The sequence below is a fragment of the Haliotis asinina genome, chromosome 3, assembly GCF_037392515.1.
Source record: "Haliotis asinina isolate JCU_RB_2024 chromosome 3, JCU_Hal_asi_v2, whole genome shotgun sequence".
Lineage (NCBI taxonomy): Eukaryota > Metazoa > Mollusca > Gastropoda > Lepetellida > Haliotidae > Haliotis > Haliotis asinina.
Genome location: NC_090282.1, coordinates 43,410,106 through 43,482,194, shown reverse-complemented (window position 1 = coordinate 43,482,194; position 72,089 = coordinate 43,410,106). Strand labels below are relative to the sequence as shown.

Here is a 72,089-nt window from a genome sequence, read left to right as displayed (position 1 = left end):
CTTAAACTGGCGCTACGGTTAACTGTGTCAGTCACTTTGTTGTGACTGACTACCGAGAACCCTTGAAACCCCTAACAGGACTTCTCAGTGGAAGTATGCGAGCACCTTTACCATGATGTTTTAGTCACATGCGATACAGCTTGCCTGAAATACGTGATGTAGGTTCCTTCTTGATCTTATCTTCTTCCGATTAGTGTTATTGATATAATCAAAACAAAATAGATTTATCAGTAGATCTTTTTATAAGGAATTCATTTAGAAAGCCGAAAATTGGTGTGAATGTTATTGACTGCAGGTCTGTTAAACTTAGATCTGAGGTTTCGTAAAGGTGCCTAATGCGTTGGAGCGGTGGGGTAGCCCATTACCAAAGCGTTAGCTCGTCATGCCGAACACCCGGTTCGATTCCCCGCATGGCCACAATGCGTGAAGCTTATTTCTGGTGTCCCTCGCGGTGATATTGCTGGAATATTGCTATATTGCTAAAAGTGGTGTAAAAGCACCCTCACTCACTCACCCACCTAATACGTCAGGTGAGCTACAGTCCCTACGGACTCTAATTTCGATTGGTAATTAGGACATGTTTTGATAAATTATATTTAATATTGTGTACGTCCATTGTTTTATCAGGGGACAACTTGTGTATGAAGTACAAGCAAGGTTTCCAGATACATTGTGTGCAATCTGGAACATACTCGGAACACAACTGTAAAAGGGGATGCCCTACCCGATCAAAGAAAGAGCGTTATCAAGCAGGATCCGGATCATCCCTCCACACACGGACCTTCAGCACTGCAGGTCTTCTGGTGACCTTCACTGTCTCCCTACTACTCAGATAGTAACTGTGACAGAAAAGACAGGTGTAAATATGTGTGCTGTGCGTGTTTGCTTGGAGGAATTGCTGTGATCTGTTTCGATTAATGTGCTTGAAGCCGGGACACTCATCAAGCAACGTGCGGTCGAGACAACGTAGATTTATCCTGTTATCTCATTTATTGCACTACCGGAAATGATGACACCTTCGTCAAGAACATTTGTAGACAATGGTTGCCACATAGTTAATGTCTTTCATCAAATATACTTCCCATCAAAAGATTAGACTCACTTACAACACTCACCATATGTTATGCAAATATATACTAGACAAAAATAGTTAGGGGTACATGTATATGCAAATTTTGAAATTTTGGATCATGATGGTTTTATTCATTGACACACTGACAAAAAATACCAATATTGTGTCCAGTATATACATGTATTGGATTATATAGATATAGAGTGTTACACTGAAGATTGATTTCTTCACTGCCTTGGGGACACCAGCTCCGAGCCTTATGCAGATGGATTGCATGAGGATCAAATTGTTGAAATACGTGCAGATATATCGTGCATCTGAACAGCTGTGTTTGGGTCAAGAGTTTTGTGGAGAAATCGCCAATTTTCACTGAGTTTTATCATTTATTAAACTCATGACAGAAAATCTTTTCAATGTCACAGTACATCAGTTCATGTGTACTCAGCGCCTTTAAACAGTATAGAACATTTTGCAAAATTTAGTTTAGAACAGTTTCTTGAATTAAGTGGCTATAAGAGTCTAAACGTTTGGTCGGAGGTATATATATCTTAGAAAATCTTGCTTTACAGAGTACATATTTGAACAACTGGCACCGACTGCGTTCCGTAGAAATCAACAATGGGTATTTGTTTTTTATTATGTTTTCAACCCATGGTTGTGTCACTGAAGCTGTATGGCTGATCGAGGAATGTCGCTAACTACGGAAGGCAGCCTTCTCAGTGCTATAGACATTTGTCTCTAACTAAGGCAGTCGATCTAAAACTGCATTGTGCGTCTCTGCTACAGGGATATGTCTGTCTCTCGGTAGTGCAGTGTTTCTAGTATGCCTAATGAAGTGCTGATGTGATTAACGCTGTTGAAATCTGTCTCAGGCTATGTTAATATTCATTTTGTGTAACTGATAGGCTACCATCTAGTCTCCAAAATTAACATAATCTGAACAGCAACAGAAACTCAAGTTTCGAAAACATGAAACTTCATAAAAGTGAGCGTTCGTTTCGTCTATTTAAAAACTTGACAAAAAATAGTTACGTTTCTTTTGGTGTTCAGTATTTATACCGTAAAATGGTTTGTCTATGTCAAACAAAGATAAGAAAAGGGAGCCGTGAAACATGAAATTTTCAGAACCTGTGATTATGCTAATTTGCCTCATTTTCAAGACTTTTATAGGCGGATTAGGTATTTTTGTTTTCAGGGTCTATATGACAGACTCTATAAGTGTAAGGTGTTGAAATATCTGTAATGCAAAGTAATGATTATGGCAATATGTCTAAATGTGAAGAATGTGTCAAAAGCAGTCTGTATGATCAACAGGTTTGACAATATGTGTCCCTCTGTAGCAATCTGCGTGGGGGTGGGAGGCAACCTGTGTCTGGCTGTGACAATCAGGAGGCTCTGTGAAAGGAGATATTATCATATTCCACGTCTTCAAGACTACATGAACGTGCAACATGAAATCACTGTAAATACCTAGTCAGAAACTCAGGATATCAAGTATTTTGTCATCATTATCATCATCACCATCTTCATCATCATCATCATGTAGACGTTTTTGTCACCAATACCCTTACTTCACAGCAGGCACTGTCTATCAAGCATGTATCCTCTTGCAATCCAAGAGATGCCTTGTTGAGTGCTTGATAAGAGGGTGCAAGCATAAATTATTGATAATTACTAAATGCATGACTCATACATTTGTGGGTTTTGAATTTTGGGAATGGAAATCTTACAATCTAAAGGCACAGTTGTTAGCATACACGGTTATTTAATTTGTATTTTTACGATTGTGCAATTCCTCATCTTTGTTGTTTATTGACGTCATACAGACTTGAATGGTATTCTGCAGGAACCCATGCAGGAATTTCTACGCGCCATGACCATATCCTAATTACCATAAATCCATATTTTTCTGTAATCCAAAAATAAGTGCTCGTGTCGTTTTTGTCTTCTCGTATTGTGAAGCTATATTTTGCATAATGCTTATATGTAATTTGACACTGCCTGTACTTTTACACTAAAGCTTGTATTATTGCTTTATTATTCCGTCTTCTGACAATGTCATATCTTGCGACATGCGCTTCATTGCGGCCAATGTTACACAGCATACTACAGCGTGCAGTCAGTACGTCGTTGCCTTGAATTCCTGATATACTCAACATTTTAGGATAAAATTATACATTTCCATAAGTAGCTGCTTTTCATATATAATCATTGCTGTATGATGCTCATTATTACTCATCATTCGTTCGAATTTATGGCATACAGAATTCCCTGTTATCTTGTTATATACACTATATCATTACTTTATAACATACCTACACTTTCCCACTGTTGTGTGTATCTTGTTTCTCATTCCTTCGACGGCAGGGGTTCAAAATATATTTTAAAAGCCACTTGCCACAATTCAAGTGACTTTTAGAAAGTCACTTGTCCTAATATTCCACTTGCCTTGATTTTTATGACATAATCATGATAATGTTAAAGAATATCAACATCGAATTTGATATTAATGTTTTGTGGACTGTTAATTGAGAAGTGATAAAGAGCCACTTTATTATCATTGTTAAATTAATAGCGACATTTTGAGTTGATATGAAATGAAATCTAAGTGTACTTGCAGTTTGAAACCGTAAGCAGAAATTATCTAATAGCCCAAGGACAAGTACGATAATATTATTTGATTGCCCGAAATGAAAACTGGCTTGTTCCGGGCGTCGGGCCATGGGATTTTTTAACCCCCGCCACGTCATGATATACACCACTACATGTCTATTGATACTTATTACATGCTTATTGGTACTTACGACATGCCTATTAATACCTCATAACATGGTATTACGCTACGTTTTCATTTCTATATGTCATATTCTAGACAGAATTCGACTCCAGGAGAACCGGGAGCGGTGGGGTAGCCCATTGTTTAAAGCGTTCTCTCGTCATGCCGAAGACCTGGGATCGATTCCCGACATGGGCACATTGAGTGAGTCCATTCTGGTGTCCTCCGCCGTGATATTGCTGAGATATTGTTTAAAGCGGCGTAAAACCATGCCCATTCACTTATGATGACCCCTACTGCATTATCATCTGCTCTTTACTACATAGTATTAAACTACACCCTTTCCTTGCCGTATCATATAAACCTATGTGCTCAATAGTTTATGATATATTTTATTACTACATGTGTTCAGCGTTTTAACATGTACTTTATGCATTAGCTATTGGCTTTGTGTATGACAATACAAAACCACAATAACGAATCACTTTCACGTTTGTGTTCAGTCGTTGTTGATGCTTCAAATGTGTTCATACTGTTATGAAATAAAATACTCATGTTTATTAGAACGTTTGCTTGTGGTTCGTAAAGGGTTCGTGTGTGGGGTGGGGTGGGTGTAGTTCACCTACGAGTGTGTGAGTTAGTGAGTGGGTGGCTGGGTGGGTTGGTGGGAGTAATGAGCTAAGTGGTCTCCTTGCAACAAACTAACCAGTTACAGACCAGCAAACCCACGTAGTGACTGACCAGACAACCAGGCACTGATCAGCCAAACATACTGACTGACCAGACAACACACTTACTGACTGACCACTCAACCAAGCACTGATCAGCCAAACATACCGGCGGACCAGCAAACACACGTGTTGACGGACCAGACAACCAAGTACGGACCAACCAGACACGTACTGACTGACCAGCAAAAAACGCACTGACCATCCAGCCACACTCATCGTCCTAAACCCTATGGGCAATTCTAGAAAACAGCATACGTTCTGGATATTGCTGCCTTTTGCATAAAAGAAACGAAATCATTAAACGTAAATCTCAGCTGTTATGGACTGAAGGACTGACGAACATTTTCCTATTTAACAAATAACTTTAAAATAACGAAATTTGAGAAATCTGTCTCATTGTATTTTCAATGATAGCACATTTTGCCAAAGATTATGACAAAAATATACACTATTTTAGTCAGAAAAGGTTAACTTCGTAAGCATCTTTAAATTCAGGCAGAAGAAACTTGGGGCTCTTTATTCCGATGATTGAAAACACCTGTCTCAGTTGAAATTGCGTGCAGTCTGGCTTTGTAACATGATATAGCAATAGATTCATAACATGAAACGACTTCCATCTAAGGAAAATGATGCAAGAAAACATCATTGGTGTACAGCCGCGTCAAACATCGATTGGAATTATACACAGTATGGGCCAGATCATGCCAAATACTTCGCCCCTATCGAGAATAACTGTCATCCTACTTTGGTAGAGTGTGAGAAGCCGACTGCGTGGAGTCAGTTCTGGAAAATGTCATTACGCTTTGAGGACAGCGTGTCGCTAATGCGAGATCGTCTTGCTGGGTTTTTTTTACTACTGATTCCTAATGCCCCCTAAATCAATCATGGAGATATGGAGGATGCGCTGTATTCTTCCTTCGCATCTAGAGCGTTCAATAGCCGGGCGCTTCGTCTTCGGTAACAAAACTATCTGTTGTAAAAGCCATCAAGAGTGATTTCCGATTCTGACAAACCGTAACGTTTGTTTCCTTTATGCCGCACCCTTAACATTTTCTACGAGTTGTTTTAATATGGGCACCTGAGAAGCTCATGTATGGACCTATACGGTCCCGGTTAATAGCAGCTTTGAAAGTTCAGTTCCGTCAGGGTTATTGTGTGACGCCAAAGAAAAGCATCGAGTTCTTGGCGCAAAAATTAGCATTATTTTTATCATTATTATTATCTGTCTGCTAACAGTGACTCGCCATTGTGACAAAAACAATATTTCATTTACATCAATCACATGTAAACTAGTCTTTAGAATGTATACGTCTTTAAATGTACATTGTTCTATTTTTAACCAGGTAAAAGTATAGTGCTGGCAAACCATATGTCCAAATGTTATCGATCAGCATATCCAACCACAACAAAGATATGTAACTCTGCTAATCCAAGATGGCAAAACTCACATGACCAATGAAAAAGGTAACTGTGTGTATAATTCCACCCGTGAAGACATGTGGCTATGTACCAGTTGTTTCGATCTGTTTGGAAAATGGCCGACATGGCAGACATATTCGTAAACTCTTTCGTCAGTTTCGATGCATGTGTTTGTTTAATGCTTATGTGTGTGGGTCATGGTTGCATGTGGCTGGTGTCAACATATCGGTTCCATTTTCCGCCGTTACCTTAATCAAACAAACAAATCAAAATGTAACAACGATAACCATTTCAAATATTATCAAAATATGTCTTTACTGTGTCAGTCTTCATAAAAAAAAAACTGAAAAAATATATGTGTGAGATAATTCAGTTAATTTGCTGAAAACTGTTCGCCAAAGTATGATACAAAGTCAAGGGTAAAACTGACTGAAGCCACATTAGGCTTAGAACAAAGACATAATCGATGGCATCGTAATTCGGAGCTGACAAACATTTTATGCATGAGAAAAACAAGTCCTTTCTTTAAATGAATTTTTAATTCCTTCAGAAAATCTTGCAAACAAATTTCCTTTGCTGATGTTATGCCTTGAAGATCATTCACCCACAAACGTAATAGTACCATAAGAATGAAGATTTTTATGGATATCAACTTCTTTATGAGAGAACACAACGTTTCGGAGTTAATGCTTACTCCTTCATCAGGTGATAGAGAAAGGGATACAGAGGTGTATTTATATGTACAGGTAAAACAATAACAAAGTAACAAGTGGAATGAGTTAACGAAAGCTAGTATAAACAAGCACTGATAGGAAGCCGATAGTTAAGATAACAATGATGGAAGCCAATGGTAATGCATTACAGTTGATTGGATATGTTATGTTATGTTATGTTATGTAAACATATCCAATCAACTGTAATGCATTACCATTGGCTTCCATCATTGTTATCTTAACTATCGGCTTCCTATCAGTGCTTGTTTATACTAGCTTTCGTTAACTCATTCCACTTGTTACTTTGTTATTGTTTTACCTGTACATATAAATACACCTCTGTATCCCTTTCTCTATCACCTGATGAAGGAGTAAGCATTAACTCCGAAACGTTGTGTTCTCTCATAAAGAAGTTGATATCCATAAAAATCTTCATTCTTATGTATTTTCACTTCTAAATGACATTCAAAGACGTAATAGTACCATTTCCACACTAGCCCCGGTTCTTTGAGTTTAAATGTTTCATTCCAGAATGTCCGTATTCAAGATCATGAAATGCTTATCATTTCTTAAACTGAGTGGGTGCTTAAACACTGTAATGAATGCCATGAAATTCTCTTATCGATTCTACACTTCAATTTGAATATCGTGTACTAGATTTTTGTTAGTTTGCTTTTATACATTCTGTTATCCCGGCTAAATGGCACAAATACAGCTTTAACCTTTTGACGAAGGACATGATAATATTAAAGCAAGAACATTTGAACGATGAACTATACCAAAGTCTCAAATAAAAACAAACAAAAAACAACACACACACGCACGCACGCACGCACGCACACACACAGACACACACACGAGCAAGAAACCACGCACAAGCAAGCAGACACACACTCACACCAACTCATACTCACACATATTCAGCCGAGTGGTCCAGTGCTGGCACAAGAGAATCTAATCTCTTGAATGAGCATATTTTTCGGGGGAAAACGGCAGATCCTCAATTACAATCCTAAAATATAATGAAACGGAGCTTAGACTTTCTTCATTTTCCAAAACTGTGGAAATCTAGACTTATTCTAGACTTGCATCGGCTTTCTTGGATATATTTGTTTCAGGGTCTGTATGGCAGACTAACTCACGGTAATGACGATCATGCGTACACGAGGTACTAGCAAGACCAACAAGGTCCACTTGAGCAAATCATATGACTAAACCGAACAGAAGCAGGGCAACAACATTCTCAGATGGTATGCTTCATATAGTTTTAGTGTTAAGCGTACCCAGCCCCCAACTCCCAGCCCACAGCTCCCAGCTGCTGATTCCATCACAGTGGTGCATGACCCACCTGCTGAATCAACCACAGTGATGAACGACCCACCTGCTGAATCAACCACAGGTGTATGACCCACCTGCTGAATTAACCACAGCATTGTATGGCCCACCTGCTGAATCAACCACAGTGGTGTATGACCCACCTGCTGAATCAACCAACAGCAGTGTATGACCCACCTGCTGAATCAGCCACAGTCGTGTATGACCCACCTGCTGAATCAACCAACAGCGATGTATGACCCACCTGCTGAATCAACCACAGCGGTTTATGATCCACCTGCTGAATCAACCACAGCAGTGTCTGACCCACCTGCTGAATCAACCAACAGCGATGTATGACACACCTGCTGAATCAACCTCAGCGGTGTTTGACCCACCTGCTGAATCAACCACAGCAGTGTCTGACCCACCTGCTGAATCAACCACAGTGATGTATGACCCACCTGCGGAATCAACACAGTGATGTATGACCCACTTGCTGAATCAACCACAGCCGTATGTGAACCACCTGTTGAATCAACCACATTGGTGTATGACCCACCTGCTGAATCAAACACAGTGGTGTATGACCCACCTGCTGAATCAACCACAGTGATGTGACGCAGGAGGACAAGGACAGGTTTCCCTATCCGCGACCCCAGAGCAAGCATCTCTGTCATCTACGTCACTCGTCACATTAACTTAGTCAAAGCCCCGGGGTGCGGGTATGATTTGAGCGGTATTGCAACGGATATTAAAACATAGTTAAAGGCTTTTTGTAGACTAACAACTAGCTATAGTCTCTGAAAGAAACATATTTGATAGAAACAAAACTTAAAAACAAAACGTAAAGAAAAGGAGCCTGTGACTTTCCTGTGCTATGGAAATGTAGACTTGCGGGGGCTCTCTTGGATATATTCTCTTCGGGGTTTGTATGACAGACTAGGCTTCTTGTCGCCTATCTAGATATTCTTTGAGGTTCACCATTTGATATTTTCTTGGATATCCTTATAACAAAACAAGTCTCATTTATCATGTGTGTTGGAAGAGAGAAAGCAAAACACGCCGACCAAGCAGAACTGCTACAATATCGAACAAATGTTATGGATAACAACTTCTTAATTTCTTGAGTGTGATGTTTTGATACAGATTCTTGTACCGTTGTCAAGCAAGAGAGTACGTGTGCTGAAATTAACTGTACAGAATTAACAAGAGAAACCCGTGAAGGTGAAGGTTAGTAGTGGTCTTCAGCAGTCCATGCTTGTCGTACAAGCCAAAACATTGAATGCAGAACCTATTGCATTTTTTTAGACTAATCCATAAATATTAATCACTATATTTGATACGTCTAAGCACTTGTATGTTGCAACACTGCCCTCCATCTAATCATTGGAAACACGTCGTACAGCGCGCTCTGTCGTACAGCGAGCTCTGACAAACGGAAACCTGGAAATCACGGAAATCTCAAAACGAGGCTCTGCCGCTCGGAAACTTTGGTAGTCTGGTACGGAATTGAAATTAGATCAATCTAATTACAGAACTACATTCAATAAGCACAGAAAACAGATAACAGATGTAACCAGTTAGCCAGAAGCATTGTGAATCATTTTACGACCTCTTCTAACGGGGTCAGTCTGTGATTTCTTAGTTACATGTCTGAATCCGAGTCAATGAATCGCCTCTTTGCAGCAGACGGTCGACTATCAGAGAAGTCATTCGAGATGTTGAAGTGGAATACATCACCATAAATTGGACCTGAGAACCCTGTGTGAAGGAATATTTATAGAATGAATATATACGACATGCAGCTAAGACTGCACGACGTCATGGCGGCGGTCTGAGGCAGTTTGAATGATCGGGGACAGTGGTGGAGTTACAAGGGTTTGACAATACTTTATTGATGGACTGATGTTGTTTCTCATTAAAGGAAAAGTAAATGTTTATTGTGCCCGGACATTTGCATGATATGCATGATTACTAATTCAGGTAAACATGCAAATGTGTCCAGGTATGATTAAAAAATTGTATCTATCCTCCTTTTTGCCAGTGATGTAATCTGAGCGTTTGGGCTTTTCGATTGGGCTTATTAGATTTATAAGCAAATAAGGGGAGACGACTTTCAACAGAGTGACTCTTAAGGATATGCCCATTATGTCGGCCATTACTCGGCCATAGAAGATGAAAGTCACTTCGCTTTTGTATACCCACATTATGCTGATAGGAAAAAAATAAATCCAAACAAGTACCTATTAAAATATCCCTGAACTGTCTTTGTTTCCATTCTGTGCTCCCAAAGTGAAAGTGAAAATGTAAAACGTAATCTTGCCCTCTATGTAAAACATGCTGTTATCCGTATAAGCAATCTTATCTGAACTGTAATTTCTTTCGTGATATGTCTGTAACATGTGCTGATAATATACTTGTATTACTTGCATATGGGTCGGAGACCTCAAGTACAATAAAAATCTATGTGTTGCCTTGTCTTGATTTGACAAGCATGAGTTGCAGGAGGTCATTCCAAATGTCACGGGAGTGTAAACGTCTACCAAGAATTATTTTTTGTCTAAAATAAAATGATAATAAATACTGCGTTGTAAGGTGAAATAGCATTAATGGGTACAACAAGGGCTGTTCAGTTCCGAGTCTGTATAATGTGTCTGAGTTGGAAATTGGGAGGCATGGTGTCTCAGTGAGCTAGCACTATAAAACCAGCATAAATCAGGGCTAATACAAGCAGTCACGCATACAAACACATGCACGTAGTTGTACCCATGTTGTTCCCATTAATGCTGATGCAGGGGCCAACAAGTACCATATTTTAACGTATTTTGGTGTGACGAAGTCGGGGATCGAACCCGAGACCTTCCGTTCTCCGTACGGACGTTCAAACAACTATACCACCGAGGCTGCTGCTGCGTTGTAAATTAGATAGACTAGACATGATTCAGAGATAATGGACATGGCTGCTCTATCGATACACGGATAATGATTCGTGCATATGATTGGTACATTGACAACCGCCACTTATAAATGCAACTGTTTTTATTTTTTATTTCACTACATAATATCTGTCAATCTCAAGCAAATTGGTTTTTGCTATGTACCATCATCACGATCCCCATTTTGTTTGACTTTTTACCTTGGTAGCCCCCCAAAACGCAAAATCTGCCATAACTGAAACATTTTGTGTGCTTGGGGTAGGTAGAAATCTGCTAAAATCAAACTTATGATATAGATTAAAGTGCATAAAAAAACATTTTGAAATTACAATCGCTTGTTGAAGTGACTCCCCTCTACATGTTTACTGAAAGAGCTTGTTTTGGAGACACTACCCACCTCCTTCCAGATGATGTAATCCTAAGGATATATAACTGATACGAATGTTTTCACTATTCATGATGCCAGCGTTTTAAGCTAAATACTAAATGGTCACACACCTGTCAGCTCCCAAAATATATTAAATACAGCGACAGCTTGAATATCTGGTCACAACGAAAGACCAAAGTGGGGATGTCCTTAAAAAGCAGCCCCAGTCTAAATCTAAACCAAGCAGTCCCAATCTTTGACTATTTATGTTGACAGTAATACATTCAATACCATTCTGCACATGTTTTATATTTTATTTGAGAATGTATGTATGTATGTATGTATGTATGTATGTATGTATGTATGTATGTATGTATGTATGTATGTATGTATGTATGTATGTATGTATGTATGTATGTATGTATGTATGTATGTATGTATGTATGTATGTATGTATGTTGTGTGTGTGTGTGTGTGTGTGTATATATATATATATATATATATATATAGTGTGTGTGTGTGTGTGTGTGTGTAATAGTACTAGACATGGACTTATTAACGGCCGATTACCCAATGTGATGTGCTACACCAGTGAGTTTTATAGTGTGCATTCCATCATAAACATGAACAATATTGTAAGAACGGATATTCATGACAATGCGACATCTGCGAACCATGAGTGTTTCAACAGTGATCCTATGTGTCACAATTTGTCAGTGAGACAAGTGCTCGTCAGACAGCGAAACACAGGCTGTGGATTAATGGTAGCGGTGGTGAATAGAGCTTTCAAACTGCAGGCAAGGCTTTTGGGTATGTTTATCCGTATGTATCGAAATGTTGTTGTTAAATAGGCCTCTGAGAATCGTATGTTTGTCTGTATATATCTGAGTACAACCAGATACATATGGTACATATCAAAATTCCGTGGTGAAATATGCCTCTGAGTATTAATTGTATGTATATATGTATATATGTATATATCGAAATGTCATCAAATCTCTGACACTTGTTATCTTAAGATGTACGTCAGATAGTAACTAAACACGAACCAACTTTCACCTGGCATGTAGCCGTAAAGAAATGATTCGCATTTCAATCTGCATTTGTTTTCAAACTGCATTTTGTTTTCAATCTGCATTTGTTTTCAATCTGCGTTTGTTTTCAATCTGCATTTGTTTTCAAGCTGCGTTTGTTTTTAATCTGCATTTGTTTTCAATCTGCGTTTGTTTTCAATCTGCATTTGTTTTCAATCTGCATTTGTTTTCAAGCTGCGTTTGTTTTCAATCTGTTAGAAAATATGACCACTTTTAGTGCTATGAGCCTTGGATCTATCAAGTGCACAAAAATATGATAATGGTATATACTAAAATATGCCATTGCATGAGACACAATTCCGAGCTCTGTTCAAACATTAATAATTTAAATTGTATGAATGATTGTTGCATTTCGATCCACTTTTCTCGAAAACACGAAATATACATCTGATTTTGCACGCAGTGCTATAGTTTAGTCATATTTGGTTTTTGGTCATTAAAATTAAAACATACGCTGTTATCGCAGCAAACAGTTCAATAGTGTTCACTTAGTGTAGTCTCTCTCACAGTCCCTGAACCATTTTACCGGTATATTCCTTGCTCTCTCTGCAATGGTCAAACCGTATATGAAGCAAGTCTAGATTTCCTCAGGTTCAACCATTGGTCTCCCTGGGGCTCCTTCTTAATTTAATGGGTTTGTTGCTATCAAAATTATATAGATGTTCAGTGACTAAGCCTTAGTCTACGCTTAGTGATGCCCATGAAACATTCAGCATTGTGGTATTGTAATGGGCAGAAGAAGTACTGCCATATGCCAAAATGTGTAGTTTACAAAACGTTGTTTCACTAGGTGAATGTGGATGGTGATAACAGCCAGACAACGCACGTAATACATTAGACGAAGGCACACTCCGGATGGAAGCAACAGCATGTCGCCAGATGTTCACTTAATGGAAGCTAGCAAAAGCTATTAATCACAAGGCTATAAAGACAAACATAAACTATACTATTTGTTCCATGTTCATTAACTGTATGTGTATCATCTGCATGGTGGCTGTTTCCACAATCAAACTAAATGCCTTTGAAACAACTTATTTCCACAATATTTAATAAGGTGGGCGAGCTGCCTAAAGCTCCAGGCTAGTGGTCAATGAAGATTGAGGTGTCGGGATCGAGCCCACTTGTTACCGAGTGTAACAATCTTGGAGTTAGCTTTGTGTGCAGACTCTTTCAGCGTTGTCACAACCTTTAGTTTACAGTACACAAATTCATAGGCTCGGGTCATTGCGAGGGATTAATCATTTTTTTAAGACATATGAAAAGTTTGAGATGACCCCCGACTTGAAACGCTTCCCAGTACAATATACCTAGTACACATTCGTTGAATTCTTAGGAAAGAAGTACTTTGATCACTGTTATTTTGCTAATATTGGTTGAGTAATAAATAAAATTCCAAACTATGTCTCGTGTAACACATAAAATACTAAACTATGTTTCGTGTAACACCATATTTATGAAACGAGTGAATGGTATCGGTATCGAACTCGCTTTCGCTCTTTTGATGTCAAACCATGCATTCGTTTCACATAGTTTAGTGTTCTCTTTATGTATTGTTCTGTGAAGCGTTTCAAGTCGGGGGTCATCTCAAACTTTCCACATTAAAAAATATCTTTAATCCTTGCAATGACACGAACGTCTACGAACACAACTCTATGCGCTTAAAAAATCTAGAATCCTTTGGTATATGATCAGATGGTGGCCACATGAATACGTTCAAACACCTAGTTCAAACAACCTGCAGTGCTCGTGGACTTGGACTAAGTTCTGTGATTATGTGTCTCAATCCACCTAGCTGTGAATGGGTACCTCGTTAGGGTAAGAAAGCCACAACAAACTCGGTGCACCTTGGTATATCAAAAGTTGTATTCTCCCAGGGGAGTTGACATTGATATTACGATGTACCTTTGAGAATGACATCCAATGATCGAAGGGAAAATATACCAGCGCCTTCTTACCAGCAAACTACTAGTTGGGGGGATATGTGCGCTAAATAAATATGATCTAATAATAATAATAACAATTAATTTTATTTCTGAGTGTAGATCTACCTACTGGGTGCGAAACAGGGCGTGGTAGTTGGTACTGTGATCGAAGGGTTCCTACCTTGGTGACCCTTGTGATTCCGTTGTAGCATTTGTCCCGAATAACCTAGGTTTGAGTGGACTGACTGGTAGTTTGTGTGATACCTGGTGGAGTCTCTTGCTTTGTGGGCGTGAATCGTTGCTCATCACAATGGTACGCCAGCCGCTGCGATAAGCCATACCGCTATACGCAGTACTGCGTTCATTTATTTACCCGTGAAGGTCCCGGGGTAGACCTTCAGCAACCCATGCTTGCCATAAAAAGGCGACTATGCTTGTCGTAAGAGGCGACTAACGGGATCGGGTGGTCATGCTCACTGACTTGGTTGACACACGTCACTGGTTCCCAATTGCGCAGATCGATGCTCATGCTGTTGATCACTGGATTGTCTAATCCAGAATCGATTATTTACAGACCGCAGCCATATAGTTGGAATATTGATGAGTGCGGCGTGAAACTAAACTCACTCACTTACTCATTCATTTACTGCAATACAGTCGAACCCCATTGTCTCGAACTCGGTTGAGACGAATTCTCGGATGTGTCGAACTGACATCTCGGTCCCTGCCGATTTCCTTATATTTATCATTATTTTTACCCTGATGTGTCGAACTAGATGTGTCGAATTCCCGGTTGTGTCGAACTCATTTTAGGGTCCCCAAAGGCTCTAACAAGTACAAATTTACCCTTTTGTCTCGAACTGTCAAAGCTGGTTGTTGCAACTGAAAACTTCAGTCGCGCAATCGGAAGTCATCCTCATAAACGTGCTACCTAAAGATCAAAAGTAACGATTAACGGACTCAACAATCAAGTGACATGTTTAACTACGCATCTATACACACATTGTTAGCACACTTACCAACTGAATTTTACTCAAACAATTAACCATAATTAAGTTGTTACCAGTGACACGTTGATCACGGACCGACAGGATATCTCTAAACAAACAATGGCGCATGTTGTTGTCATGTGACAGTCTATGTTAGCGGTCATGTGATTTCCTTGAAAATACAAAATGAGAAGTGAGGAAAACGGAGTTGGATTATCTAAATTGATGTTTTGTTTTTGGTTTAGTATTTAAGGTGTAGGATCAATATTTTTAACCAGTACGGTTAGTAACATGGCAGGGCAATTCAGCGAAGGACCCGATCAGCCCGGGGGGATAACTGGATCGCATGTTACACCTAAAAAGCGAAAATTATCTGTTAAGACAATAGAGACAAAATACGAGGCTGTCATAGATAAATTCCCCACATGTACACGTATGTACATTCCGATTCCGTTTGTATGAATTATACAACTTTTTATACTGACTGAAAATGAATTCGACACAACGGGGTTTGACTGTATGTCGTTAAAGACCAAGAGTCACTTTAGGTTACTCAGAACTGGTTCCCAGAAGATTCTACTAATATTATTCACTCCCCTACTGTTTATAAAAAGTAACTAGTTCCTTATATTCAACATTTTGACACTGCGAAACGAAACAGTTCCATGTTATCAAGAAAGTTAGGTCTGCACAAAACCAGGGATGGGAGTGGGTTATAAATTTGTGTCAATACATAACAACTTTAAACGCCATATACGAAGAGATTCTCTATCATGGGTTGATTAAGATTAACAACTAAGATTCTGTATTTGCCACTGTGCCAGTATATTATCTTTCGGTTACCTGTTGTGCAATATTGAGAAATAAACAACACAACTGAGGGTTTATAGTTATTATTTTTAGAGAAATGACTTCTCCGCATTGTGTCTTTAATATTTGTGTACTTTGAAACATGTTCTAAGTCGAGACAGATCATCACGCGTTCTGCAACAATATACTATATAAATGACACGTGCACATTTAACTTCGCCTGCTTTATTTCCATTTCCAGGCAATTCAACCATTAATCACCTCTATTGAGAGAAATTATCTGTCACACAATCTCGGAAATCATGTGCATGTTACTAATACGTTTCTGTCAACTACTGTTCCATACATTCATGGGCGGTGGGGTAGCCCAGTGGTTAAAGCGTTCGCTCGTCACGCCGAAGACCCGAGTTCGATTTCCAACATGGGTACAATGTGTGAAGCCCATGTTCTGGTCTCCCCCGCCGTGATATTGCTGGAATATTGCTAAAAAGAGGCGTAAAAATAAACTCACTCACTCCATACGTTCATATAAATTGTACATGTATTTGTTATGTTATTTTAGGCCGCGTGTAACAGTTCTCCAGATATATCCGCTAACGGCGGAAACTAACCAAACCAATATGTTCAAATAATTAATGATCATATTTAAACTGATGACGATTTCAGAAAATAGTAATTTCATGGACACAACTAACACATATAACCTGAAAATATATTTGCATAACCCTGATTGGGCTCTACTGCCTGCTGTTGTCACGTGTATCCTTTGTTTCTCATTTATCCGTGTTACATTTGATCATTTCAAACACACGGGCATTTAAAGGCATGTTGGAGATAGTAGAAAGCTAATATCAGGGATAATCTACAACATATATATATAGTCTCCCTGCTAGTATGCAGCTCTCCACTCGTGTGGATTTTATGCGTACACGTGTAATTTTAAGTAACAGCACAATGCATCGCTCACCGAACGTATACCTAGGGCATCACTATTTTATAGAGGGGGTCGGGCGATGAGAAACACAAAAATATAAATGCTGCCCCTACGTAGCATGCATCGGTTTTCACATACACAAGAAATCAGAAGCCACTAGGGTAACTTTCTTGCACAGCTAGAGTTGTGCCCCTTTGAACGTGACCCCGTCAGTAAGGGTTTCTTTGTTCCGAATGAAGGCTGGTTGCTATAGAAACCGTATGTAAATTCGTCGACGTTCTCAGAGTTTAACTGTTTCATATTTGATTTGAAACACTGGATACACACTGAACAAGTTCTTGACTTGCGAAATTTTGGTCTAGCTTGTTTCAATGAACGTAGTTCAGCGCATACACGGTTTAATAGTATGTCACATTTGAAATACAAATCAGACATTCCTTGTACTTGTCTTGTTTTCCCTAATAGATGTCTCGCTGACAAACATTGTTTTTTGTTTCATGAAAACATCCGCTAGATAAGTATTTTCCCTAAAGTCTACTAAATTTTTAAAAAAGGCTGAAATGTCTAAAGTTTGCATTTCAACTCAGTGTGTGCGTTGTGTACGAGGACAACTTTCACGATTTCTCCAAAGAATATTATTCTTGTATGAAGCCCTTTTTTCTAAAACTTTGAGCTTGTCGCTTTTATCGTCCATGTGACTCTAGGATAGATAAAAGTATGTTGTATGATTTCTGATTATCCCACAAAAAACATATATGGCATACATTCATGAAAGTATAAAACGACATTTTTCCTGACATTGTGTATTATTGAAAAAGTTGTAAGTCTTGAATTTTATTGTTGTTACCAACACCCTGTCCGACCCATCGGATGGCAAACTGGGTTCTGGACCCAAGGCTAAAGTTTCGTAGCTTCAAACACAATGAAGTCGAGTGTTAATCTCAGCTAGGGATGACCAGCTGTAGTTTGGGGGGTTTCCAGTCTGCGGACGATTACGCCTGTCACGACTTATCTCTAGTTTTACACAATTTGTCAACTGTGACTAAGATAAAGGATTTAAGGTGATTAGATATGACATTAAGTACTGAAACCTGCAGTGGTGCCATTTTCAGTTTTATTGGCGTCACATTTAAACGTTTACATTGTCTATTTCAAAAGTTTTCAGTATTCTACATCGCTTATGGAAAATATCATATTGCTGTTGTGTTGTATATAACTCATAGGATGTTTATTGCTAACATGAATAATTTGAACCACCTCATTCCCCCTTACTTTCCAATGTTATAGACGACATCTTAGGAAAACTCCGGGTTTTATTAACAATATTGAGATACATTGTTCTTCATAACAGACAGACTGCTTTGACATTTCATTTATTGACATTCCAGGACATTTTATGTACGAGGCACTTGTACATTTACATTCGTTCAATTATCTGTCTATTCCGATATTTGAACATATTTTTCACATTGTTTGCCCTCCCACCATTAAATCGTTAATGTGCCCTCCATCCCAGAGTAGACTCTCCCGTCTGTCTTCCGGCTATAGGTTTCGCGCGAACTCCCGGCACCGGTCAACGTTCCTACCGCACGCGCAGCTGAATAATCGCCGAAACTTCCCCGGGGATGAACATTTGTGGATATAAGGACATCATGAATTTATGGTGAGTGATCATGAGATTTTTTACTAATTTTATTCATTGAACACATTGTAAAATCCCCTCCTCATATATTTTTTCTCTAACTCACGTGCTTACAATGTGTACAACACAAGTGTAACTCGGTCCGGCCATGAGTGAAGTCTAAAAATAGCTCGTGGTTCAGTCTATTTTGTGGGAAAAGGGTTCAAAGGTTAAATTCTACAGCGCTCTATCTTAAGATAAAACATAATGCACATGTTAGTAAAACTGGGTTTTGAGGTTACACGAGAAAATGTGCCCGACAACTAGTGCTTCAAACACATGTAATTCGCACAGCTTTGCATTGGAGCTAGGTGACCAGAGATGCACTGTATGGAGAATACGTACGGATTTGGAGCGGGCGACAAACACGTGTTCTGACGCGTAACGATTGAAAAAGTACACGTGGTTGATGATAATTCCACAAATGTAGGACAATATTCTGACATCCATACAAGGCCAATAATTAAATGTGAGTTTCATTAATACTCTCTCTCTCTCTCACCCATCAGCTCACTTCCTATATACATTTCATAAATACACTTCCTTTGTGTAAAGCAGTCAATCCCGAAATAAATGTCTCAGAAATTCTGTAAATCAGGCGGCATATACATGTAAAATAATAGCCATTGTATGATGCCTGGAATGATGTTGGAAATACGTAACGGACGCAGTCGGTGAAAGAAGAAAGTGCGGTTATATAATGCAGGGATTATCTACAACCCAGTTACAGGCTCCTTGCATAATATTACCTAGGCATGTCAGTTTTGAATTGAAGGAGGTACTAATGCTACAACGGTGTAGCTAGCGGGAAAGATTATACTTCATGCCTTGCTTGTTACGTGTAAAAAGCTTCGTGCCGAGTTACCCCAGCAGAGCCAAATGAGCGATTATTTAGGGATTTTGGGAAGTGGCACAATTTTTTAAATATTCAATTGAAAATCAGCGCTCTGTCCGGACAGCAAATTGTGTGTTTTGTGTATAATACACTCTGGGTCACTCGCAACACAAAGACACTAGTACGGAAGTACGCAAGTAAGGGCAAACGCACCCACAAACACTGGCCATAAATTCACCCCTACAGCTGCTCAGCGTCATGGTGTCTTGTTCACTGTCTAACTGCGGTAACATTAAGCGCCTAGATTACTCAACTAGTGTCGAAACAAAGGACCGATGCACACATGTATACCACACCATGTGTTAAGTGTGCGGCCACGTAAGGTGTCCGAGTTACTCACACTCACACACGCGCGCACGCAATTGTCTCCTGAATCAGGGACAAAATTAATACTTTTATTGTTATGTTGTTATAGTGTCCTTAAGGAATATTAACACCTTGATGCAAATGATCTTTGGAACACGTATGAGGCTATCTAGCCCAGATCTGTTGCAGAACGTAATGAAGTGTAATCATATTCACAGCACACGTTGTAGACAGTATTGTTAGTGAATACAAACGTTGTAGACAGTATTGTTAGTGAATACAAACGTTGTAGACAGTATTGTTAGTGAATACAAACGTTGTAGACAGTATTGTTAGTGAATACAAACGTTGTAGACAGTATTGTTAGTGAATACAAATGCATCAAAATGCATGCCCCTGAGAGAGAGATGTGCGTATGGATGAACAGACAAATCAGCACATTCAGATTTGAAGTTAGCCATATTAGCATCTCAAACATAATTGTTCTCACAGGAGGCTCCACTAAAGACACGCTACAGACTACGTGCAAATACTGTTCATATTAATGATACTATTAACACGTGAGTGTAATGGGGAATCAGCTAATTTGGCGAGACGTATTCAACAATACCAACGCACACAGAACATGAGTAAATAATCAAACAATTTATTAGTAGATAGCCACCGAATAATTAACATAATTAGTCTTCTGTGGAATACATACAAGCACGTTTTATAGCAGGTTACGAACATTTATAGAAGTATATATGTGTGAAAACAGCAGTGCTAATAAAGAATTGCAAAACAAATCATTAGAAGTATCAAAGAACGCTCTACGCAGTATTGAATATAGCACACCAGTTACACTCGGGAATACTGAGTGGATAACTACAATATACACAGTCATATTCAGTACATATTCAGACAGCGTAGCAAGGTTGAATCAGAACTGAAGAGATCTATTATATTGTATTATACACAGTAATACCTGTGAATATCTTAAAAACACAAAACAGTGGCACGTTCTACATAAACCTTTAGCTAGCCCGATTATCCGTAACATAGTCAATGTACAGTAGGTGCAACTTAAGAAACATTAGCAGAAAGACTTTAACAATGTAGAGGAAAGGAAATCGTGTTACCAGAGTGAATATACCAAATTAGGTAATTAGCCACCGAATGATTTGTGTATGCCAGCACGTCTATCCTATTTTGAATCACAGGTAATGGGTGTGCAAATTACAATTTCGTTAAAGTTGTAATTGTGAACGTAGGATTGCTTTGCTTTATTTCAGTTGATATTCAGGCCAACAACATATATATAGAATGCATATGTGCAGTATAACAGCACAGTGTGCATATTAATACACGTGCATGTAGTAACATAATGGTGCAATGATTCGCATGTTCATTGTATGATGTAAATACATTGAAACATTTCTTATAATACTTACATCCCACATGGGTACGTGTGAGGCCCATTTTCTGATGTCCCCCGTCGTGATATCTCTGGAATATTGCTAAAAGCGTCGTAAAAACAAACTCACTCACTCACTCACCATAATACTTACATTTTTATTTGACATTAGGTAACCAAATTGATATATACATTGTTTTCAACTGTGCGAGAGTGATCGGCAACCCAAAAGAAAATGGTCTTCATCCTCCATACCTCCCAATTTACATAACTTACACAGTCTGTTTTTTTCTGTCGGTACCGTTCATCATATCAGATTCTTCTTATGATTATATCATTTGGTTTGACCGAAACATTGATGATAAATGTGTGCAATGAATGAACAAGTCTGTCAGTATACCACGGAATTACATGTGGTACGCGCGTTGACCAGCGTGGAATACAAACAGCCGTAAAGACAGATAAATGCATTTCACCGTGGCACCTTCATGTCCGACGTTTGTTATCAATGAGAGCCTTGGCAGGTTGAAGATAGTAAAACATGGTTATATTGTCGCTGATATTTCCAGTTGCCAAACACGTGTAACATAACTGCACAATTTTGTCCATTTTCTCCACACTAATAATAACGTGAGTAAATATTCACAAACCCAAAGCGGCCCTGAAGAATCTACACCCAACTGCATGTTTACATCAGAATGATGGCGTTATTTTGTATCTACGTGATCACTTCCAAAACTAGACAGACATTTAGTTTTTGAAATGAATATGTTTTATAAAAATAACGGTTTATAAGTTATGTTGATAAAATGAAAATAAAATTGAGCCCGGAGACTTTCTTCAGAAACTGTGGTAATCTATACTTGCCACACAATCTAGACTTGTATAGGTTATATTTGTTTCAGGGAGCTTACCACAGACTATTCGCCATATATAGACGACCACAAAGTCAACAATTAACAGAACATCTAAAACAAATATACACTTCTCAGATCATTATGTCAGGTGTTTGATTTTGAATTTAAAATATCTGAAGTTAGTTAAAAATAGTTATGTTATATCTAAAATAAACTGTACTGAAATGTGCTGAAATGCTGAGGGGCGAATCAAAAGATGTTTCTACGTTTGTACTTAGTTCAACGAGTGCTTATTAAATTGACAGAATCAAATTTAAATTTTTTTCTCACTTTTTCAAGTTCATTAAAACACTCGGTATAGTTAATGATGCATTGTTAATGAACTTACTACCGCTCAAATAGACACAAATTCCACTTTAACTGATTTAGCTGCTGGTCTCTCTCTCTCAGCGACTAATATGTTGAATAGACAAAAACTGTTTTGAAGATACTGCTTGCGTTGCCATATGCATTGTTTCACTGTCCTCACTGCACGGAGCAAAATCAGTAAATGTGATCGACCAACCCATTTTTCAAACAGAAATTATAGTGCCAGAGTACGCGGCTTGTAGGTGAAATCTTGACGTAAATGTCGATCCTTTCATCGCATTATGCCCATTGTGCATTGCGCTGACAGGCATTGCGACTGCACGCGCCGTGCTTCACTGCTGTTAGTAACACCTGGCCTACCGAAACACTACTGGTCTGCATTGGTGCATTGTACAGTTTTACTGATTGCAGTGAAAGTGGTTGATAAATGCTGCCTGCTGTTGTTACCATGTGTGAAAATATTGACTGATGACAGTCAGACGATGTACCTTGTCAAGGCAAAGGGTGCTAAATCGACCACTTTACATTCAACATGGTTAGAATATTTTAGTATAAATGTTATTAGTATAATCTGACTTCATTGCTTTCTTCAGTATTCAGCAGAATGCTGTGGCGGTGAGGTCACCCAGTGGTTGAAGCAGCCACAGGTTCGATTCCCCACATGGGTATATGGTGTAAAGAACATTTTTGGTGTCCACCGCCCTGATATTGCTGGAATATTGCTAAAAGGGGCGTAAAACCCGAATCAACTCGGACGGTGACGTACTCCAGTGAGTTGCTACTCATTAAGTATTTTTAATTATCATATGCATTTGCGTGCATATGTTATAAATTATGTATACAACAGTTGCCAATCGACCGTCAGTGCTTTGTCCCGAACCCGCGAAGATCCGGGTTAGAATTGGTCGGCAGCTACCCCATGCTTGCCGCGAAAGGCAACTAACGGGATCGAGGGGTCAGACTTGTTGACACATGTCATCGTATTACAGTTGCGTACGTCGATTCTCATGTTGTTGTCACTGGATTGTCTGGTCCAGACTTGATTATTTACAGATCGCCGTCACCGCCGCCATACAGCTGGAATATTGCTGAGTGCGGCGTAAAACAGCCTAATGAGTGCAATGAAGTTTGAGATGTTGATACTTGTGTTTGTATGTTGTCTATTTTCGGTAACTGATGAATGGAATTTTTATATGTTGTTGATAGACGCTTATTTCGGGCAGAGTGACGCTGTACTTGCGCCTCAAACAGCTCCAGCACTGTTGATGCGGCTTAAAGCAATATTTATTTATTTACCGGTGCCTTCTGGACGTGCTCGCCCCCAACACATGGCGACTTAGTGGTTCCTGTATTTGAATCATCCATGTGTTGTGGCCACAGGAAGTCTGCATTCCGTGCAGACGTGCGGCTGGGCCATGACACTTTCACTTCGACGATGCTCAAATTTACGTTGCTTAGAATATTTACCATCTCTATTGGCCCTTTTTAATCGATTTTAACGATGTATTGATATTAGAACGAACAGTACGTTGCATTTTCTTACAAGCACCTTCGAGGCGATGGGGTAGTCTAGTGGTTAAAGCATTCGCTCGTCACGCCTAAGATCTGGGTTCGATTCACCACATGGGTACAATGTGCGAAGACTATTTTTGGTGCCACCTGCCGTGCTATTGCTGGAATGTTGCCAAAGACGGCTTAAACCTCAGCTCACTCACTCATAATATGTACTCTTTTGTGATTATATACCCACAGACAAAAGTATCGCAGTATACATTGTCGCAGCACTCTATATTTTCCATAGTGTCAATGAGACTAACATATTGTAGACTTTCATGGGCTTTCTTGGATGTATATTGTTCAGGGTCTCTATGACAGACTAAGTGTCAATATGTCACCAGTAATTATATCCAAACATCAATATGCTTACTGTCTGGAAACATGAACCTTTAAGGAATATTTAAGTGGAAGATCTAAACGCACAAAGAACAGAAAATCCTGTAGAAAAGCAAATATGGCCAATACATGACTCATTTTGTTCTGCTAATAACAATGGTAGGGCGTTAACAATTGCTGTCATTTTCAAGATTCTGACATACAATCCTGAAGACGTCAACTTACAATAACCAAGCACAATGTCAATATGTGATGACACCTTCACACCAGATACTGACCGTCTTCACTGACTGAACAGAATATTGACACTGCGTTCCATTCTTGATTTAGTTGGATTGTTCCAACAGATTTTGTACTGTGGGATCTCTCTGCGATATTCTGTGCCCCCATAGTGTCCCAAACATGCTCTGTGGGATTGGAATGTGGACTCCTGGAGCTGCTACCGCCTGTTGATGTAAGAAATCATCTCTGTTAAATGCACGGTGTGGCCTAACGTTGACCTCCGTAAAGACTGACCTTGTGTTCAGAGGATGATCATCGAAATGTGGCACGACCACCCTTTCCAGGATGTTGTTGATGTACATATTGTCTGATTATCTCAAGGTCACGTTGACAGTCATGGATGAGGTACTCCAACGCCATCAGTGAACCCCCACCAAACGGCACTTGCTTCAAGGTCTAGCGTTGTCAACGCCTGAAATTGGAGATACGTTCTCAAACGATGCGTTGTGCATATGCAGTGTTTCTGCTCCGCTATCAGTCCTGCTCAAAAGATGTACACTTTTGTACAGCAAAGGACCATCCTCGTTGACTAAACATTCCAGTGATGTCGACTTTGATATCAGGCTAGTCGTGCTGTTTTATTATGTGGGGATAACAACGGATGTCGGCATTCTTTATCTTTCTGTTGGAGAAACAATGATATGGAATCCGTTCTTCTTTTGACACGCCACTTTACATAAATACAGGAACTCGTGCGATTCTGAGAAGTGTTGTATCCTCACTTGGAGTTGTCAGTCGCAGTCGACCTGAATGCTGACTGTCCTTAATGTCATTAGTTTGCTGATATTTTCAGGTCAATCGGGAGATAGTCGATGTATTACAAGGAACATCTCTTGCAATAGCCCTCAACCGCATGCCAGAAGACCGTATACCGATAACTTACCATTATTGAGCAGTTGTCAGTTGAGGAGACCCCGTGTTTGCTTATCAACAACGATAACAATTGATTTCTAAGACATTGAGCTGAAAGAACAGTTTACTGAGACATGATATTTGCTCATTGACTGGTACGTGTATTGTACGTGATAGTCGAGGTTGATCGTAACGCGTGTATGTCTTAAGTCGATATATTATGGGGGCTGAAAGTCATTGGCGTTGCGATAATGTTTGTTCGTGTGCATATTTGTCTGTTTAGTTGGCACGGTTATGTTTCGTTCCGCGTCACATTCCCATTGTGTCGATCGGTGCTCATACTGTCGATCACTGGATTGTCAATTTACAATCCGCTGCCATATAGCTGGAATTTTGCAGAGAAGAAAAACACCTCACTCACTCACTCATTCACTCACTGACTGCAGTTGTTACTACAGTAAATGCTAATATCAACTGCTGTTGTTGTTACTTCCTTTCATTGTTGTTTTTGTTAACCCTTGTTAGAGGTGCATGTATGTTCTGTGTCTGTCTGTTTATGCTTGTATCATGTACATAATGTTAGTTTTTAATTTGTCCATGCATAAACTCATACTGTTCATAGTATAAATTGTCTGTGTGTTCCCTGTCACAACAGGTGATTCATGAGAACAAACTTCTTTTTCACTCGAGCTTGAAGACTCCTGAAATATTATACTGAAACGGGGCCGACGGGGTAGCTTTGTGGTTAAAGCGTTCGCTCGTCACGCCGAAGGCCTGTGTTCGATTCCCCACATGTGTAAAATGTGTGGTCCATTTCTAGGAATATTGCTAAAAGCGGCGTGTAACCATACTCACTCACTAAGTAAACAAAAACGCCCATCGTAATATACTAAAGAAGTCAAGACAGTTTTTACCCCTATTATGTATGTACTTATTCTATTTGTTCCACCATTGTAACCCGTCGTGACGTTGCTGGAATATTGCTAAAAGCGGCGTAAAACCATATTCACTTCGTGTAACGGTTTACTCGTAATATCAGTGCAATGAGGCCCTGAATGAAATCTGCTGGCCCATTTTGTTAAAGTCAAACCAATAACTATAAAATAGACTACACTGTGACAATTTCACACTATTTCTACAAAATCAGTTTGCGAAACCCAGACGCAGAGAGAATGTGCCATTTCTGTGCTGAAATGCCAGGAAGTGAGCCTGTAAGCCATGATGGATATTATGGGTGATTCCCGAACGTTAAAGTAAAAGTGGAAGGAAGATTCAAGTCGGAAAAAATGACAGATAATTTACTGAAGGCATTAAAGGCCTGTAAATATTTGAAACTGTCGGCCCGATACAATAATACCTTATACAATACCACCTTAATAAACACCCATGGTGACACACAAACACATATTACTCAACAAACACTATCTTCCGAGTGTCAGAACAAACAGTAAACATGCCATCAGGTAAACATGGTGTCACTTTGTCCTTGATAAGTCACTCATCACCAACACTCCCGTAACCTAGAAAGATAGTAACGTAACAGTGACATCATTGTCCTGTCTGTCTCCTACTTACTATCTTCGACGGAACGCATTGTTATGGCCGACGGATTTAAATAATCAGTACTTTCGGTATGTAATCAATCAATGTCTCACCATTCAAATTCCCTTCACTTTGGAACTTCACCCATGTATGTTTTCGTACGTCCAGTCTAAGATTAAATTTAGTTAGTCGAGTCGAGGTTGCTGAATGAACCGATCGCAGCTGCGAACCGACTGGGACAACTTGACCAGCAACGGGGCTGTTTTGAAATTTGCGAATATCCGTGGGCCTTATTTCGTAAGTCGGTAAAATAATTATTAGTTAGAATATATTTGCATGTAATTGAACACTTCAGTTCCTGTTAGTAATAACAGAATATTGAGTGCTGTCACTTATCGATTCGTGCTAACTAGACAAATCATATACCATGTGAGATTGTTCACTTTCGCCTGTATGAGGAGATATTTTTCACACCGGCAGAGGTTGAGAGGTTCTGTCTCTCTCACTGTTCTGCTCATGAGGGATTATCAGAAGCAGCGACTTACCTTTAACCATAAAATGTCAATGTATCTCCCAGATATTTAAAGTTATTAAAGAGTTCAACCTTACATTCAGCACAACAAGAGCCAGAATGCGGCTGATCAAACAGATTGACATCTGTACACAGAGGTTAGGCAAAGTTGTTCTAATGACGTGATGGGCACCGGTGTTCTCAGTTTCAACTGCAGTGACTTATTCGAGTGTTATACCTTGATATACATTGTTAGTGTTGACCTGATATACGTTCTCAGGTAGCTGTAATTATGTACTGAGTCAAATTAGATGTACTGACTTAAATACGTTCTTAAATTTGAAATACGTTCTTTTTAAGCTCTAATCACTTAGTATTGATTTGGTATACGTTGTTAGTGAGATGTACTGGTTTGATATACGTACTTAGTGAGATGTACTGACTTGATGTACCCTGTTGCAGAGATGCACTGGCTTGATATACGATTTTAGTGAGATGTATTGACGATATGCGCTATTACAGGGATGCAGTGGCTTGCTATACGGTCATAGTGTGATGTATTGACTTTGATATACGTTCGTACAGAGGTGAACTGACTTGATGTACGCTGTTAGTGCGATGTATTGTCTTGATATACAGGGTTAGTGAGGTGTACTGGTTTGTTGTACGTTGTTTGTGAGATAAAATACCCAGTACGATCCACCTGTCTGTTTCTCTCCCTCCCTCGTAACAAATGGTGAACGGTGTCAGTATTTTAATAATATCTGTTATGTTAAACAACTCTTTCTTATATCTAGAACATAACTTCTCACAATTGTCTATTTGGGGGCCAAATGGACTGTAATATGCTTAATTAATGTTATGAGACGACGGTATGTACGCATTTCGTATACTGTGATGACATAATACAATCCTATATGTACTACAACAATGGATTTATCTCTTCCTTATATGTATGGTGATGAAGAGATACACGTTCCTCGTGGACACCAGTCACGTGATATACGTGTCAAATAGACAATAGTGACGTGATATGCGTTCCAAATAGACAACAATGACGTCCTTACGTCGGAGAATACGTCCAACGTAGATAGTAATGACGTGATATACGTTCTAAATTAAATGGATATAATGACATGATATACGTTCCAAGTGGACAATAACAACGTGAAATACATTCTAAGTGGTCAGTAACGACGTGATGTATACGTACATTCCAAGTGGACAATAATGGCATGGTTTTACGTTCAAAGTGGACAATAAGGACGTGTTATATGTTCCAATTGGACGATAATGACGGAATATACGTCCCAGGAGGACGATATTGGCGAAATGCGTTCCTGATGGACGACAGTGAGGTGATATGTGTACGTAGTGAACGACAATGCCGTGATATACGTTCCAGTTGGACGATAATGACGTGAAGTACGTTCCAAGTGAACGATAATGACGTAATATACGTTTCAAGTGTCAAAATAAATGTGATATGCGTTCCTGTTGGGTGGTATTGGCGATGTACGTATCTTGTGAATGATAATTACATGATATACGTTCCTTGTGGATAATATAGTGATGTAAGTTTCCAGTGGATAATGCCCCAAATGGATGATAATGTTGGTGACCTCCATTCTTATTGTACTTATTGTGTTATCCTAATTTAAGGCACATATACCAAACTATGGTTATAATGAAACCACAGGGACCGCTCATGATAATCCTGTATGACGGTAGTTGGTTGTATGCATTTTCACTAATGTATGCAGTAGGTGTTCCGGACAAAAAAACACAGTTCGCTGTAGACTTCAGTTCGGCATGAGCGTGTTTGTTGAAAACCTAGTGTATTTATTTTGTCATATTTATGTCATATTCTAACTTCGTGTACAAGTCTATACCACGATGTCCGCAACCCGTGAAGATCCGGGTGGAATAGGCCTTCAAAACCCATGCTCGTCGTAAGAGACGATACATGTCATCGGTTCCAATTTACGCTGATCGATGCTCTTGATGCTGAACACTGGAATGTCTCGTCCAGACCTGTCTTTTTACAGACCGCCGCCATATAGCTGGAATATTGCTAAGACTAAACTCACTCACTCCACAATGTCCGCGGACCCCATGCTCTTACACGCTCTTGCGTAAGACCAGGTATAAATGCTATCCGGAGTTGATAACAAAACAGCTGATGATCTCGCTTCAGATTTAGTATTGGCTGTGTTTTACACAGTTTTGTAAATCGCACGTCTCTCAATCTTTTAAATTTATCGACTTATGACAAATGAACCCTTCTCATTGATCTCATATACCATTTAACCTTTAATATATATGTATATATATCTTCTTTACGGGGTTGGGTGAAATGGTATAAACTACTTAAAACATCGCACGTTTTTCAAACCTATATTGACGACACCCTTTTTTCGATTATTCCTCAACATAAGACTACCCATTGATAGAAAATGCGGTTCATGAAAACACGACCCACAGTTGACAGATCTGTGCTGATAATCTCCTTCATATGTTTGCTGAATCAATTTCATACGTAAGTAAACCGTACGGTAGCCTGGTGATTAAAACATTCGCCTGTCCTACCGAAATCGTGAATTTTATTAAAGCATAGGACCAATGCCAGATATACTAAGCTACCGTGTAACCTCAAAAACATTTCTGACTTTGTGATTAGATCTTCTAATATGTGTTCTTTGGCAACGATTTCATCTGTTGTCACTGTTCTCATGTCACATTAAAGTAGTCAATGAAAGATATGAATTATTTTGAATAGTAATAAAAATTAGTATTGACAAAGCATAGTAACGTACTGCAAATAAAAATCTGACAGGTAGGGGCACCAGGAGGTCCATTGGCACTTCGACCACGTATACGTGTACTTTTGGAAATAGGGTGAGTGATTGAGTTTACTTTTACGTCGCACTCAGCAATACTCCTGCTATATGGCAGCGGTATGTAATCGAGACTGGACCAGACAATCCAGTAAGCTGCAACTTGAGCATCGATCTACGCCACTGGGTTACTATGGCATGTGTCAACCAAGTCAGCGAGCTTGACCACCCGATCCCGTTTATCGCCTCTTACCACAAGCATGGTTTTTTGAAAATCAATTCTGACCCCGATCTTTACGGATCACAACGTCCACTAAATGAAATTATCGTCGTGACTGAATAACTGGTATGGTTTATCACTTGCTCTGGAAGCACACTAAATTCATTGACGTCAATCTTGTTAGAATCATGAGATTGCAGTAAAACGTCGATAGGGGTAATTGCCATTGTGTCATTGTAAAGGAAGTAAACTAAAGACGACCTTGACCCGTCTCCTGCCTCCACGACCTCTATGACGTATGCGTGTTTTTTGAGTGAGCTGTGTAATTACATACATGTATTCCCACAGACAGGGTCCCGTGTTACAATAGCGTTTCTAGTGCTTGTTATCCAAGAGTAATAGCGCGAATGACGTTCTTTTCTTCTCGCGAAGCCGCACTGAGCTTGAGGAACACCGTAACTATGTATTCGTCTGGTGATGTAGGATTTGTACTGTTACCAGTATAGGTTTTGTCGGTTGCGACCCGTGAAGGTCCCGGGGTAGAATAGGCCTTCAGCAACCGATCCTTGCTATAAAATTCGACCGTGCTTGTCGTAAGAGGCGACTAACGGGATAGGGTGGTCAGGCTCACTGACTTGGTTGACACATGTCATCGGTTCCCAATTGCGCAGATCAATGCTCATGCTGTTGATAACAGGATTGTCCAATCCAGACTGGATTATTTACAGACCGTCGCCATATAGTTGGAAAATTGTTGATTAAAAGCTAAAACTAAACTCACTCACTCACTCATGTGTTGGTAGCTGAGGAATTTGCTGCAGCTGAGTAGTCAATCCTGTCCTTGCCCGACGTCTGCTTCCATGCCCTCCCAGAAGCCTTCATTCACAGCCTTGTCAGCTCAATAAGTCTTGTTTCTCAAGAAATTAGTGTCACTTTATAGTCTTAGTTGTACGTCGGAACACGAATTACACGCGGATCTGAATCAGTGAATTGGAAATATGCTAATATATCCTTAGAAGTCCATTGCTTGTTAACGTGAAATACGCGTAATATTTTTAGTAAATGTTAGCAAAACGTTAGCAAATAATAAATCAACTGGACCTGATGGAACTGTCACAGAATACTTTGAAAATACAACAAGTACGATTTTACCCACATTTACAGTCATTTCTAATCAGATACTTCACAGTAGAGTATTTCCTTCTGCTTGGAATAGAAGCCTTTAAATCTGGAGATAAGAATGATTCCTATACAGGAATTTCACTGATTGATACCATGTGTAAAATAATTACATCAATATTAAACCAGAGACTCAAAACTTTTTGTGAGGACAATGCAATTATTGATGAACTGCAAGCAGGTTTCAGATCAAATTACTCAACTATTGACAACATATTCAGCCTACAAACAATGATTCAGAAATATATCGGAAAAAGGAAAGGGAGATTTTGATGTATTTTTGTGGACTTTTCAAAGGCCTTTGACACTATAAGACATGATATTCTATTACAAAGTTTGAAAGATATTGGAATTAATGGAAAATTTTATTATATACTCTTATCTTTGTATTCAAGCCAGTGTGCCTGTGTGAGAGGTTCAAGAGGATTAACAGATTATTTCAGGTGTAATATTGGCACCCGTCAAGGTTGTAATTTGAGTCCCCAGCTATTTATCGTATACATCAATACGCTTTTAAAACAACTGGAACATGTTGGAGGAGAAGGTGTTTTTATTTCGTAAGATTTTTAAAATGTTTTTGCTATGATGTTTGCAGATGATGTATCATCTGTAGCGTACTCAGCCATTCAACTCCAAAAGAAAATAGATGTTCTGAAGTTATTTTGCTTCGAAATGGGAATGAAAGTGAACTTGAAGAAAACAAAAGTCATGGTTTTTAGAAATGGTGGACCCTTAAGAAGCTATGAAAAGTGGACATACAATGGCGAAAATGTTGAAGGTGTACCCTTGTACAGATATTATGTTTACACCCAAACTGATATGGACACAGGCTCAAATTTCTTTAGCTTCCCAGAGCTCTAAAGCTATGATGGCTATCCATAGATATCAGAGGGTGCTTGGTGATATTTCTTGTAAGGATCTGTTCAAGATTTTCGATAGTATTGTTATTCCTATCCTCTGCTATAACTCTGAAATCTGTGGATATAATTACTGTAAAATAATTGAAGATGTCCATGTAAAAATGTGCAATTTTCTGCTCAAAGTATCCAAATATACATGTAATGTAATGGTGCTTGGTGAATGTGGTAGAGCTCCACTGTAGCTTACATATATGACAAGATCTGTCAAGCACTGGTGTAGGCTGATACAAATGGGCCCCGAGAGACTCCCCTACCAGTGCTACAGAATGCTCACTGCCCTTGATGACATTGGACACACCTGTTATGCTACAAACATCAAAAATATTTTATTTAGATTTAGACTTGGATATGTATGGATCTCCCAAGATGTTGGTGACAAACATATTTTCCTATCAATGTTCAAGCAGAGACTATTTGACAGTCTACAACAAACCTGGAGTGTAAGTGTTCATAACTTACCAGACGCTTATTCATATAAACAACATAAATCCCTACTCACTGTTGAATCCCATCTCACGTTAAAAGGATGTTATCACACTGCAGATGCAGTAACTTTAGAATTGCTGTCAACACTGGAAGACACCAAGCTATTCCATATCAAGAAGGACTTTGTCCTCTCTGTTCATCAGAAACAAATATTTTATTGAAAATGAATATCATGTACTTTTAATCTGTGAAGCTCATAGTTCTCTCCGTAATACACGTATTGACAAATACATCAAGTCCACCTCGCAACAAAACCTTGTCTCCATAACTAAGTCGCAACATTATGACATATTCCAAAAAAATTCAAACTTTTTTATACAAAGCAGAACAAATGAGGCAAAACAATATATAATTATATATTTATGTTACGCTCTGTAGTATATACAAATATGTTCAATGCGCAGGGATATCTTGTAACCCTAAGTCTCTCTGTTTTTTGGTCCAAAGGCCTTACACTGAATAAAATCTGTCTGTATGTCTGTCTGTCTAATAGGTGTTTACTTTTGAATATTCGGGGACGGTTTTAAAACACTATACGTAGATCAACAAATGTCCATTTCATTATTTTCATCTTGCTCCCACATTTCTTAACGTTCATTTCTGCACAGATCAGATGCAGACACCACACGAGCCTGTCTGTGACGAATATCCCATGAATGTCACACTAAACTGTTTTTTAAAAGCAGCTGCAGATTACAAGATTACACAAACATCTTGGCATTCAAGGAGGAAGTTGGTATATTTTGCACACATCACAAGCACATACAACGGTAAGGCAATGCTTCACCAAAAAAAAAAAATTTTTAAAAATCCAAATCACATATCTATAAAAAATAGTCATCACGCACGCACACTCTCACTTACTCACATGTACTTGTTACCTGCAGAGGTGATGGATAGCCTATAGCGGTGTCCATATGTTTACGGAAGTGACGTCACAAACCACGCTCACTCATACATGGGTAGGCAGAAAGCCACAATGGCTGATGATAACGATGGCAACCGGTGTAGCGTGAAAGGCAAAGAATGGTCGGATTATGTACTTAAGATTTTATTTCTATCTGATAGACACCCCAGGTCAGCTCACCCTCGAATCTACGAAAGCCTTCAAGTCACTGAAAGCATATGAATATGTGGAAAGTGGACACCTTTTTCCGATACAGTACCACAATGTCGATGGCAAATCACCTCTGTGTTTGCTGGATGTCTGCTAAGAGAAAATTATGTTTGAGAGATGACTGTTCAAGTTACATACTGGATTGTTAGGAATAAAGAATATATTGCTGATGTCTACCACAAGTGTGTCTGGAAAGTTTTGAATCCACCCTGTTGATGAGATTAGCATAGATCAAGGCTGCTTTTGTATGTGTTATTTGTAAGTAGGAATTAATGTGATGACATGATAACTCAATGCCATTTAAAGACTTAGCTTAGATCAAAGCTACTTCTTTATCTGTTTTCGTAAGAAGGCAAAGCTGTGATGAAATGGTCACTCGATGCCATTTAAAGACTTTTGAACTGTAAATGCATGTGTTGTTATAGTTGACAAGGAAGGTTTGGAGTGGTGTTTATGTAACATGTATGACTGACAGGTGAGGCAGATTAGTCACCTTTCCTGATTATATCATTGACTCTGTGACAACATGTAAGCAAGGAAACAGGATGTGAGGGATTATTTGTTTAAAATTTGTATTGTCTGAAAGAAATGCGAGACAAACACTAGGGAGTTTTTGCATTACATTTTTGCTTAAAAAACGAAGACTTGCAGTATTGGGCCAGAGTACTGAAGTATGAAATCTGGATATAGGACAGAACACGGTGACGTCAGTGTTTTGATCACGTGGTGCGCCCGAGTACTTCCGGTAGGCAGAAGTTAAACATAAACACGAGAGAACCACACAAACTGCATACATTTGATCGTTGACTTTTCATACGTAACAACTCTTCCCGGTCTGTATTTCTTTTTCTTTTGGTGCGTTGCGTAATTAGACAAGTACACAACCTTTATCTTTCTAAAACATTTGTGCAAAGTATCATATTCACAATATCCAGATTTCATACTTCAGTACTCTGGCCCAATACTGCAAGTCTTCGTTTTTTAAGCAAAAATGTAATGCAAAAACTCCCTAGTGTTTGTCTCGCATTTCTTTCAGACAATACAAATTTTAAACAAATAATCCCTCACATCCTGTTTCCTTGCTTACATTTTGTCACAGAGTCAATGATATAATCAGGAAAGGTGACTAATCTGCCTCACCTGTCAGTCATACATGTTACATAAACACCACTCCAAACCTTCCTTGTCAACTATAACAACACATGCATCTACAGTTCAAAAGTCTTTAAATGGCATTGAGTGACCATTTCATCACAGCTTTGCCTTCTTACGAAAACAGATAAAGAAGTAGCTTTGATCTAAGCTAAGTCTTTAAATGGCATTGAGTTATCATGTCATCACATTAATTCCTACTTACAAATAACACATACAAAAGCAGCCTTGATCTATGCTAATCTCATCAACAGGGTGGATTCAAAACTTTCCAGACACACTTGTGGTAGACATCAGCAATATATTCTTTATTCCTAACAATCCAGTATGTAACTTGAACAGTCATCTCTCAAACATAATTTTCTCTTAGCAGACATCCAGCAAACACAGAGGTGATTTGCCATCGACATTGTGGTACTGTATCGGAAAAAGGTGTCCACTTTCCACATATTCATATGCTTTCAGTGACTTGAAGGCTTTCGTAGATTCGAGGGTGAGCTGACCTGGGGTGTCTATCAGATAGAAATAAAATCTTAAGTACATAATCCGACCATTCTTTGCCTTTCACGCTACACCGGTTGCCATCGTTATCATCAGCCATTGTGGCTTTCTGCCTACCCATGTATGAGTGAGCGTGGTTTGTGACGTCACTTCCGTAAACATATGGACACCGCTATTGTGAATATGATACTTTGCACAAATGTTTTAGAAAGATAAAGGTTGTGTACTTGTCTAATTACGCAACGCACCAAAAGAAAAAGAAATACAGACCGGGAAGAGTTGTTACGTATGAAAAGTCAACGATCAAATGTATGCAGTTTGTGTGGTTCTCTCGTGTTTATGTTTAACTTCTGCCTACCGGAAGTACTCGGGCGCACCACGTGATCAAAACACTGACGTCACCGTGGTCTGTCCTATTGGTTAAAACAATCGCTCGTCTTGGTTCGATTCCCCACATGGGTGCAATCTGTGAAGCCCATTTCTGGCGTCTTAAAGGCGGCGTAAAACTAAACTCATTCACTCACTTGTTATCTGAGCTTCTGAGCTTCAAAACCAGTATAATGTATAAATCTCCAGCCATTTCAGGGCCACGAAGAACGATTCCGGTTCAACTGAACTTGGCCACATGGAAATACATATCACAAACCTGACTTTTAGACCTTGTTTATTGTAAACAAAATTCCACCAGGGATAGGCCATTTGGTTTTAAACGCTAGTCATCAGACACTTTCATCTACGACTCAAAGAAATGCTGCATTTGTCCTGAAATGCATAAGATTGTAACCGAATATGTTGTAAACGTTCGTTAACGCGCGAGAATACGGGATGATAGCCCCTTAAATTTTGGCTTTTCACCTCTAGTTTTTGTTGTAGTTATAGAAACAGCTACGCAATGGGAGTGTTTGCCTGTTGTTTTCGTCAAGTAATACCCAGTCTAAGTAAACTTGTCCTCAGTACTTTTCGTTACACTCCACTACTGAGTCCAACAAAACTTTATGGGAGGTCGCGTTAGGTAACCTTTGAGATTGACCAATCAGAACACAGCTTACCAGATCGCGAAAGTGCACATTCGCACATACCTTTTGAACTTTTTATCTCGAAAAGGTTCGTACCCGAACGATTCCGAATGCTATTTAGCGTACGCTAGCTTCCGGATGATGCACACGGCGTACCTACAACCATGTCAACGGTGAGTAAACAGTCGCTGAAAATAGTATTATATTGAAAGTTCAAGACAAAGCAGATTTGTATCAAGATCGGTAACACAAGAAAAATAATAGTTATTCGTAATATCCACTGAAGTCATCAATTCGTCATTTCGAAAAATAGTCACGACCGTTCTTCACATTCACATAAGACCATAGAGCAAATATCGAACTTGTTAGAGTGGGTGAGTTTAATTTTACGCCCTGCCTAACAGTATTCCAGCAAAATCAAGACGGGGGACACAAAAAATGGGCTTCACATATTGTACCCATCTGTGGAATCGAACCCGGGTCTTCGGCGTAACGAGCGAACGCCTTAACCACAGAAGCAAACGACACTGTTTGATCCACAAAGGATTCCTGGAATCTGATCAACATATATAGACTTGCTTCATATGGAGCTGTTGCTGGGCTGGGCGGGAAGGGGAAATACATTTTTCGGAGATTTGAGACAGATAAATTGTGCTTGTTATTAAATACCCTCAGGAAACTTTATTCGACTGCATCCCAAACAACCTAATGTTTATTATAGACAAGAAGGACTAAATGAATCTGAGGCTTGGCTGACAACGTGGCCATCGACGGCGGGAGACGTTGCTCAATATGCTAGTGGTTTATCGAGTCCGGAATCGACTATTTACAGCCCGAATGCTGTTGACAACGATCTGAAGAAACAAACGACATAAAAAAACAGAACTATTGTTCATGTGTTTTATGTGCCCTAAAGTCTCCGATTTATCAGTGCCGTGTTGAGTTTTACGTTACTTTTAGAAACATTTCTGCAGTGTCACGTCAGGGGACATCAGAAATCCTTTTGACTAATTGTACCCGTGGGGAATTGAACGTGGGTCTTCGGACCTTTCACCACTAGGCTACCCCACAGCCCCGATACAGCATGGCTTTTAGGTTTCATCCGGGATTAGTCTCCGCCCGTTGTTTTAAGCCAATGAAATTGGCGCTTGAAACCCCGATCTCAGTAATTCGTTGAGATTAAATAAAGCAACTCGAAAAGATAAGTACTAATCTTCACTCATGATCCCCCTTTGTAAACAAGTGTTTCCCAAGGTAAGTACCCATTCACTCGTGTTACCAGGCTTGCTTTAGTGTGGGGTACACCTAGCTAGGCCGTTTCACTGGTGTTTCACTCGTGCGGGAATATATGCAGCATGTTGGTGAAGGACAGTGTCGAGCAGTCACGAATGAACATTTTACATCTGGATGTAAATGATTCAGAAATGTATAATTACACTTGTGAGCGTACCAAGGAATCGCAATTGTTATGGGTTATCAAAGTATGATTCTTTCCTTCAGAATTAGTAGGTGACAGTGGAAATTTTTATCCCAAGGAGACTGTGAAATGCTGTTTTAATTTATCTGGGTATTTTATTCGTTGTGTTTTTACTTTTTGATTTTAATAGATCTTAATAGATTGTTGTATATGTAAGTTTTACTATAGTTCTGTTTTATCTTTGTTATTTATTTGAAAGTGGAAACAATGGCAATTAAGGACCCGGTTTAATTTTTTTTTAAATATTTTTTTGTTGTTGCAAAAACCCCAGCGTTTTAATCAACTTAATGCTTTGCTGGTACTCAAGGCCTTGTCCCTTGCGATATGCCAGTAATGTGTTTGACAGTTGCGCCCTTTTTTCGTGCCAGTATCCGTTAATTTTCATCTGGCGTCCAAGACTCCAGGATTAATATTTTGTATCTGTCATTTCGGTTGGTTTCACCAGAGTTTAAAGACCTGCGTGTTTCGTTTTCCTAGCGCAATAACATGTACAATAAATCCAGTTCAAAGTTGCGTTATAGGATATACTGGGGTATATATGGTAACAGTGACTGTTGCTTATCATAAATAAAGATATTTTCAAAAAAGCAAGACTATCTGATATATCTTGACAGAAAACAAAACGTGGATCAAGCAAACTCGGCCGTAATGTGACATTGAGTTTATCCAGTCATTGTAAACATTTTCATGGACAGTGGCATAGACACTGACCTTTGATTCGCTCGTTATCAACACACGTCAGTTTCATTCAACACTTTGTGTCAACAGAGACATTCTGCGAGGTTTATCTCGGTTTTTGAGTCGACAGAATTTATTCATAGACAAGCTTTGTCTGGAGTAAGCCACAGCTGGTTCTGCGTGCGAAGAACTATACAAGACACCACCGCTCGGACTTCAACAACTCAAGACGGAGAAGTTGAAGTTGGATAAAAGGTTGTAATTGTTTCACAAGATATTCACTCCTATTCACACGAGTACGCTGTCTTAACTGACACCGAGAACATAAAGTATCAACGGAGTTGATAACTCCTGGCAAAACGATTTCAGCTTCTCTCTCCTGTTTAAATCCATGTTTCATTCCTCTTGTTTAATTCCAAGTAGTCTTCATTGGGATACTCGGGAACTCGTCTTCATGACCTGACTAAAATGTTTTCAGTACTTTTGAAAAACTAAACTTTTGTTTTGGAGGTCCGCTAGTACGTTTCTGGTCCATTAAATGGTATTTGAAGCTACTCATCCTTTGCAAGACCACGTTTCCGCTATTTGTGTGCAAACAAATTTTCGTCTGTCTGATATTCTTTTATGAAGGCTCCGTTATATACCTAACTTTTCTTATCTCTCTGATGCCAAAAGTTGTTTCGTGTGTAGTGAAAGGCGTCCATCTGTCGAAACCCATCGATACTGTAACATTTGCGTAGCGACACCTCTTGTGTCCACAAGCCTGTTGTAATGTATTAAAGTTATGTAAAACATATTCCAAGAGGCATGAAGTGTCAGCTGCGATTTGTGTCATTGAATGAGTAAAATCACAGAAAATTGCACTGTTGGAAGTGAAACAACGTCGGTATTTGGTTTTGCACTGTCCATTGCCTGGGTAGTAAGAGATTTGAAAGTAATACAAACGATGTTCACCACCTTTTTGATGTTATGTTACCAAAGATAAATGCAAATTTCCAAAGCCGTGCCCCAGTATATTATGTAAGTTACCATTTTCAATGTAATCATGCACATATTAAGAACAAATTGTCCAAAAGTTCTCGGTATGATGGTGAGAACGTCATTAAACGCATTAACTCTATTTACCTCGCTCTCAAGTTGATACAGTTAATAGTAGGTGAAGAAAAAGTGTTCAAGGAGCTCGGGGTGAGTCGAGAGGGTGACTTAAGTGGGTCTTATCAACGACTTGTCAGCCTTGTGGTGACGAGGGTGATTTAAGTCTAACAAATAAAACAAATTGCGATTAGTGTTTGTTTTGAGGTGCAAAGTTGATGGAGGACAACTGGTTAAAGGTGACAACATCTGTAGTATTTTCTGATGCAAAGATGTTTAATGGTTATATATGACAAATTCTGTATTAATATATGATGCAAAGATGCTAAATAGTATATACGACAGCTTCTGTATTATTTTATTTGATTGAGGACAACGTCTGTATTATACTGTGTTGCAAAGATAGTTCATGGAAGACAACGTCTTTGTTGTATTATGATACTCGATTGCTACCTTTCTATGATGTTGGCGTATTATCTATTTATTTGGCGTTCAAGACGTTGGTGAGTAAAGAATGGTATCCGGGTTCAAACTGATCTTAGCAACCCTTGAAAAGGCGATAACGGGTTCGGTTGGTCAGACTGAATGCCTTGGTTGGCCTATGTCATCGTATCTCAACTGGCAAGATCGATTCACATGGTATCAATCACTGGATTGTCTGATCCAGACTGGATTATTTACACATTGTCGTCATATAGCTGGAATATTACATGCGTAAAAGAACAGAAACTGAAAGAAAGAAAGAACTTTAATATATATTATAAGCGACAACTTCATTACGTCTGAAATGGACACTATTTTAGTATAACCCACAAAAATGTGGTAAGGTGCTTTTAACCTCCAGATCTCACTGAATGCGATCCTGGAGCGTCGTTGGGGTGTAAATCTTCATTGGAAGCGAGAAGCATATAACCGGAAAATCAGGTAATGGACGAGGTAGTTTGTTTGAACGTTGTTAACATCTTCAGTGGTTTTCTTCTCGGATGGCAGAAATAGCTTACTTCCGTATGAAAACACATTCCTGATTTTTGCCAATTATTTACCTTTTACAGACATTTGCCATAATTCTTTGAACGTTTGCGGTCTACACGATGTTGATACCGGAAGAATGGCTATGGATGGTGATAGTCGGGTTCATCATTGCCTTCATCCTGGCGTTTGGCATCGGCGCCAATGACGTCGCCAACTCCTTCGGTACATCTGTTGGTGCCAAGGTGCTAAATTTGAGGCAAGCATGCATCCTGGCGACCATATTTGAAGTAGCAGGTGCTATCCTTATAGGTAAGTACTTATCTATGTTCTTGTACGTCTCTCTGACGATGAGTGCGTTGATGTGCTTCAGTCCTGTGCAAGTCAGCATGTAAACAAGAAATAGATTGGTACGGCAGTCCACGTATTGATAAAAATACCAAAATGGCAGACACCGCTGAAGGAGCTTTTTCTCTTATTGCAAAGCGAAGTCTTCACTTTGGATCCGATGTACAAACGCTTCTGAGCCCAGGCAGTAGTCAGTGGCATTGTTACAGAAGAAAGGAAACAATAATTTCATTACCTTAAACCATGTGATCAGTATTACACTTCCACAATATTATGCAGTAGATCTATTTAGTAATACGAAAATGTTGGCAGTACCCAACAGTAGTGAATATGCATAGTAGGCGATTGGTGTGCCAGGTCAGCGCATGTTCCAGGTCCCACGTGTAACATCCATAAAACGTGTTCTTGTTTAGAAAAGTAACCCCTAGTACCTTGCTGTTGTGAAATGTTACGGGTGATTGTGCCTCATCCCGCGGTGATAGTTCTTGCTCAAAAGACTATCCTTTAAGATACGGGTTCACTTGGATCTCATGCACTCTATGCTTGATAAGCGAGTAACGATATCAGGTGGTCAGTCCCGCTGACCTGTTGCGTAGATCCCAGTTGCGTAGATCGATGATCACTGGACTGTGAATTTAAGTCCCGGATGGACAGACTCGTAGTTTTGGTTGACAAGGATCACCGTAACCCCGTTTGGGCGCTGAAAGATTCATATACCTAACCCCATAGATAAGCATCGTTTTCTGATTAACTAAGCGATCTTCTATTATTTTGAATGTACCCCATTTGCAAGCGAGGTACATTGCAATGTACCCCGCTGCCAATGGCAACTCATTCGGTATTGCGTGGTAATGTTTCTTTGTCTCGAATAACATTGAATCACGCAGGATCATTCGTAACTACTCGTGTCATTCCGGCAAGCCGTCCCGTACCCCTCTCGTGGTCATGTTTGCGACTGGGTCCTGTCTAGGGGGGAACAGGAAGATGCAAGATTCGAACCGTTTGATTCACACAGGTTGGCTGAAGTGTACGATCTGACACCCATTCTTCAAACAGTTCAAAATTAATATGGAGGTGTTCGGTAAGATAAATACTTTGTTCATTTGTCCGTCGGAGCCGATAGGTTGAGGGTACCTCAACCCATGCCCATCCCCACCGCCACCCCCACCCCACCCCCTCTCGTGACCAGTGTACAACGTATATTATCTTACCTACACATGAATGCCGCTTTCCGATTGGCTACAATCGGAAGTGCTTCAAGCAGTTCAAATTTTAAATTTAGGTGTTCGGTAAAATAAATCCGTTGTTCACTGGTCCCTCGGGGGCCATGGTCTCATGTACCCGCGACCAGTAAACGACTTATAGTATATTTCGCTTCTTTGACTGGACCGATATCAGGTACTTACAGCGATTTAGTGAGTGCCTTGAGTGAGTCTAGGTTTAGGGCGCTCTCAGTAATATTCCATCTGTATGGAAGTGGTCTGGAAATCAACATCGTGAGCGTCGATCTATGCAGGTGGGATGACATGTGTCAACCAATCAGCTAGCTTGACCACCCAATCCCGTTAGTCGCCTCTTGCGAGCATGGGTTAGCGAAGATCTTCATGGACATGTACAGTGATGTGAGTGCCCTTTGTTTGCTTGGCAGCGTGACATTAAAGAGTGGATTAAGCTAATGCTTTCTGTCACTGGTTTTAGTGACAGAGTGAGTGAAGAGCTATTGTTTTAATTCTGCTTTTAACAATATTCCTTTAATATCGCACCATAAAATGCCTTCAGTCATTACACCCGCGTGGGTGATCGAACCCTCGTCTTCAGCGTAGCAAGCCAAAGCCTTAAGCACTTTGCTGCCCCACCGCCTTTGACACCTTCTTAATACAGTTTGAAAGTTGTTGACATCGACGTGAATTTACATTCTCTCAAATACATGGGTACAGTATCCGGTGCCCTTTCATTGAACCCTGGGGTCAGTCAAGATTTGCCTTGAAAATTCAGTCTGTTTACATGGAGATGTTGCTCTTGTGTCCTACTCAGGCTGGTGACCGGCCAGCACCTGGAAGTAATCTTGCTTATGTCGGCGAACGCTCCTCAATAGACTCGAACCTTGGACCACGTGCCCAGCATGAGTGAGAGGAGATAAGAGGGATAGGCATCAAGATAAACGCATGTCAAATTGTCGATTTTTAGTCGTCTGAAATCGGTCAGGGGTTCGTTGATATGAATGTCCTCTTCAAGTGTCAAGAATGTGTGACATAGCTCTAGCACGGTCTGCGATTGTAAAGGGTGTTGGGCATTACCCTTAATAAGTTCCAGGAATGTAAAAAGATGACTGGCATTACACTTTATGCGTTCGATTAATGCATGGAATAGCTGACATTGCTGTGGCAGGTTTGGTTAATTTAAAGAATGATTGACACAACTATGGCTAGTTGGCCTTTGTAGATAATGAATGACATAACTCTGGCACGTTTGGTGAATGTATATAATGATTGACAATATCATTAATCTTTCAGGCTTGGTGGAAGTAGATAATGATTGACAATATCATTAATCTGTCAGGTTTGGTGAAAGTAGATAATGATTGACAATATCATTAATCTGTCAGGTTTGGTGAAAGTAGATAATGATTGACAATATCATTATTCTGTCAAGCTTGGTGAAAGTAGACAATGATTGACAATATCATTATTCTGTCAGGCTTGGTGAAAGTAGATATTAATGATTGACAATATCATTAATCTGTCAGGCTTGGTCAAAGTAGATAATGATTGACAATATCATTAATCTGTCAGGCTTGGTGAAAGTAGACAATGATTGACAATATCATTAATCTGTCAGGCTTGGTGAAAGTAGACAATGATTGACAATATCATTAATCTGTCAGGCTTGGTGAAAGTAGACAATGATTGACAGTATCATTAATGTCAGGCTTGGTGAAAGTAGATAATGATTGACAATATCATTAATCTGTCAGGCTTGGTGATAGTAGATAATGATTGACAATATCATTAATCTGTCAGGCTTGGTGAAAGTAGACAATGATTGACATTATCATTAATCTGTCAGGCTTGGTGAAAGTAGACAATGAGTGACAATATCATTAATCTGTCAGGCTTGGTGAAAGTAGACATTGATTGACATTACATGTACTCTAGTCGGGAGCCTACTGGTTAAGGCGTCCGCCAAACCTCCAAGTTCGATTCTCCAAATGCATACAATGTGTCCCCGCCATAATATTGCTGGAATATTGCTAAAAGCGGCGTAAAACTAAACTCACTCACTCCAGCGCCTTCTGTGAATGTAAAGAATGACGGTCGTGACTATTTTTCAACATGATTTCAGTGGATATTACGAATGGTTATCGGCTTTCTCATTTTTTGGAAAGATAAGAACGACTCACGTGAGTCTTGAGCCTACTGAATGGAAAGAAGAGCTGACTATGGTTTGACGTTCCTTAGAACTGTACACACGCGCGACCTCCGAAATTTAAGAGTACATGTAATTGATGCTCGAAAGGTGTTCTCGTGTTAATGATCATGCTTCGTTCAAGTATACAGTATGTGGACTGGTCAAAATCGTGGGACTCTGCAAAACTCCATTGGCCACTTTCCGGTCTCAGTGTCCTGAAGCAACAACAAGCTGAGAAATAAAGATGTGTTATTTAAAATATATATGTCGCAAAACAATAATTAGCTACAAAAGGAGCTCCAGAAAACTTCTTCACGCAGAGACGTGCCCAAATATTCTAGACTTTAGTTGGATCTCCTTTTTACTTTCTACTCCTGGGCTACCGCCTGTTGTGGGTGTTGTTAGTCGTAGATAAATGGCATCTGTTGGTGGATACATTACCTCTGTCGGTGGATAGATGACGTCTGTCGGTGGATAGATGACGTCTGTCGGTGGATACATTACCTCTGTCGGTGGATAGATGACGTCTGTCGAGAGCTGGAGCTGATTTTTTATCATTTACTTTTACTTATGTAAAATGTATCACTGGTTGGCTTCACTGCACTACTATTCGTCACCAAACTCCAGCAAAACAAAGGTCGCAATGTACTTATGGACACTTGAATAGGATCGCCTCCCCACACAAACAACTGGGCAATACGATAGGGCTATGTTCTAATATCACTCTTGAGGAACGAAAGTTCACTGGATACGAGAGATGGGCTAGGCGCTAAAGATTGTATCCCTTACATTCAGACAAACAAACTTCGCTTTTAAAGTATCTGGTGTAAGCGTATCGTATATCGGCTATCCTCGGTTAATCCTTGTGCACAAAGAATCTGTACTGTAGATGTGTTTTAATTGCCGCAAATCAACCCTCAGCATTTTATAGACGCACATTACGACGCAGGTCTGCTTGAGCTGGCCAATGGGTAATCAAGTGGTTAAAACCTTCGTCTGCCACGCCGAAGACCTGGGTTCGATTCCCCACTTGAGTACAATGGTAGCAGCCCCTGTCTGGTGTACCCCGCCGTGATATTGCTAGAATGTTGCTAAAAGCGGCGTAAAACCATACTCACTCATCGAATTGAGTCCTGGGGAATATGGAACCTTCTGCTTCTATACATGTTAAATCTTCTCTACGTACAGAGGCTGTTGTTCATTATATGTAACCATATATGTTGTCAAATGTTCTCCTATCGATCATTCGGTCTCTACCGCCGCCATATAGCTGGAATATTGCCGAATGCGGCGTAAAACGTAACTCACTCACTCACTCACTCACTCATTCGGTCTCTGTTATGGTCGTGGTATATTTTCGGATATGATCGTGAGTGAGTGAGTTTAGTTTTACGCCACACTCAGCAATATCCCAGACATATGACGGCGGTTTGTAAATAATCGAGTCTGGACCAGACAATCCAGTGATCAACAACATGAGCATCGATCTGCGCAATTGGCAACCGATGACATGTGTCAACCAAGTCAGCGAGCCTGACCACCCGATCCCATTAGTCGCCTCTTACGACAAACTGAATCGCCTTTTATGACAAACATGGGTTGCTGAAGGCCTATGCTACCCCGGGACCTTCACGGGTCTTTTCGGATATGAAGCACTGGTAGTATGTAGTATGTAACTGCTAGTGTCCAAATGCCTGGCCCAGTTACGGGGAGACATCATATATTATTTTCTTATGGGGATTCGAACCCGGCCTACGGTGAGGACAACCTGACCCTTAGGCTTTATCACAGCTTTGACCTCAAGGATGCCCAATTTATTAATGTGCCGTTTTAATATCATTCCCTTGTTAATGATATTATGCAGTGATTCATGTATTCATATCCCACAATGAATCATTTATGTTAGTTTCGATTTTATGTAATAAGAAATTTGGACGCCACAGTTCCACTTTTAAATGTAAATAAATCAATTGTTAAGATCTAATAACTGATATCTAAAAGTCTAATGGAGAGCTTGATATCACTTATTCAATATAGTGGTATCAATAATTCATATCCTATTGTTAATTGTGATGTCAGTCATTCAGTTGAGGATATATTGAAATGGGTTTGGTATCGATGTATTGACTTCGCGTCATGGTTAATTCGACGCGATCACTGTACCTTGAACGTTGGGTTGGTTGGTTTGTTGTTCATCGCCCACTCAGCAGTATTTCAGCTCTGTGGTGGTGGTTTGTAAATAATCGAGTCTGGACCAGACAATCTAGTGATCAACAGCATGATCATCGATCTACGCAATTGGGATGCGATGTGTCAACCAGGTCAGCGAGTCTATCACGTTTACACCCTGATTTTGTTAGTCGCCTCTTACAAGCATGGGGTACTGAGGAAACGTCTAACCCGGATCTTAACGGGTGCATTGAATGAGCGAGTGAGTGAGTTTTTAGTTTTACGCCGCTTTTAGCAATATTCCAGCAATATCACGGCGGGGGACACCAGAAAATGGGCTTCACACATTGTACCCATGTGGGGAATCGAACCCGGGTCTTCGGCGTGACGAGCGAACGCGTTAACCACTAGGCTACCCCGCCGCCCCGGGTGCATTGAAAGCAGATATGAGACTACTGAGGGAAATGACGAGACATGTGGAAAAGCTTAATACTCATATTCAGATATGAGTGTGTGAGTTAATATTTAACGTCACATCGGCAATATCTCAGCCATATCGTGACGAAAATAATTTATTAAGAATATAAACTGTCACGATGGACAGCAGGAATACTAGGGTATCACAAATATGGGTATAAAACTAGCATGGAAGAGTAAAACATTACAGCAATTAAAGCAGACAATACAATATCAGATATGACAAACAATATAGTAAATAAGATTACCACCGTTTCTGCGCTAGATAAATTATAAGTAATGCCACAAATTTGGACATATATATATATGGTAGAACGAGGTTCCATCGTCGGGGGTCATTACTTTGAAAATAACGTATTTCATTATGCCCTTTCTTACATTGTTACAATGTTTGAACCCCATATCTGGTGTTCCAATCATGGTATTGCTGGAATTGCTATAAAGCTGCGTTCTACTCCGATCCCTAACTTACGACGATACCGCGTCTTATATGGTGGTGCTGTTAGCAACTCCTTTGTTGATGTGTATACAGCAAAAGAAACACTGGCTCTGGCTTTTTGTCAAGTTTTTTAAAGTACAAGACATAAACATGAACGCATACTATTATTAGTTTTCAATTTCCGAAAATTGCGTTTCTTTTGCTGTGCAGTATATGTCTCCTGTGTTTCAGGATCCCGTGTGTCGGATACGATTCGGAAAGGCATTATCGACGTAGAAGCTTACAATGGCACCGAAGCCTTGCTGATGGTTGGCAATGTTGCGGCGCTCTCAGGTGGGTTATATAAGTTGTCCCAGTTGATATATTCAGACAGCACTATACTCACACACAAGGGTTGTGGACACTTGAATCAGAGTGGTACGCTGACAGGTATTGAAAGTCAACACGTGGACTGCAGCAATTCACTCTGATGCTTTAACAGTCAGTAGTAATTTAAGAGCAGTGTACCTTCATACATTGTTCACAAGTGTACTATAGGAATTCACTAACATGCAGTGGAAGCTGTTAAAACCGACATCTGTCAAATCCGGCAAGTTGTCAACACCGGCATAAAATCTCAGCTCCATCCATGACTTGCACATTTACCAACAGCTCTACAATCCAGCACATTGTCGTAACCGGATTATTCCTTCAGTACCAATGAGTGCCGGTTTAGACAGGTTCAACTGTGGTTAATATTATTAATACGAGCATAACACTTTGATAGAATAATACACTTTTTTTACAACAGTTTAAGATCTAGAACTGCATAAGTGCGTGAAATACGCAACCATTGCGTTACAGCAGAAGCTTGTGCTCGTGTATTTCATGATAATGGCAAACGACTCCATCCCTCCTCCTCTCACCACCACCTCACTCATGCACTCACTCATATATTCCACAGGTTCCTGTGCGATGCTAATCGGGGCTACAATAGCCAGCCTGCCGATCTCTGCAACACACAGCATTGTTGGGGCCACCATAGGTTTCTCCGTCGTTGCTCATGGCGCCCGGGGCATTGGCTGGATGAAGCTGGGCATGATCAGTAAGTAATGCATTAAAATATACTCCCATATCTGAACTTGGCTGTATTAATCACATGACTTCTCAGCTACGGGGTTCCTCGCCTACTCACAGCGGGTCCAGGACAGGCATCGATCTGTTCAAGGTTAAAGATTAAATAACAATCAAGGTGTCAACTTAAACAAGATTTTTTTTAATTCTCCTTTCTGCTTTCAACATATTACCACAGGGCCACTATATATAGCAGGACCTTTGCCAGCTGTCAACAAATACGAATAATAACCATTTGAAAGAAATGAATAAATGCAAAATTTGAATAATCCTATCTGCATTGCATATACATGTATATGACACCGCGCGACCGTGTTAGGGATATCTGCTTGTCTTTGTCTTCAAAGGCGTCCTAGATATGAACTTATGTCATTCAGTTCGCTTGGCAAGGTTCGGGTTAGGTTCTTTTTGCACTACTAGGCAACGCTTCACTGAACCCGTGTATGGGGTACTGCGATCAGTTCTGATCTATCTCAGTGCACCCGTGACTGCGTCTCAGCAGTATCAAATTAAGTGGTCTAAATGTTTGCACATGGCCACCATAACAAGCAAGACAATGTTCATTTTTCATGCAAATGAGAAACTTACATTCATTCGTTGCATGATTGTCATATTTGTCAAGACAGTTTTATATGATGATGTATTGGTTTTCTAGGCCAGTGTGACAAGTAACAAAGATGGTATAGTTGCTCCATTGGTTGCTGATGTTTCATTGTTTCAGCCGTCGTGCGTGAATTGACAGTTATGACAAATGGAATAATTATATTACGTTTGGCGTTGACACATTTTCATTCTTTATGCAAGTAATCTTTTCTTTTGCGTTCAACAAAATGCGTTTTAGCCTGTCCGAAAACACTTGTGTCTGACATATTTTATTCCACCAGACATTGGATGACATTTTCTATATTTCGTTTAAAATATACATATTAACTACCTACTTGTTTAAAATAATATTTCTGAAATTGTTCGACTGCCATTACTCTTTGGTTATCACAATATGCCAATTATTGATGATGTTCTTTTGCAACCGTTTGCCTGTCATTTAGCGCTTTTGTGAAATGTATTCAAGTTTAGTGTTTTCAGTTTAGTTCAATGGCTCCTCCATAAAATGTGTGTATCATTGTTTCAGTTGGTAGCTGGTTCATCAGCCCCGTCATGTCGGGTATCGTCTCGTCCATCTTGTTCGTCCTCGTCCGCAAGTTGGTCCTGAATAAGGTCAGTTCATGTTAGTGAACTCCACCGCGTCTCATGACGATTCACAGTTTGGCCTTTAGATATGCCTTCAACCGAAATATACTGAAAGGCAGAAGAAACGGTGAAATATTGGAAATGACATTGAGGTATTTGAACGTGTTGGGTTTTTTCAATATACACAGGATGTCGACCTTGAGGAAACCATGAATCGTGCTCATATAGCCTATTTTACCCGATAAAGTATTGTTAAAGATTGAAATTAAAAATGTTTTTTTGTTAGTGGAAAGGAAAGAGTGCCCAAAACACAACAATGAAATCGAGATGCATGTCCATCACGCATGCATGCCTGCATAAATTTTCGGCATGAATAACGCTCGTTCACTTCATTTCTGAACACAGCAAGTATATCTAGGTTAGAGAGCCAGTAGACGTCTACACAATCTCCAGTGACGTTTCTTTTGCCCTTCAGTATGCTGTGCATATCTGAAAAAACAGTGGCTTTTAGAACGTGGTCAAATCAAACCTTTCAGTAGGATCCAAATGGGATTGTTGTTTCTCAGTACACGTATTCGTACTTTGTTTAGGTTCAGTCCCTGCACCGGGGATCGAACCAATTCGTAAATTTGAAGCTACGTTCTTAGTATGGGCCCTAGTCCCGAAACTAGGCTTTGTGTTTCTTTCGGAAAGTGTCATCACTCTTTTGATTGATGCCTTATATGCAAACTGTTTACTAAATGACAGCGCCATTTAGAAATTGTACATAGCATTCTAGGCCATACTATACCCATTTTTAACTTTACAGTCATGACTTGTATGAATCTTTCTGTAATAAAAAAGTGTCATCATTCATACGCCCATTACGCTTTAATCGCTCCTTTAACTCTTTGTTTTATTTGGGGAAGGGAGGGTGTTACTCCAAACGGTTTTGTACAGGTTTGTCTCTCCACCAGGAAAAACCCCTGGAACCAGGTCTACGTCTTCTCCCTGTATTTTATGGCGTCACTGTGATCATCAACGCTTTCTCCGTTTTCTACGATGGTTCTGAAAGTAAGTATTTCATCAATAGGTTCCTCATTTTTCTGTCTAAGCGGCGGAGATGTTAGCTTGTGGATAAAGCCTTCTCTTGTTATGCTATGGGCCCGATTCTATTCCAAGCATAGTTACTATGTGCGAAGCCCGTTTCTGGTGACCGCCGCCATACTCTTGAAGGGATATTGCCAAAAACCAGACCAAACTGACTCAGTAATTATTTTTCTGATTTTACGGCGTTCAAAGCAGCAAGCCCGATCGAAGCCGTACTTGTAACCAGGCGTGACCTTGCCGATGGCGTATCAAGTTACCAAGTCTACGTGTGTTACTTATGCTATCAACCACTTGTTTATCGCGGACGGTGAAGTAGCCTTGTGGTTAAAGCGTTCTCTCGTGGTGCGGAAGATGAAGTTCGATTCCCCACATAGTTACAATGTGTGAAGCAGTTACAATATGTGAAGCAGTTACAGTGTGTAAAGCAGTTACAGTGTGTGAAGCAGTTACAATATGTGAAGCAGTTACAGTGTGTGAAGCAGTTACAATGTGTGAAGCAGTTACAATGTGTGAAGCCCATTTCTGGTGACTCCCGTCATGATATTTGCTGGGATATTGCTAAAAGCGGTGTAAAACTAAACTCACGCACTCACATGTTTATCACGCAGAACCCCCATAGTTACATCTCATGCCCTGTATGATTCCGTATACGTTCACTTATCAACCTAGTACACTATACTAATGTAAACCTATTCCTTGTTTCAGTGTTATACTTTGATCGTATTCCGTTATATGGCGTCTTCATCCTCTCCTTCGGCCTTGGCCTTGTGGTGGCGCTGGTTGTGTACTTCTTCGTCGTTCCCTGGCAACGGAAGAGAATACAAGGTCAGTTGGCATATATGTAGTATTTTAAGGAGTGTAGTTAATATATACCATTTGGGAAAGTCTTGAAACAAGACTGCTCTAGTGACCCAGAAAGGAAACCACTTTGATTGTTGAGCGCCTTGAGGAATGTTCACCAAAATCCGTTGTCTGTCACATAAACCCAGAAAGAAATATACCCAATACAACCCATACATATCTGGAATACATGTCATCTCAATCATTACCAGAACCGGAAGGCAGGTTCATTCCTATTTGTTATACTGTATGCATACAATTTTGGAACCCTTCTTTTTGTGAAATACACTTTGAAGACTTCAGAAATGTTTGTCAAAGAGCCCTTTTGCAAATACTAACACGCATTAGAGGCCGCGATTGCCTCGACTTATGGTAACTGGCGTTAAAAATCATTCTTTCACCATTATGAACGTATTATTATTAATTAATTGATCGTTCTGTGATGCATTCGTTGTATTTTCAGCTGATACTGCCACTGTACGTCTCACTGAAGCCGAGGAAGGGGGCAAAACTGAGCAGAAAGTGGATATCAATGTTACATCCGCGTTAGAGTCAGGTAGGAGCATGAAACAGTTGATGACATCTGAACGCTAGTGCCCACAATCGGTGCACGTAATCGAAAGCGTTGCAGAATCGTGTCCCGAGATACCTAGAACCATATATGTGATTGCAGGTTCGAATGCTCTCCAATTATGTTTTTTTTTTGTCAATACAGATCCACGTTCGAAGTGGTCAGGACACCACGTCCCAATCGCGCAGATCTATGCTAATGCTTTGATGACTGGATTGCCTGGTCCACACAGACTGTCGCCTTTAGCTGGAATATTGCTGAGTGCAGCATTAAAGAACGAACAAACAAATCTATGTCTGTCGGCACCATAGTGTAATAAGCCGAGTTCACCAAAGAAGTGTGCACCAGCATCTGTTCAGTATTTCAACCCTTATCAAGGTGACAAGCCATGATATACTTAAAACAGTGTTCAAAGCCATCTCACTCATTCCTAAACCATTTATCCAGTTCGATTGACAGAAGAATACCCTTGATTAATTGAAGAACATTAGTGGGGGCTCATAACGTGGTGGTCGTGTTGTTACGCCTCATATATATGCTTGTATATTTCAGCCACCGGAGATAGCAACCACAACACAAAGGTATGAGCACAATGTTTTCCCATGTAACTACATATACAGTTTGGTTCTTTTGAAAAAATGTTTTCCTCTCATTTAAACACGTTATTTTAATTATACAAGGATAGTTAAACAGACTTTTTGTTCAGAAATTAAGTCATCGTATTTAATGAATATTTCTCGGCAAAACACAAAACAATTTAATCTGAAGGATGTGCTATGGCAATGAAAACGTGCCCAGGCATTTTGGGCGCGATGCTGACTCCTATTTTCTTTCAAGTGTGTAGGACACAGACTAAAGGGTACTTTTAACCATTGAAATGAGAATACCCAACGGAGCACTAGATATTGAAGCCAGTAAACGGTATGAGGATATGTCTTCATTGACGCGTAATGGTTTCAGGACAAGGGTGCAAACAACAAGACAGAAGAGCAGAAGCAGTTACTTAGTGGGGAACTAGAAGGTGAGAACTCTGAGTGTTTATTTAGCCATGCCCAAATATATTAATAAACTGATTTTTACACATATATATGTTTTACTATGACTGTTGCGGCCTTTACTTGTGCCATAGAAGGACGGCCGTGGGTTCAAATACTAGATAAACTCTTACCTGATCATTTAGATCTGTTTGTGAGCACTGCCCGTGGTCTGTTCCATCAGTTCGATATTCCCCTATGTCAGACAACTAACTCATCTAACTCTTTGTTGATATTCATTACTATGAGATGGAGTAGCCCCGTGGATAAAGCATTCGCTCAAGATGCCTAAGACCCGGGCTCAACTTCGTAACATGGGTGCAGTCCATTGTTGCTGGTCCAAGTCATGATATTTCAGTAGTTCTAAAACATGTACAAGTCCAGACTTATGATGTCCTTGTTTTCAGCGGGTAAAGGAGAAGCAGACGCGAGCATCGCTGAAACGGAAGAGGAACCAGGAGCAGACGATGGGGTCAGTCAACATTGATGCATTGAAATTTCCTTCTGGTGTCTAAAATTAATTACTTATTCTTCAACAAAGGACACAATGTATCACATTTAGAAACGTATTTTTCTTATATAAACCTGATTTTCATTTTTATTCGGTTCTGTTTCCAGCAAAAGCGACTGGCATTGGCGCGTAAGAGTGTCGAAGACAAACCGGAAACAGCCAAACTTTTCTCATTCCTCCAAATTCTCACAGCAGTGTTTGGGTCATTTGCGCATGGCGGAAATGACGTCAGGTACGCGTTCCTATAGGGTAGCTGGTAAATGACTTACATCACAAGGGTCTACAAATCACCAAAAGGTATCTAATTATCAGCAATATACGAGGAAACGCCAAACGGCCCTAGAGATTGATGACACAATATAACTGAACTCCAGGAACCAGTTCACAAGTAAACAAATACATTTCAGGTGAAAAATGAACCTGAATTTAGAGCTCTGTTCACCCTTTTTGGTGTGGTAGTTAGGTTAAGACTGCCTTGAGTCTATGTTAAGGTATGGGAGTTAGGATCACCTTAGCGCTAAGAATACCTTGAGTCTGTGTTAAGGTATGTGAGTTAGGATCACCTTAGCGCTAAGACTGCCTTGAGTCTGTGTTAAGGTATGGGAGTTAGGATCACCTTAGCGCTAAGACTGCCTTGAGTCTATGTTATGGTATGTGAGTTAGGATCACCTTAGCGCTATGATTGCTTTGGGTGGGGTACTAGGGTAGGGTCTATACACATACATAGTACTAGGGTGGGATCTATACACATATGTCTTTCGAGCGCTGTTTCTAAGCCATACAAGTCCCTGTGGTGTAAAATAGATGTCCACTTCATTGCTTGAAGAACAAACGTTTCAATTTGTAGTTTTAGTCCTTTGTCTAGTGAATATGGGGTGGTAGGGTAGCAAAGTGGTGACACCCTCCACTCGTCATCTGGTAGTGAAGACCTTAGTTCGATTCCACACATGGGTACAATATATGAACCTCATTTCTGCTTTCCCCTGCCGTTAAATTGTTGGAATTTTGCCAAAAGCAGCATAGAACCATACTCACCCATCTAGTGAATTAAAACTAGACAGCACACAACTTCTTTATATAAGCACATGTAGTGAGACCTGTTTCCTTTTCTCCAGTAATGCCATCGGCCCAGTGGTGGCTCTGTGGATGATCTCAATCGACGGCACTGTATCCCAGAAGGCGGCCACCCCCATTTGGATCCTGTTGTATGGTGGTGTCGGAATCTCAGTAGGCCTGTGTATTCTTGGCAGGAGAGTCATGAAGACCATGGGAGAAGATCTGTCCAAAGTAACACCAACTAGGTGAGTTATGGAATCACTGTCGAAGGTTGGACATAACTAGTATGATTTGCTTACACAAGGATAAGTTGGACCGGCGCAGAGAACGAGTTTACGGCAATGAGGTGCACGGCAATGAGAAAACCCGTTTGGTTCGTGAAAGGGAGCGGAGATGTAGGCAAGTGCACGCTTTTCTCATAAGAGTGTCAGGCGCCTGTGGACAACACTCATACATGCTAATAGGGGTCAGTTGTCAGGTCGGTGCTCAACTTATCATTGTGTGCCAGTAGGTGTTCTAGGTAAACACTGCATTATGTAAAATATCTGGGCGTCTTAGGTTAACATGGGGGTTAGGGAGGGGACGGGAGCGAGGGAGAAAGGTGTTAAAGGCACAATGTGACACAATTTCGATTTTGGACAATATTTATACATTGACACTTTAATTGTATATGCAATAAAAGGTGTATTGTCCCGTAAGACCTGCCTGAAATCGATAATTGAAACTTCGAGACGAAATCCTTCCAAACAAGAGAGTACTTGCCATATATGTAATGTATACGATTGCTCCATACATCGCAAACTGTCACACGCGGTGTTGACCGAGTTTGCCGACCAGGCAGCAATCAGAAGTTGCTTTACACGATATTCGTAAAGCGCTTTCCAAGGGACAAAACTCTATGACTCTCGTTTGAAATAATGTTTGGTCGTTATGAAGTTGCACCAGCGCATGATGGTTCAAAGTGATGAAGTCTAAGTGCTCTGGATATGTTATGTTTTGTGAGGATGCTGATCTGTCAGTAGTAACAAGATCTAGGTGTCTTCTTTCAACACGAGGGGACACAATCCAGCAGTGTTACAGAATCACGGAGGTGAATGTCTTGCGAAGTGTGTGGTTAAATTAGTCCAATGTAACATAATCTGTAGTTCTCATGTTAGAACAGGTCAAAACGGGTGTAATTTGAGTGATTTGAGTTTAGGGGTTTTTTAGCCGCTTTTGGCATCATTCCAGCAATTTCACCGAGGGGTCACTGACAAGGGACTTGAAACATTGTTCCCAAGTGGGAAATCGAACCCATCTCTTGGCGACGAGCGAACGCTTCAAGCATTAGATTGTTGCGAAAAAAGTCCTCGACACAATTTGAACTATGTCGGACACAGAGAGTGAGGGTCACGACAAAACCAGCTTACTTGGTGATTTTTTTTCAGCGGATTCTGTATAGAGATAGGCTCAGCGCTCACCGTTCTCATCGCCTCCAACATCGGCATCCCCATCAGCACCACCCACTGCAAAGTGGGCAGCATCGTCTTCGTCGGTAGAGTTCGGTCCAATGAAAACGTGGACTGGAGATTGTTCCGAAACATCATCATAGCCTGGCTTGTGACCTTGCCGATCTCAGGATTACTTAGTGCAGCAGCCTTCGCTGGTTTGAGAGAACTCATCTGATTGGATAGGTCAGACCACCTGATAATGTTGACGTCATAAAGATGAACTCAAAGAATGATCTCTTGCGACAACTTAGGGTTTTCACGTCTGTAGTTTAGTTTGTAAATTGACGAAGACGAGCACTATTTTACACAGAACACAGTGGAAAATCTGTACTTTAGTAACAGGCAGGTCGTTTATGTACAAGCCTTTCTAGAAATGGGTATATGCCATGAAAACTACGGTCCATGCTACGGGACGTCACTTGCTATCTATGTCTTGTTACAAGAGGATCCATGTCACCCTGATGGTAATGTCACCAGATGTAAGCCAAGTCCTAGAAGCAGGTGTGTCCATCTTGAGACATTAACGGGTCCAAGAAAGAGAACTGGTCCCAAGGAACGGGAGTTATATTCTCAGTAATTGTCCCAGAAATCTCAAAGTTTGTAAACGGGAACCCTACTGTATTTTCTTGTGAGCTGTTGGATTATCGTTACTGAATGAGAAAGTGTGTTTGGGATGAATGTTTTTACATTATTGAAAGGTGAGATATTTGACGTAGTGTTTGAGATAGAAATTTGATTTGTGTGAAAGGTATCCAGGCAGTGTTTTTAATAGGTGGAGGGGGGTTGCATCGTTATTCATCGCTCGTATTATAACACCACTGTATTTTATTCAGTAAGTTTACACTGCCTTAACTGTAGGAATGGAAGAAGATAAAGGGTTTTCTGCTGATATACTTTATATTTTTAATAAGATATACATTGAAGATTGGGTATTTTATTGCATTTTTACACATTCTTAAAATGACTTCACATACAGTTTCAGAACACTAAGGTTGATTATGTATGTATGTATGTATGTATGTATGTATGTATGTATGTATGTATGTATGTATGTATGTATGTATGAGCGTGTACAGCGTTGTACAATGCCTTGTACAAACTATGTATACAAGATTCTGCTAAACAGATATATTGTAAATGCAGTCACTTCAATGAGTTGTTGATGTCCAGTTGGTTGGGGTAGTTGGTTCATATGCACATTATCAAAGACTTCATCTGTTAATCAATGTATTATATGTTCATCAACCTCATCCTATACGATTTTGCACATAGTTGGCGTATATTTTTGCGAATGCAACGGAACACATGCTTAAAACGTGGCGCATGCGTAAGCAGGGAGTAACTATCGAAGATGTTATTTTTTGTGTTTTTATGTGTGAAACGTGTGTTGGTAACTTCGTGTGTCTGTTTGAAATGGTTGTGGCAGCTAGAATTGTGTCAAGGTGCCGAGTTGTTTGGATCGCTAGAATTTCGCTTCTAACACAGTATCCCAACAGTTCCGTGAAACCAACCCTTGATAATCATCTCCGTGTTTGATTATCCATCACCGTGTATAATAATCATCAACACGTGATTGATCATCATCACGGTGTATGATAAATCATCGATGTGTATGATAATCACCTAAGTGTTTGATTATCCATCACAGGTGTATGATAATCATCACTGTGTATGATAATTATCATTGTGCATGAAAACCACCGTGTTTGACAATCATCACTGTATGGAAATTATCACCGTGTATGATAATCATCACCGTATGTGATAATCATCACTATGTTTGATAATCATCACTGTGCATGATAATCATCACCGTGTATGATAATCATCACAATAATAATCCCATCTGCGTGTGTACAAGATCCGGTCATCTCGTGATTAGGTCATATGTGTTTAGTTCCTTGTGTCCACAGACGAAAGCAAATCAAAGAAATGTTTACAAATCATAATAATTCTAATAGCAAACTGTCGACTCCTGTAAACATAGTTGATATAGTGTTAAAATAGTATGTGATAAGAAGGCATAATTCCATTCACTTAGAAATGTTTTTGATGAAAGCTTCCTAGGATCAAAGATACGGTTTAGTGGAGACTCTACCTTTCATGATTTCAATGTCCTTGACATAGGGTGAGATAATCCTGTAATAACCCCGCGTCCAACATGATTGTTTCATGGCACTTGGATTGTAATGAAGACAGTAACACACCATGAATACCTTGATACGAATGGCCGACGTAGTTGAAGTAGATGTAACCTGCCTCTCATGATCACTTAGTGCCTTAACAAGCTGCTCAACCTTCTTCATTCCAACTGCCCGGTGGTAGACAAGTCCTGATCCAAGCGGCTGTGGTGATAATAAATCTCTACTAAACATCACCTCACCCCAACTAAACATCACCTCACCCCAACTAAACATCACCTCACCCCAACTAAACATCACCTCACCCCTGTTGAACATGACGTCCCCCCTACTGGACATCACCCCAAATGCATACCCATCGCAAGCTATCCCATATACATTCCCAGCGCCAGCCATCATCATCACACTCTTATGTGGATCCCTACTCTCACATCATTGCACTCACTACCTACCCTTATCTTAAGCCCCTCGCAACGAAAACTGCTGATGTGGAATAAAACAGGCCATGTATTTGTTCATCTCAAGCCTCGTCTCTATGTAAACATTGATAGAACTATCATTGTACGTTGATGACGTGAAATGATCTCAGTTGTAAATGCCTAAACTCGCCAAGGACGCTAAGACATCTAGCGCCGATAACAACGGCGTACACTTATTCTGAGTATCCCCGAACTGTATGGTTAACAATAAGCCTGGCTAGTTATAACTCTTAGCCACTGACACGATTCGCTTACTTGTGGACACTCGGTTTCTCTTCATTTCAACACCGAACTCCATGACCCCGCATTTCCCAACAATGCACATAGACTGAATCTAAACAGTGTGATATGTATCCATTCCACGAATGTCATACCCTTCCAGCCATAGCGGTTCTCAGAGACCCTATACATAACACGTTTAAGAACATGCATGCCAGACATTTAACCGTGCCAAAAAATAATGTTTACTGGTGGGGCTGCCACAATCCACCCAGACGTCGATTCCATTCCAGTTTCGACATGAACGCTCCATCGGATCATTTTTTTCGATTCTTCATACAAGTAATAACAGAATTCATTTGACAAGAGTCAGCCTTTTTATCATAGTATGAAATCCATCAACCTGGCGATCAACTAACAACAATTATCTTAAAAACAACAATTGAATAAGTACCCGGCTTCAACCAATCACGTTTCACCTTGTTTCAGCGCTCGTAAGTACTGAAGGTGGAGTCCAAATTTCATTCTGGCTGTGTGGAAACGATCTAAATAGATATGCAAATATGGAATCGAATTAGTGATAATGGTTATTGAAAATTGAAACTAAGGTGTCAGTTTCCATTTTCGATAAGTCGAACCGGGTCGTTGCAGCCCTATTTACCAGATCCAGATCAGTGGATCAGTATCGTCCCGGGCTCAACTGTCCGTCTGTGCATTACATAAATTGCCGTCTAGGGCAACATGCATGTTCAATATTTTTTATATTTTTGAAAACCAGGCCAGGCAACAGTCTGGTGTAACTTACTGGCGCATATGTATTATCCCTGAGTTGCGTGATTCCATGACTGTCTCTGTGTATGCACTGTAAGACTAGACAGGTTTACAGGTATTGTGTGGCCGCATTGAGGCATTAATTACCGTTACTACGTTAATACGTTAATACGTTACTACGTTAATACGTTACTACGTTAATACGTTACTACGTTCATTACCATTACAAGGTAGTTAACAACAGTGGCATAAAATAATCTCAGTCCTGTCCTTGTCTTGTCCCTGTATTATGAGCTCTACAACCCAGCACATTGTCGAAACCGGGTCATTTCTTCAGCTCCAATGAGTGCCGGTTTAGACAGCTTCCACTGTATTTGATACGCATGATGTTAAGATTGTTAAAATAAGAACGATTTATTTTGTCCCCCGCCTGAACGCGGAACGGGGGACTATGTATTCAGCAGCGTCTGTACATTCGTCCGTCCGTACGTTCTGTTTCTTGTTAACGCGATATCTCATAGACTTTTGTATCCAATGTCTTAAAGTTTGGTGACAGCCTACATTTGGGGATTACGCAGACACCAGTCCACTTGGGTGACCTTGACCTTATTTTCAAGGTTACCACGGCTCTTTGGCCACTGTTCAAACTCATGTTAACACGATATCTCATGAACTGTTATACCTAGTGTCTTCCAAATTTGGTGAAAGCCTACACTGGAGAATTAGGCAGACACCAGTCGATTTGGATGACCTTGACCTTATTTTCAAGGTTACCACGGCTCTTTGGCCACTGTTCAAACTCATGTTAACACGATATCTCATGAACTTTTATGTCTAGCGTCTTCCAAATTTGGTGAAAGCCTACATTGGAGAATTAGGCAGACACCAGTCGATTTGGGTGGTTTGGTTTTATTTTCAATATGACCATGAGACTTTGCCCTCTTTTCGAACTTATGTTAACGCAGTATTCCATAAAACATAGCACCAATCTCCTCAGTTTTGTCGACAGCCTAGATTGGGAGATTATCCAGACACTAGTCATTTCACGCATGCTGTTTGTGAGCAAAAGGTAAAAAGTAGTGAATATAGTATAAATACGTGTATTCCTCTTCAACGGCGGGGGACATTTCCATGTTAGTGGCAAACACTTGTTTAAACAGAATTATTTGCCCTGATTCAGTTAATCGGTTATGCTAATAAAACACTTCCATGAACAAAGGACATGCCGTTCCCTAGTGTTTTAAGAGACTATATACTCAAAGGCAAATGTAACCATCCTTTCTTTGTTTATCACATATAACTGGAATATTGCTGAGGGCGGCGTAAAACTAAACTCACTCACTCTCTATCACATGGTGGATGTTAAGAAAGCGCATGGGAGGATGTTGGTTTAGGGCGGTAAGGTAACCAAGTACTTCAATCGTTCGCTCGTCATGACCCATGTTCGATTCCCATCATGGATCTGAGGTGTGGAGCCCATTTCAGGTTTGCCTGAGGTGCGGGAAACATCATAAATCCATATTCATTCACTCTTAGAAGACTGGTGTAAAATTAGCTTGCATCCATCAATGAAATCGGTTTTTAATAAATCACATTTACGTATTCCTTTGAGTGTATGTGCATTAATTAATGTCAAATGACGGTGTCTGCCAATTATCATTTGCATGTATATGCGATCTGTTTGTTGTTGCAGAAGCTAGCCACGATATGTCGGGCGCAATTGAATTGATTTAATCAATCTCACACTCGCCATATTTGTACATGACGATGTCGCCTTAAATAATGACCAGCTTAGCCAAGATCAGCCAGCAGCCGGTTCAAATCAGGTCCTCATGATTGCGAACCGTGCCGCTTCCCTACCGAAAACTTTTGTTCTCGGATCTCGTTGCCGTACAAAGCCAACTATAATTCGTCGGTGCGACGAAACATTGTTTAAAAGCCACGTTTAGCTTTGACCAGCATTGATGAGAAGCGGGGGTTTAGTTCCATGACATCACAAGTCTGAACTTGATATATTTCAAGTTAAACCGTTTTTATGAAGGAGCTTTCAGTTTTCAGATATGTCAGTTTTTTCAGATATTTCATGATCAACATGGTACTATTTGTGTTGGGATATAATCTGTTTTTGTTTTGCGTGTTTGAGAGTCCTGGTTGTACCGTATATATCTTTAACCATGAATGGTAATGAAATAAAATGAATCAAACATAGTAATGTTCTTTGATCTTTTATTTGTCGGATATTTTATCTTAAAACTAAATGCCAATCTGTTTGAATGTACTCATGTATCAGAATTTAGCATCTCATCTGTAAAATATAGTCATGTATAATCTGTTAATGCTGATTTGGTGATGGTGTCTGTGCAGGCAATACATGTTCGGCAAAATAATGGATTGGCTTACCACAGACGTCCTCACATGGATATATCATGTCATTCCCAGAACAAAAGTTTTGTCCTTTCTTATCCGGTTGGTAGAGAAAAAACACCATGATAACATGCCTCTCTTCCCAAGAAGGGGGTAGCCTACTTTCTGTAGCCACACTTTCTGTGTCCAGATCAGCCAAACCTCACAAACGCCTGTCCACCACATATAGATGAAATGAAATTTCATGACATGACTAAAGAATATTGATAGCTGTTACACTGAATAACGTGAAATGGCTGACCTTCTTAGTCATTTCACGAAATGACTATTTTCGCAATCTGACTGAAACATATAAATGGTACATGTTGATCGTTAGGAGTACAGCTCGTACGATGTTGTGAAATATGTTTAACTGTTTTATCACATTACACCCGCCATATACATTAATAAACGCGACATCATCAATGTATCACAACATACTAACTGTAATTACTCTCTGACAAACAAGGGTGTCCTTTTCTCTTGTTACACAAGTGCATAATTAGATGTGGAAGAATTCCAGGAAGACTACTTCACTGCAGACTTTGAAAATCAACTAACCGTAATGTGTACAATTCATCTGTGAGTTACCCCAGTTGATATTCAACATTAAATGTTGTTCTTAAGGGGGAGGGGGGGGGGGGGGGGGGGGAACTAAAATGTCTTTAAGCAATCTGATAACAATCAGTCCATTTTCAATTCCTGTTGATGTTGTAAGATAATATATGGACATATAGTGACTATTAACCGTAGCATATACAATCCCATCATTCGCATCTGACCTCTCTTAAACAGTCAAAGGAGTCTTCTCTACCGGCAGCTTCCCACTCGGAGAGCACAATCTTCAAACATTCGGTTTGTTGACTGTAGGGTCACACGAGTTGTCTCCCCTTTACAGTCAATTGCACAATCAAATGGAAGTATTACAGGACAGAAACCTGTAGATATAAGTATACAACTTGTCTGTATTTGTGCCGGGTGAGCCGTAGCATGGTGGTTTGATTGCCGACTTACTTCCACTGAGCCTAAAGCATTGGATCTATCCTCGTTGGGGAAACCTCGGTCGAACCGCGGGGATACCACCATGCCAACTCGATACTCACCTTTTTTCTTATTTTTGCTGTTTTCAACATTTGGCCATTTCAACTTTGGACATGTTTTAACTTAAACTTTCAATGTAACAAGACAAAACGGATTTTATAGAAGACAGATGCTTCCTCTTGGAGTTTTATTCAACGTCGTATTAAACCTCATTTCTCTTCATTTATCCATATTAGTATTGTACATATACAACAAATGTTGTCTTTGTGCACTCACAAATGACTCACACTAGAAAAGCACAAGTTAATCGTTACTTGCTTGTCAACTTTAATCAGTCTCATAACAATCAGTCCATTTTCAATTCCTGTTGATGTTGTAAGATAATATATGGACATATAGTGACTATTAACCGTAGCATATACAATCCCATCATTCGCATCTGACCTCTGTTAAACAGTCAAAGGAGTCTTCTCTACCGGCAGCTTCTTTCTTTACCCGTCATTCTCCGTTTTTCCTCTTTGGCTTTACATTATATATTTCTGTTGCTACACTGGTAGCCTCATGTGTATTTCCTTCAGTCCAGTTACAATCTAGATATAATAACCAACTTCAACCTGCTTTCATCTTATTCAATCGGGTTGACAAAACTGTCTGCAGGAAAACACAACAGAGATATGCAGCACGTCTTTATTCAAGTCATCATGATGGTATTCAGTCCAACAGAACTGCATTCCCACCAACACTTTGTAGGAGATTCTTTCACTAGCGGTGACACACCTTTTCTCCTTGTATTTTACAGCTATGCATCTTGCATGAGCTTCCCACTCGGAGAGCACAATCTTCAAACATTCGGTTTGTTGACTGTAGGGTCACACGAGTTGTCTCCCCTTTACAGTCAATTGCACAATCAAATGGAAGTATTACAGGACAGAAACCTGTAGATATAAGTATACAACTTGTCTGTATTTGTGCCGGGTGAGCCGTAGCATGGTGGATTGATTGCCGACTTACTTCCACTGAGCCTAAAGCATTGGATCTATCCTCGTTGGGGAAACCTCGGTCGAACCGCGGGGATACCACCATGCCAACTCGATACTCACCTTTTTTCTTATTTTTGCTGTTTTCAACATTTGGCCATTTCAACTTTGGACATGTTTTAACTTAAACTTTCAATGTAACAAGACAAATCGGCTTTTATAGAAGACAGATGCTTCCTCTTGGAGTTTTATTCAACGTCGTATTAAACCTCATTTCTCTTCATTTATCCATATTAGTATTGTACATATTCAACAAATGTTGTCTTTGTGCACTCACAAATGACTCACACTAAAAAAGCACAAGTTAATCGTTAGTTGCTTGTCAACTTTAATCAGTCTCATAACAATCAGTCCATTTTCAATTCCTGTTGATGTTGTAAGATAATATATGGACATATAGTGACTATTAACCGTAGCATATACAATCCCATCATTCGCATCTGACCTCTGTTAAACAGTCAAAGGAGTCTTCTCTACCGGCAGCTTCTTTCTTTACCCGTCATTCTCCATTTTTCCTCTTTGGCTTTACATTATATATTTCTGTTGCTACACTGGTAGCCTCATGTGTATTTCCTTCAGTCCAGTTACAATCTAGATATAATAACCAACTTCAACCTGCTTTCATCTTAATTAAATATTCAATCGGGCTGACAAAACTGTCTGCAGGAAAACACAACAGAGATATGCAGCACGTCTTTATTCAAGTCATCATGATGGTATTCAGTCCAACAGAACTGCATTCCCACCAACACTTTGTAGGAGATTCTTTCACTAGCGGTGACACACCTTTTCTCCTTGTATTTTACAGCCATGCATCTTGCATGAGCTTCCCACTCGGAGAGCACAATCTTCAAACATTCGGTTTGTTGACTGTAGGGTCACACGAGTTGTCTCCCCTTTACAGTCAATTGCACAATCAAATGGAAGTATTACAGGACAGAAACCTGTAGATATAAGTATACAACTTGTCTGTATTTGTGCCGGGTGAGCCGTAGCATGGTGGATTGATTGCCGACTTACTTCCACTGAGCCTAAAGCATTGGATCTATCCTCGTTGGGGAAACCTCGGTCGAACCGCGGGGATACCACCATGCCAACTCGATACTCACCTTTTTCTTATTTTTGCTGTTTTCAACATTTGACCATTTCAACTTTGGACATGTTTTAACTTAAACTTTCAATGTAACAAGACAAATCGGATTTTATAGAAGACAGATGCTTCCTCTTGGAGTTTTATTCAACGTCGTATTAAACCTCATTTCTCTTCATTTATCCATATTAGTATTGTACATATACAACAAATGTTGTCTTTGTGCACTCACAAATGACTCACACTAAAAAAGCACAAGTTAATCGTTAGTTGCTTGTCAACTTTAATCAGTCTCATAACAATCAGTCCATTTTCAATTCCTGTTGATGTTGTAAGATAATATATGGACATATAGTGACTATTAACCGTAGCATATACAATCCCATCATTCGCATCTGACCTCTGTTAAACAGTCAAAGGAGTCTTCTCTACCGGCAGCCTCTTTCTTTACCCGTCATTCTCCGTTTTTCCTCTTTGGCTTTACATTATATATTTCTGTTGCTACACTGGTAGCCTCATGTGTATTTCCTTCAGTCCAGTTACAATCTAGATATAATAACCAACTTCAACCTGCTTTCATCTTATTCAATCGGGTTGACAAAACTGTCTGCAGGAAAACACAACAGAGATATGCAGCACGTCTTTATTCAAGTCATCATGATGGTATTCAGTCCAACAGAACTGCATTCCCACAAACACTTTGTAGGAGATTCTTTCACTAGCGGCGACACACCTTTTCTCCTTGTATTTTACAGCCATGCATCTTGCATGAGCTTCCCACTCGGAGAGCACAATCTTCAAACATTCGGTTTGTTGACTGTAGGGTCACACGAGTTGTCTCCCCTTTACAGTCAATTGCACAATCAAATGGAAGTATTACAGGACAGAAACCTGTAGATATAAGTATACAACTTGTCTGTATTTGTGCCGGGTGAGCCGTAGCATGGTGGATTGATTGCCGACTTACTTCCACTGAGCCTAAAGCATTGGATCTATCCTCGTTGGGGAAACCTCGGTCGAACCGCGGGGATACCACCATGCCAACTCGATACTCACCTTTTTCTTATTTTTGCTGTTTTCAACATTTGGCCATTTCAACTTTGGACATGTTTTAACTTAAACTTTCAATGTAACAAGACAAATCGGATTTTATAGAAGACAGATGCTTCCTCTTGGAGTTTTATTCAACGTCGTATTAAACCTCATTTCTCTTCATTTATCCATATTAGTATTGTACATATACAACAAATGTTGTCTTTGTGCACTCACAAATGACTCACACTAAAAAAGCACAAGTTAATCGTTAGTTGCTTGTCAACTTTAATCAGTCTCATAACAATCAGTCCATTTTCAATTCCTGTTGATGTTGTAAGATAATATATGGACATATAGTGACTATTAACCGTAGCATATACAATCCCATCATTCGCATCTGACCTCTGTTAAACAGTCAAAGGAGTCTTCTCTACCGGCAGCCTCTTTCTTTACCCGTCATTCTCCGTTTTTCCTCTTTGGCTTTACATTATATATTTCTGTTGCTACACTGGTAGCCTCATGTGTATTTCCTTCAGTCCAGTTACAATCTAGATATAATAACCAACTTCAACCTGCTTTCATCTTATTCAATCGGGTTGACAAAACTGTCTGCAGGAAAACACAACAGAGATATGCAGCACGTCTTTATTCAAGTCATCATGATGGTATTCAGTCCAACAGAACTGCATTCCCACCAACACTTTGTAGGAGATTCTTTCACTAGCGGTGACACACCTTTTCTCCTTGTATTTTACAGCTATGCATCTTGCATGAGCTTCCCACTCGGAGAGCACAATCTTCAAACATTCGGTTTGTTGACTGTAGGGTCACACGAGTTGTCTCCCCTTTACAGTCAATTGCACAATCAAATGGAAGTATTACAGGACAGAAACCTGTAGATATAAGTATACAACTTGTCTGTATTTGTGCCGGGTGAGCCGTAGCATGGTGGATTGATTGCCGACTTACTTCCACTGAGCCTAAAGCATTGGATCTATCCTCGTTGGGGAAACCTCGGTCGAACCGCGGGGATACCACCATGCCAACTCGATACTCACCTTTTTCTTATTTTTGCTGTTTTCAACATTTGGCCATTTCAACTTTGGACATGTTTTAACTTAAACTTTCAATGTAACAAGACAAATCGGATTTTATAGAAGACAGATGCTTCCTCTTGGAGTTTTATTCAACGTCGTATTAAACCTCATTTCTCTTCATTTATCCATATTAGTATTGTACATATTCAACAAATGTTGTCTTTGTGCACTCACAAATGACTCACACTAAAAAAGCACAAGTTAATCGTTAGTTGCTTGTCAACTTTAATCAGTCTCATAACAATCAGTCCATTTTCAATTCCTGTTGATGTTGTAAGATAATATATGGACATATAGTGACTATTAACTGTAGCATACACAATCCCATCATTCGCATCTGACCTCTGTTAAACAGTCAAAGGAGTCTTCTCTACCGGCAGCTTCTTTCTTTACCCGTCATTCTCCGTTTTTCCTCTTTGGCTTTACATTATATATTTCTGTTGCTACACTGGTAGCCTCATGTGTATTTCCTTCAGTCCAGTTACAATCTAGATATAATAACCAACTTCAACCTGCTTTCATCTTATTCAATCGGGTTGACAAAACTGTCTGCAGGAAAACACAACAGAGATATGCAGCACGTCTTTATTCAAGTCATCATGATGGTATTCAGTCCAACAGAACTGCATTCCCACAAACACTTTGTAGGAGATTCTTTCACTAGCGGCGACACACCTTTTCTCCTTGTATTTTACAGCTATGCATCTTGCATGAGCTTCCCACTCGGAGAGCACAATCTTCAAACATTCGGTTTGTTGACTGTAGGGTCACACGGGTTGTCTCCCCTTTACAGTCAATTGCACAATCAAATGGAAGTATTACAGGACAGAAACCTGTAGATATAAGTATACAACTTGTCTGTATTTGTGCCGGGTGAGCCGTAGCATGGTGGATTGATTGCCGACTTACTTCCACTGAGCCTAAAGCATTGGATCTATCCTCGTTGGGGAAACCTCGGTCGAACCGCGGGGATACCACCATGCCAACTCGATACTCACCTTTTTCTTATTTTTGCTGTTTTCAACATTTGGCCATTTCAACTTTGGACATGTTTTAACTTAAACTTTCAATGTAACAAGACAAATCGGATTTTATAGAAGACAGATGCTTCCTCTTGGAGTTTTATTCAACGTCGTATTAAACCTCATTTCTCTTCATTTATCCATATTAGTATTGTACATATACAACAAATGTTGTCTTTGTGCACTCACAAATGACTCACACTAAAAAAGCACAAGTTAATCGTTAGTTGCTTGTCAACTTTAATCAGTCTCATAACAATCAGTCCATTTTCAATTCCTGTTGATGTTGTAAGATAATATATGGACATATAGTGACTATTAACCGTAGCATATACAATCCCATCATTCGCATCTGACCTCTGTTAAACAGTCAAAGGAGTCTTCTCTACCGGCAGCTTCTTTCTTTACCCGTCATTCTCCGTTTTTCCTCTTTGGCTTTACATTATATATTTCTGTTGCTACACTGGTAGCCTCATGTGTATTTCCTTCAGTCCAGTTACAATCTAGATATAATAACCAACTTCAACCTGCTTTCATCTTATTCAATCGGGTTGACAAAACTGTCTGCAGGAAAACACAACAGAGATATGCAGCACGTCTTTATTCAAGTCATCATGATGGTATTCAGTCCAACAGAACTGCATTCCCACCAACACTTTGTAGGAGATTCTTTCACTAGCGGCGACACACCTTTTCTCCTTGTATTTTACAGCTATGCATCTTGCATGAGCTTCCCACTCGGAGAGCACAATCTTCAAACATTCGGTTTGTTGACTGTAGGGTCACACGAGTTGTCTCCCCTTTACAGTCAATTGCACAATCAAATGGAAGTATTACAGGACAGAAACCTGTAGATATAAGTATACAACTTGTCTGTATTTGTGCCGGGTGAGCCGTAGCATGGTGGATTGATTGCCGACTTACTTCCACTGAGCCTAAAGCATTGGATCTATCCTCGTTGGGGAAACCTCGGTCGAACCGCGGGGATACCACCATGCCAACTCGATACTCACCTTTTTCTTATTTTTGCTGTTTTCAACATTTGGCCATTTCAACTTTGGACATGTTTTAACTTAAACTTTCAATGTAACAAGACAAATCGGATTTTATAGAAGACAGATGCTTCCTCTTGGAGTTTTATTCAACGTCGTATTAAACCTCATTTCTCTTCATTTATCCATATTAGTATTGTACATATTCAACAAATGTTGTCTTTGTGCACTCACAAATGACTCACACTAAAAAAGCACAAGTTAATCGTTAGTTGCTTGTCAACTTTAATCAGTCTCATAACAATCAGTCCATTTTCAATTCCTGTTGATGTTGTAAGATAATATATGGACATATAGTGACTATTAACCGTAGCATATACAATCCCATCATTCGCATCTGACCTCTGTTAAACAGTCAAAGGAGTCTTCTCTACCGGCAGCCTCTTTCTTTACCCGTCATTCTCCGTTTTTCCTCTTTGGCTTTACATTATATATTTCTGTTGCTACACTGGTAGCCTCATGTGTATTTCCTTCAGTCCAGTTACAATCTAGATATAATAACCAACTTCAACCTGCTTTCATCTTATTCAATCGGGTTGACAAAACTGTCTGCAGGAAAACACAACAGAGATATGCAGCACGTCTTTATTCAAGTCATCATGATGGTATTCAGTCCAACAAAACTGCATTCCAACAAACACTTTGTAGGAGATTCTTTCACTAGCGGTGACACACCTTTTCTCCTTGTATTTTACAGCTATGCATCTTGCATGAGCTTCCCACTCGGAGAGCACAATCTTCAAACATTCGGTTTGTTGACTGTAGGGTCACACGAGTTGTCTCCCCTTTACAGTCAATTGCACAATCAAATGGAAGTATTACAGGACAGAAACCTGTAGATATAAGTATACAACTTGTCTGTATTTGTGCCGGGTGAGCCGTAGCATGGTGGATTGATTGCCGACTTACTTCCACTGAGCCTAAAGCATTGGATCTATCCTCGTTGGGGAAACCTCGGTCGAACCGCGGGGATACCACCATGCCAACTCGATACTCACCTTTTTCTTATTTTTGCTGTTTTCAACATTTGGCCATTTCAACTTTGGACATGTTTTAACTTAAACTTTCAATGTAACAAGACAAATCGGATTTTATAGAAGACAGATGCTTCCTCTTGGAGTTTTATTCAACGTCGTATTAAACCTCATTTCTCTTCATTTATCCATATTAGTATTGTACATATACAACAAATGTTGTCTTTGTGCACTCACAAATGACTCACACTAAAAAAGCACAAGTTAATCGTTAGTTGCTTGTCAACTTTAATCAGTCTCATAACAATCAGTCCATTTTCAATTCCTGTTGATGTTGTAAGATAATATATGGACATATAGTGACTATTAACTGTAGCATACACAATCCCATCATTCGCATCTGACCTCTGTTAAACAGTCAAAGGAGTCTTCTCTACCGGCAGCTTCTTTCTTTACCCGTCATTCTCCGTTTTTCCTCTTTGGCTTTACATTATATATTTCTGTTGCTACACTGGTAGCCTCATGTGTATTTCCTTCAGTCCAGTTACAATCTAGATATAATAACCAACTTCAACCTGCTTTCATCTTATTCAATCGGGTTGACAAAACTGTCTGCAGGAAAACACAACAGAGATATGCAGCACGTCTTTATTCAAGTCATCATGATGGTATTCAGTCCAACAAAAC

The 72,089-nt window shown here is 39.8% G+C and overlaps 1 protein-coding gene across 1 annotated transcript; it reads left to right on the top strand.

Moving 5' to 3' along the window:
• The first annotated feature begins 41,391 nt into the window (after nucleotides 1-41,391).
• LOC137276857 (sodium-dependent phosphate transporter 1-A-like) lies at nucleotides 41,392-57,271 on the top strand. The gene is made up of 13 exons (XM_067808504.1): nucleotides 41,392-41,620; nucleotides 48,381-48,482; nucleotides 49,093-49,233; nucleotides 50,392-50,477; nucleotides 51,407-51,503; nucleotides 52,245-52,364; nucleotides 52,843-52,935; nucleotides 53,503-53,531; nucleotides 53,911-53,971; nucleotides 54,392-54,456; nucleotides 54,603-54,727; nucleotides 55,611-55,796; nucleotides 56,979-57,271. The coding sequence occupies exons 1-13, from the start codon at nucleotides 41,431-41,433 to the stop codon at nucleotides 57,214-57,216; spliced, it is 1,533 nt and encodes a 510-aa protein (XP_067664605.1). The 5' UTR covers nucleotides 41,392-41,430; the 3' UTR covers nucleotides 57,217-57,271.
• Nucleotides 57,272-72,089: the final 14,818 nt, after the last annotated feature.

Excerpts from the sequence above, each read along its gene's own strand:
- LOC137276857 (XM_067808504.1), top strand. The coding sequence starts at position 41,431 with ATGTTGATACCGGAAGAATGGCTATGGATGGTGATAGTCGGGTTCATC. Across the intron at positions 48,483-49,092 it reads CAATGTTGCGGCGCTCTCAG|GTTCCTGTGCGATGCTAATC; the intron begins GTGGGTTATATA and ends TATATTCCACAG. Across the intron at positions 54,728-55,610 it reads CATGGCGGAAATGACGTCAG|TAATGCCATCGGCCCAGTGG; the intron begins GTACGCGTTCCT and ends CCTTTTCTCCAG.